The sequence below is a fragment of the Triturus cristatus genome, chromosome 6 (genome assembly GCF_964204655.1).
Source record: "Triturus cristatus chromosome 6, aTriCri1.1, whole genome shotgun sequence".
NCBI lineage: Eukaryota > Metazoa > Chordata > Amphibia > Caudata > Salamandridae > Triturus > Triturus cristatus.
In genome coordinates this window covers 1,378,826,519-1,378,896,404 of record NC_140589.1, presented here as the reverse complement: position 1 = coordinate 1,378,896,404, position 69,886 = coordinate 1,378,826,519, and the positions used below count along the sequence as shown (strand labels likewise).

Sequence of the window (69,886 nt, the reverse complement as noted above, 5' to 3'; positions counted from 1 at the left end):
ACAAGATCCTGTCACGACAGGCTCCGCCGGGCCTTTTTCATCTGTTGGAGGCCTACGTGTCTAAGTGCTCGTTGCGATCTGCCGACCTAGCTATGATCTGCACTCCTTGAGTGTGGAGAGCTAGGGCTGGGGGGCGTTCCTTCCGCTGGCTGGCGGCGAAACTTTGGAACACACTTCCGACCCCTATTAGAACTATCCCCAATCATCTGGCACTTCGTAAAGCTTTGAAGACATGGCTTTTCCCCTCTTCTACCATCTAAATGCTTTGTCTCTCTCTTAGTCTCTCGCTTCTGGTCCTTGGTCTGCGCTGGGTTGCCTCGTTGCTGTGGCAGCCGTGCGTATTACAAATTTGCAATAAATAATAAATAAATAAATAAATGTGTAAAAACCTAATAAAGAGGATCTTCTGAGCAATTGGATCTTAAGTCAAATGCAGAAGGCCCGCTCGTCCCAGAGGCTTGCACCTTGGGCGCACCCCACACCCATTGCAGAGCCAGCCCTTGTAACCGGGTAATGGCATTGCATGGCGTGCACTCTCCAACCTTCAAAAGGCCAGTGTTGCAAGAGCCATCACCTCTCGTTTTGATAAATACAATGCACTCGCACAATTCTCAATTTATTAAGCTGGCCACATTAATTGGAGTTTTATTAGGTTTGTCCAAAGAGCGTGGTGGGTGTCTTACAAGAAGGGAGATGTTGACCCCGAGAAAGGGCTGAGTTGGAGTACCTACCTTTTAACAGAGAACATGTAATATTCATGTTTTACAGGTATTTGGAACAAAGACCTCACCTAAAAAGACAGCCACAAAAAAGAACTTTAATCATAGATCCAGGCCTCTGACAGGAGTGAATAGCGCAGATCCAGATAAATGAAAGTGTGATTGTGGCTGATCCAACTTTGGATGGGCGTGACTACAGATCTGAGCAAAGATGCTGAAGGACAAGTTGTTATTAATGACCCAGCATACATACAGGAATGATTATCTGGAATCCACACGCCTGAGAATATTGACAGTTTCATAGGCAGTCCCAGATTACATGGATTGTTCTGGTGATGGTGCACTTTTGAACCCAATATTCCTGGATTAAAATTATTGACCTAATGCCAGCGAAATTTGGGTGTCTGATCACAGATAAGAATCAATGGCAGCCGGCACAGGTAAGTGCTGTGGGGCATGACAGGGCATGGCAGGGCAGGGCGGAAGCCGACAGACAACAGAATAGGTACTATTAATTTATTTAGTTATAGCTATTCCGTCTTCTGTCGAATTCCCCCCTCCCGCCCCGCAAACTGCCCCACCCTGCCTCCCTGCCCCACCGCATTTACCTGTGAAGGCCACCGCTGATAAGAATATCATAAGGGCTGCTACTGATCTGAACCGATTTTCATTGGGAACAACTTAGTCCCAGCAAACTCATTCTCCATATCACGCATACAGGAAGAAGAAGAGGGGAACCAGGACTCAGTCCTGACACACTCCTACACCATTGATCTTGGCTTTAGACTAACTATCCAATGCCGCCTGGGTACCCGGAAAAGGTCCCCTTATCAACAAGGTTCAATGTAAAAGTTGTATACAAAAAGGGAGGGACGTGGGGGCTTTTTTCCACTCGAGCAAGAGTGGGAGGTCCAGCATATAAGGGGGACCCCAACTGATCTACAACGAAAGTAGAGATATGCTGTTCCTCTGGAGTCAGGAAATACAGAGTCAGGAAAGAAAGGAACCAACAGTATGCCCTACGTGGGTCAGTGTTGGCAATTCATATGTTGGATTTTAATGCGCTCACACACCCTTGCAGGTGTCATGCTTCATCATCTGGGCTGCTCCTCGTTGGGTCGGCGGTGCAATACCAACGGGCACCCTAAAAAGGGGCACTTTAGCGGAGATCTTCTATCCAACAGCCATGCGGTGAAGTGCGGGTGTGGGGCCAGGACAGTGTAGATGTGGTGGAGTGATTTAAAATAGGATTGGGAGTACCTTGGGAAAAACTTTATTCTGGGGGTCTCCTATCCTACATAAAAGCAATGAACAAGGCACTAGCCAGAGTATAGTATCTTGCTCAGTGGTGTCCTTGTTACAAAGTGTAGGTCAACATGTTTCTCGCTTGTAGTTATCTGCACTAGCGATTCTTCAGGACCGAAAATATTGGTGAGCTCGCCATGAAAAGGGTGGCGGAGAGGCAACTAAGGTGGCCCTAACAGGGCCCCCTGCCGGATCTGGGTCTGGAGGTACATGCGGGGGGTGGCACATGTTGTGCCCCCCCTGTAATTGCACCATCGTTCCTGCACAGTGTGGGATGCATGCCATACTGCGGACGGAGCGGTGGCGGTGCCCGGGAGGTCGGCCAAAGTCGTAATATGGCCCTAAGTATATCAAGTTACATTATAGCAATGCAGCTTCCTTATAATGTCCACACTAAGCATAAAAAGAACATTTTACTTACAGCATGAATGGAAAAAAGTATGAAAACAATATCGCATTCTTGTCCCGATCCATCTGTCTATCTTTTCTTTGTGACACACAGATGTCTTGTATTGTTGTAAGTAAACTTCCCAATAAAATCCTAAAACACAAAAATATTTCGATTTCGAAAATCGAAGTTTCTTCGGCATTGAAAAGAGCTGTTAATAATTTACAGTAGTTAACCACAGGTGCATTTTTTTTACTATCTTATCAAACCGGCCTGCAGAACAGCTCCTCCAGCTTTTACTATTCCCACAGCCCTGGGCAAAGAATACATTCCCCCATCCATTTCAAGGCCTCTTTTTAGTGATAAGTTCCCTGTGTTTGGCTTATTCACAGCTGCCAGGTTCCAAAGGAAGTTGCTTTCATTCTGAGAACAAGAAAATATGTATTTAAAAATGTCTTGCCTTATGTTAGGATTATTGTTTGTTTCGGCCTATTAAAAAAGGAAACCTCTGGAAATGTTAGGCGAGCGCTCCCGCCCATTTCCAACCTGCAAAAAATTATTGGGTGCCTCATCCGTTAACCAATTTGGAAACATTGTATTACCAATCCTCAGTGCCACCACACCACACGGGAAATCCTCTTTTGAAGAAGCAATTCCTCTGTTGGTGACAAAAATATCTACATTTAGCTGTTTTCCTGTTTTGCCCCTTTACAGAATTTAACCAGCGTATTTGAGTTTGTAATAATTTTTGGCGTCCCCACCCCCATGATGTCCTCCTCGGATTCTCTCACTACCACTATGCAAAAGTGCCCCTCATCTCTCCAATCATAAAATAGTGCTAAACACAGCACCCTCCCTGAGGTCAGCGCCTAAGTGCAGCGCCCAGTGCGACCGCACCAGTCGCACTGCCCTAAAGCTGGTGACCCACCTACTTGTGACCCAAATCTGTGGCGCAGATTTACAAAACGTCAGTCAGTGCAGTGCTGCGTGATACTCTGCAGTGCTGTACTTTGAGAACAGTTGCACATTTTGTAGCAATATATTAGCAAAGAGTTACGCGCCAATAATGAAATTTGCTGCTTTGCACAAAAATGCGGGTTGATTGCAACCGGAAGCATTGGGGAGCACGTGTGGTTTTGCATGTATTTGTATTAACATACATCTTCAGGGTCGAATGTCCAAGTAATTACACCCCCCACCACCAGAAGAGTAAACCTCATAAAATATGTATTTACTCAGAAATTATACAATACGCCTCAGATTATCGAACGATGTAGCTAGCACGTGCCCATTGTTAAAGGTTGGTTTCATTTGGCACTAGGATTTCATGCATAGCCAGGCAGTGTAACTTTAGCAGATTATCGTTTGTGTGAAGTCCTAGGGGTGTGTGCCCTGTTCCCACCCCATTGCACCCCATTTGCATTTATTATCAGGGGGTTGGCGACAGGCAATGCAGTCATTTACCAATGCACTCGCGTGAACTTTTTGGCAAAAAAAGGTCATTTGGTATGAGGAGGGTGATTAACGGCTTCGTTAGTGCTGCCTTCCATTGCACATCGCCGCCTTGCATTATTTGCGCGCCCTGAAAGCATAACACATCTGAGCCTCTGGCCTTTCATTATTGCAGTGATAAAAGGCATGCCTCATTGTACAACTACTGGAGTGGACATTCTAATCTAATAAAATATATTTTGCTAGAGACGTCGGGATTATTGCTGAGTAATTTACAGCCCCCGGGTCAGGTGGCGACGAGATCCGATACCCCTTCACAGGCAGGAACTCCAGTCACACAGACGAGCAGCGGCGAAGGCACCCCTATCAGCCTAGGCAACAGCATTTAGTGCAAGAGTATCTGGACTCTGTGAGTGGGGGGGGGGGGGGGGGGGGGGGGGTGACCATCGTGGACAGAATCCCAGACTCTGGTTGTGGGAGGGAGCGGGCGTATACAGCCAGAGATATTAACACATCACGGGGCTTATTTACAAGCCTCTTGCGCCACTTTTGCGTCACTTTTCCCATGTTAAAAGTGACGCAAAAGTGGCGCAAGGGGCCTGTAAATCTGCCCCCACGTTTTTTTTTGGGGGGGGGGGGGAAATACATAAGGGATGGGGGCCCGAAACAACATATTTGTCACCAAGTACCTCACAAGTTCAGTGTCAGGAAGATGAGAAACGAAACGAACTGCATACACCGCATCTGTCCTTAACGCCAGAGGATACACAGGACTGCGGCTTAGTTAAATGCTGCCCTGATCTCTTTTTTCTTCTGTTTCGAGTTTTGATTTTTTGTTGTTCTTGTTTTGCAACAGTACTGCGTTCTTATTGGTATGCTGTTGTTCTTAATAAAAGGAGAAAACAAAAGAACAAAAGAGGGAAGAAAAATGAGGATGTGCGGCTTCCCTGTTATCATGTTAGTGTTGCATGTTTATGGCCTAACTGCCATGTATATAGCCGAAAACAGAGATGCGCACTTGAATATTGTATCAATGAAAGGCACATTTTTATTGTACGATGTTGCCATGCATATCCCGAAATAAAAATGAGTCTAAAAAAAAAAAATATATATATATTGAATATATTTTTGGCCTGTGGTTCCGTGAATTCTGAACCCGTTCAATAAAGGTTGTCGTATCGTGATGATTTTGGTGTCAGCGAACCGCAAATGACAAGTGCGGTATGCATGAGTGTTTTCGTCATGCTACACCGATGATTTGACTGTGTATTGGACGATCTAGCCTGAACCCCTGGGTTTCATTTTTGTGCATAACCGCCATTTTGTGGTTGCCCTCACATAGGCCAATGACTACTGGATGACTGACCAAGCAAGCCTCCAGAGACGCATGCACCTTAGCTTGAGTTCGTGTTGACTTCTGTTTGACCTGAGTCAACTGACCCTGTCGCCCGAGGTTAAACTTGTTGAGCCAGGTCCTTGTTAAGCAGCTGGTCAGATAGAGATCAAAGAGCAGGACATTATTGACTCTATGGCACACGCACACACCCCTCTATCTGCATCTCATCTGTTTCTGCTCCTTCCCTTTTATGGCCTTATGGCCTAATTATTGATTTGGGTTAAGGTCTTTTATGACGGGCCCGTCCAGCCTGTTCGAGCAAGAATGCTGGATTTTTGCCTTGTCATTGGCGATGGGTTGGATAGCTGGAAGTGGGTTTGTCGTTATGTGATGCCTCTGTAAATGTCATCCTCTGATTGGTCAAATTTGTAAGTAATTGATGCTAGCCAGGAACGTGGTTTTTGGCATAAAAGGCGATGCTTCACTCTTTTTGTTTGAGCAGTCTCCTGAGAACATACACCGTGTTGTACTTCTAGGATCTCTGTTACTGGCTGCAGCTAATAAATATGATCTTTGATGTCACCAGAAGAATCCCGTGTCTCTGTACTCTAAGACAGGTGAACCCGAAGACTTCGGGCGTGTCCCCTGCGCCGCTGGGTTTAAATCCCGGCTCTTCAGTTCGCGCCCAACTCTGGGGCGACTTCAGTGGTACCGGTCCAAGCCTGAAGATCGTGAGGAGCTTCGTGTGAAAATTCTGGAGGGAGGCCTACCACTTCATCGACCCCTGTATGTCGTTGTGGTCCGAAAGTCTTTGCTGCGAAGTTCCCCGCATTCCGATGGCTACAAAGAACTGCTGCCCTGACTGTCGCCCTGTCTTGGAGCCCTTTGATGATTTGTAAAGCGAGACGATAGACGGGTCTTCTGGCGACGTCATCGATATCTCAGTTAAGTATGAGTGGAGCGTCTCCCAGTCCTTAGTTTGTTTTGGTATCCTTCGGGATCGCTTTGATTTGGTACCTGCAGGCCCCAAAGCCAAGGGACTCGTGTATTCACGAGGCTATTGTTTTGATATTCCCTTGAAGTTTGAAGCTAGACTAGTGAGCGAAGATGCCTGGTCTTAGCAGACTTGGAAAGATATTTTGTTATGATTGTAAAAGGGATTCCCGATTGGAGGACTCGTGTCCGGTGCCTCCAATTGGAACTCCGACCTATGAGCTCTATTTAAAACACGGCGTGGGCCCCATCACGTATAATGATGTATGGATTAGGTATACTAGGAAGGATGGTGTCCTAAAGTGGCCCCAATATGGTAGTTACGACATGGAAATTTTAGATAATTTAGAGTCAGACTCTTCAAAAAGAAAGCCCGGCCGGCAATGTTTGACTCCTTCCGCCTTTGGCGAAAGGAAGCCAAACAAAAGGAAATCAAGTTAGCGAAACGAAATAAGCGTGCACAAGGTATGTCGATGGTGCAGGCTGCTATACAGTTTAGGGATAATGAGGAAGAGCAAGAAAGCGAACAGATGTTTAGGCAACGTCAGTTAGCGGTAGACAAATGTTATCCAGTTTTGCTGCCTCAACAGCAAGAAGAAAAGAAAGATCTTGCGAAAGATCCTTTAATGTCGCATCTATTAAGTTCGCCACTCCCTTATGCTCAGAGTGCCACCGCACCTCCGCCACTTGTAGTTGCGCAACCCCCGGTTGTTTTACCTCCAGTGGTTCCTCATCAGCCAGCTCTTCCTCCACTGGCTACTACTGCTTCGGCGCAGCCTTCTCAAGGGCCGCCGTCTTTGCTACCTCCTTCGTCTGCTACTCCTATACCTGTGTCGTCTGTCCCTTCTGTTACTGTTCCGACTTCGGTTCCTTCTCATTCTGCTTTGTCTCCTGTTCTTTTGTCACCTTCTCCTTCTGCTCGACGGAGAATGACTGATGCGGTCGCTAGTCTTTTTCCTCCTCTGATGGGTTCATTGGGTATGTCTCCTGTTGTAGAGCGTAAGCAATTGCGTAGTCAATTGCCTGGTCCTGATGAACGGACAGTGCTGGATCACTTGGCGCGTAAATGGGTTACCTATCCTTCGCACTATGATCTTGAGGGTGTTATGGATGTTTTCCATCAATGGGAAGCACCGAAACAAAGATATGTATTTGATATGATGTGTTCTTTCCTTCGTGAACAGTGGGAAGATAGTGAGGTAGGGCAGACTCCGCCTGAGTTGTTCCGTGTGCAGTCCGAGTTTACGAGAGGAACTATAGTGGGTCTTGATGTTGAAAGAGCAGTCACGACATTGTTGTCGTTTAGGAGTGAGTCTCCTTCTAGGTCATTATTTGAGCCTGATTCTTCAGTTAGGAGAAAGGCATGTCAATATCCGATGCGTGAGGTTCCTCCCGTTTGGAGACCTGGTGATGCGCAAGCTAATCCACCTGTTCTGCCACATTTCCAGCGCGTTTGGGTACATGTTCCATGGAAGCGTGCTGAAGTCCTAGCTCTAAAGCAGACTCTGCCTGATCCACGTAAAAATCCTGCGGGGTTTTATAAGGAGCTATCTCAAACTGCGGGTTCCTGTATTATGAATTTGGCTGATATAGATATGTTATTTGGGAATGTTGTTCCACAGCCTATATGGAGTATGATTCGTCATACGGATCATGCGCAGGAATTAGGTGATACATGGAATAATCTTAGAACTGCAGATGAAAGACAAATAGGCGGTGCTAAACCCGAGAATGTGATTGCTGATCTCCCTGGTAGAATTATTGATTATATGAAGACTTTGATGCCTGCTATGCGTGTCAATTGGGACAAATTGTCTGCATGCAAGCTGAAGAGAGACGAAACTGTGTCTGACTTTTTCACTCGATTTGAAGAGACATTTGCAGACCACAGTGGTCAAGACATGAGTACAGAAGGTGGTCAAAGGTTGTTCGTTGACAAGTTTGTGCATAATTTGCTTCCCGAGCTGTGCAATAGGTTGAAGGATTCTGAGAGTGCTTGGGCTGTTTCGTCGTCAGCACAGATCTTGGTTACTGCCCAGTACTATGAGAATAGAAATAAAGATGAGATAGAGAAAGCGGATAAAAAGACTAAAGAACTGAAGACTAAGGTTCTTTTGCAGCAAGCATACCCGCCCCGAAATACCCAGCGTGATTATCAGCAACCCCAACAATATCAGAGAAACTCGCAAAGGTTCGAGTCTTCTCAACAGCGTTTTCCTGTAGGCCCCAATCAGTGTGCGTATTGCAAAGAAGAAGGTCACTTCAAGAATAGTTGCCCGATATTATTACAGCGCATGAATGGTGTTTCTGGTATGAGAGGTCGAGGCGTTCAACAAGCTCCGCGAGGTCGAGGATGTGGTATGTCTCAGATTGCATGTTCCTTGCCTCTGCAGAATTCGATGTATTGTTTTGATCAACAGAATGGTGCGTCTGGTAGGACGGCTCAGTATTATGCAGACGATTATTACGTTGAAGGTGAGAATATGGAAGGTAATGATTGCTAGGACAGCCACAGACAAAGAGAGGGAGTCGTTTCAGTTCCAGTAGATCAGAGCGGACCTTATGTTGAAGTGATTGCATCAGGGGTGTCTGAACCTTTTCTGTTGGATACTGGTGCTGCGAAGAGTTCTATCATGCACACCAAACTCCCTGGCGCACCTGTGTCTGGCTTAACGAATGTTTCAGTAGGTTTTTCTGGTGCCCCGGTTAGTAATCCGATTTCTAGTCCTTTGTCTCTTTCTGTTGGACCTTGTGACTTCGAAGCACCCCTCATTCTGACGACAGGTTGTGGTGAGAACTTGTTGGGCTTGGACTTGTTGAAGAGATTGCATGCAACGCTTTATTGTTCTCCTTCAGGAGTGCAGCTTACATTGGGAAAGAGAGTGATCTCTCCGATGTATTTGTCTAAAGACCGACTTCCAGCTGAATTGTCTTCTCTTCCTGATTCTCTTTGGGCTACTGGTCCTAATGACGTGGGTCTTTTGGAGATTTCGCCATATGTTGTGACATTGAAGGCAAATGCTAGATTGCCACGCATTCCACAGTATCGTATCTCAAGTGATGGTGAAAGAGCACTCTTGGCGATCATCTCTGATCTGATTAAGAAAGGTGTGATTGAGGAAACGAGAGGTAATGTGTGCAATAGTCCGGTTTTGCCTGTTCTGAAAAGAACCGATTCTTCTCAGCCTCCTGTATATAGGTTTGTGATCGATCTTCGTGAGGTGAATAAGATCGTTGTTCCACAATTCCCTGTTGTGCCTGATATCACCGCTTTACTGACTTTGGTTCCGGCTACAGCCACGTGGTTTTCGGTGATTGATTTGAAGAATGCTTTCTTCAGCATCCCGATTGCCGCGGAGAGTAGAGATATTTTTGGCCTCTCCTTAGGAGGCCGAAGTTTCCGGTTTAAACGCGCTCCTCAAGGCTATTGTGAGAGTCCATCGATCTATAGTCAAGCTTTGAAGGCGCAACTTGATTTTTTGGTTTTACCTGATGGTGCCGTCCTTATTCAGTACGTTGACGATCTTTTAGTCGCCGCTGACCATGAAGAGACTTGTAGAGAGGCTACTCTGTCGTTGTTACGTCACTTGTCTGATTTCCATCATAAGGTTTCTCTTTCGAAGTTGCAGTATTGCCGACAAGAAGTTACCTACTTAGGTCACCTCTTATCGAAGGAGGGAAGAAGATTGACCCCAGAAAGAATTCAAGCGATTGCTAAAATGAGTGTGCTTACGACACAGAGAGAAGTGCGTGCATTTCTAGGTATTACATCGTACTGTAGACAGTGGATTGCTAATTTTTCGTTGCTTACAAAACCTTTGATAGCTCTTACTGTTAAGGATACTCCGAATCCTATTCCTTGGACTGACGAATGTTAGAAATTGCGTGATGCCCTGTGTTCAGCTCCTGTGTTGGGTACCCCCGATTACAGTAAACCTTTCACATTGTATGTCTACCAGAGAGAGGGATTTGCATTGTCAGTTTTGACCCAACAGTTTGGTGGTAAGCAACGTCCATGTGCTTATTTTTCGTCGACTTTAGATCCGGTAGCTAGAGCGTTGCCGAGTTGCTTGAGAGCTACAGCGGCAGCGGCTGTTTCAATCCGACAGTCTGCTGGTTTGGTGATGGACAATGTACTGACTGTGATGGTTCCACACGCAGTGGATACCTTGTTGAACCGTACCAAGACACAGCACTTAACTAGTGCTCGGTTGTCAGGTTACGAATTGACCTTGTTAGCAAGTCATGTACATATAAAAAGATGCAACACGTTGAATCCAGCCACGTTGTTGCCGATCTCAACTGAGACAGATGATACCGAGCAGCATGATTGTTTTCTTAGAACTGAGGAAGAGACGAAAGGGAGGATAGACCTTAGGGACACTCCTCTTGCAGAATGTGATGGTACTTTATGGGTTGATGGTTCGTGCTTCAAGCTTCCGAATGGTGATACGACTGCGGCATATGCGGTTACGACTTTGCATACGATTGTTGAAGCTGCTCGTATCCCACATAATTCAGCACAAGCGGTAGAGTTGATTGCATTGACAAGAGCGTGCGTGTTGTCAAAAGGTAAAAGAGTGACTGTGGCCCTATGTAAGGGACATGCAGGTGGTCCCCTCGGTTGAAAGCGACCATAACCTGCTTTCTTTAAGTATGGTTCAGTGGTGGCGTCACTCAAGTAAGGTTCCTATAAACCAAGTAGCAGCACCACCTGAGGTATCGGAAGTCTCCCCTTGTGGCAGGCGAATTAAATGGGCCAAACTGGTTTTATCAGAGGGGAAGGTAGAAGAAATAAAATCTCTCCTAAACCATACAGTACTAAACCTTGGAACATCGTCGGAAGGTGTGGGTAGAGTGAGTGGGCTCTTTGTCTCCCTGAGTGATGCCTTGACTAATGTCTTTACCCTTCATCATAATAAATTGGGTAATAAACTCTCTAAAAAACCCCCTGAGGGTTGGTATTCCCAACCATGTAGGGTTCTTAAGGCTAAGTTAGTTGAGGCGATTAAAGCTAAGTCCCGGCTTGAGATACAGGAAGCAAGGAGGGCCTACAATAACTCTCTTAAACTAGCCAGGAGGGAGTGGGAAGATAAATATTGGGATGACCTGCTCCAGGCCAGCAAAAGTAGAGACCCAAGGGCATTTTGGAAACTTATAAGTGCACGGAAAAACCCCGATGCACTTATGAGACCCTGTAACATCTCGCCACAAAGCTGGGTAAAGCACTTTGGGTCTTTATACCTCCCTCCAGAAGGGGATTGTAATGCGGGGATGGCTCTTACGCATATAATTGAACCTCATGCCTACGACCTCTTTACTCCGCTAGAACTTGAGGGGGTTATAGGGTGGGTAGCCCCACGCAAGGCTGCGGGTCCCGATGGCCTCCCGGGAGACCTTATGAGGGCATTCCCAGCTGAATGGGCACGGGTCATAGCAGCGCTCCTTAATGACATCATGATGGGAGGGGCAGTACCTGAATCCTGGAAAGGGGCGGTGGTGGTCCCAGTTTATAAAAAAGGGTGCAGGGAAGCTCCAGGTAACTACCGACCCATAAGTCTGATCGACTCCACCCAAAAGATAGCAGGTAAAGCTATCCTCGGAAGGATCCTCCATTGGGTGGAGGAGAATAAAATTCTTTCAGACTTTCAGGCAGGTTTTCGGGTCGGAATGGGGACAATTGAGCAGGTGTTTAGGCTGATATTACTGGGGTGGAAGGTGGTGGAACTGGGCAAGGGCAGCCTTTATTTGGCCTTTATAGACCTGAAGACTGCCTTTGACCTAGTCCCCCGAGAGGATCTTTGGAGGGTACTTCTCGAGCTGGGCTTACCCCCTTACATCTTGTCACTTCTTATCAACCTTCACGCCCATACCTTTGCCCAGGTCCGCTGGGGTAAAAACGGTGAACTTACTGAGAAGATTCCAGTCTCTAGGGGCGTAAGGCAGGGCTGCGTTTTGGCTCCAACCCTATTTTCACTTTATGTGAATGGGGTGGTAAAACATCTCCAGCAAGAACCAGCCGACGCCCCCTGTCTCGGTGGAGTCCGGATCCCCACCCTGCTATTTGCGGACGACACGCTCCTGATTTCGAAGACCCCTCAAGGTCTTCAGAAATTACTAACACGATTTCAGGAGTTCTGTGATGCAAGAGGATTAACAATAAACGTGGATAAAACAAAATATCTAGTCCTAAATCCTCCTAAGAAATTGGGCCGCCCCCCGACTCTAAATTCGACCCCCCTAGAGAAAGTAGCCGAATTTGACTACCTGGGTATCCGGATTACGGATAGGATGTCCTGGGCTAGTCATATTGATAAAATGGTCCTCAGCCATAGGAGAGTGGGAGGTGCCCTTATGAGGGAGTTCAGGGACTCTCCAAGAAGATCCCTCACCCCAGTAGTTGACATTTACAAGGCTAAAGTAGTGTCATCAGCCTTGTATGGGGCAGAACTGTGGGGCCATTGCTGTTTGAAAGATCTAGAGACAGCGGAGAGTAAGTTATTGAAATCTCTTATCTCCGTTCCCCTGAGTACTCCATCCGTACCTGTCCGGTTGGACATGGGCTGCAAAAATATTAAAGACCAGGCCCAGCTTCGCCCGCTTTTGTTATGGACAAGAATCTGGAGGGGTGAAGAATTGAAATCTTATGCTGATGCCTTGGGAGAAATTATGAGTCTGGGGGGCTGGGCCAAAATAAAGTGGCTTAGAGATACCAAAAAGCTTTTGGAGAATGTCGGTCTAGGAGGCTGCTGGTCATCACGTTCAGCCCCTACAAAAGAAGTTGTCAAGGCGCATTATTGGAACTGGTGTGCGGAGCGGCTAAATACAACCTCCAACCACTGCAAGTCGACTGTCGCCTTTTTGCAAATTAAAGACACTGTGGCTTTTGAACCCTACCTGGACTTGATAACTCTCCCTTATGACCGAGCCCTTTATTTCAAATTCAGAGTTGGATGCCTCCCCCTAGGTGCATTGGTATCGAGTTGGTCACCTGTGCCCCGCATTTCTCCCAATTGTGCATGTTGCCCTAGCAAGGTTGAGACTATTGTACACGTTTTATTTGCTTGCCCGGATTATGCAAGGCCCAGGGGTGTCTGGTTGAAACCCCTCTGTCGCAATATGGGCACACGTAGTCACCTTGAGGCCCTGCGCATTTTAACGACGGACACTTCCCCCCTTTTTGTGTGTGGAATTGCGAAATTTTTAAAGTGCTCCTGGCTCATTCGCTGCAAGAGATTGTCAGTAGCTGTTTAATTCTTTTTTAGATAATTTATTATGGGAAATTTATGCCCTTTTTTATATTCTTATGTTTTTCATACTGGCTTCTTGTAACTGTGATTTTTATGTGTCTATTGTATTTTTTATGTGCTTACAAGATATCTTGCATATCGAATAAAAGCTTATGACTGACTGACTGTAAAAGAGTGACTGTGTACACTGACAGCCAGTATGCGTTCAGTGTTGCTTTCAGTTTTGGACGATTGTGGAAAGAACGTGGGTTTCCGACTTCGCATGGGACCAAGATCCAACATGGTCAATTGGTGAATGAACTCCTTGAATCTCTTACTTTTCCGTTGCAAGTTGCGATCGTGAAATGCAGTGCGTATAAGAAAGTCACGGATGATGTTGGCCGTGGTAACGCGTTGGCAGATGAAGTCGCAAAAGAGACTGCGAGAGATGTGATGAGTCGAATGTATGTTGCAGGTCAGGCGAGATGGGTTCCAGATAGAAGTATGTGTGAAGATACGATTGAGAGTGTGAAATTCATCCAAGCTGAAGCTACAGAGAAAGAGTTGAATGAATGGAGAGAAAGCAAGGGTAAATTCGACTCGAATGGTTGTTGGGTTGAGTTGTCAGAGCATCAGTGATGGTTGTTGCCTGATGCGTATGTACTTCCAGTGGTTACGATGGCACATGGAATGGCTCATATCAGTGTGAAAGGGATTTGTAAGTTGTTGGCCCCAGTATGGCAAAATGCTGGAATTCCTAAGTGTGCAGAGAATTTGGTCAAGAACTGTATGGTTTGTTTGATGTACAATCCTGGTAAGGGAACTCCAACTCCAGCTGGTCATTTTGCTCCTTCCAAGTATCCGTTTGAGGCTTTGCAGCTAGATTTCATCCACATGGAGAGGTGCAACAACCTGAAGTATGTCTTAGTGGTTGTTTGCTCTTTTTCTAGATGGGTGGAAGCCTACCCTTTGAAGGACAATACTGCCTTGTCCACAGCTAAAGCCCTTATTAAGGAATTTTTCCCTAGGTATGGGTTGCCGAGAATGGTCTGGAGTGACAATGGGAGTGAATTTGTGGGTCAAGTGATGAAGAGAGTGTGTGATGGGTTAGGTATCCGGCAGAAGTTCCACGCTGCCAATCATCCCCAGTCAGCTGGTCTAGTTGAGTGCTACAATGGCACGTTAAAATTAAAGTTGGCCAAAATTCAAGCGAGCTCTGGTCTACAATGGCCTGATGCTTTGCCGTTAGCCCTTCTGTCCACGAGAATGACTGTGCATTCGCGAATGGGTCTGAGTCCTTATGAGGCTGTGTTTGGTCGCCTGGCAAATATTTGGGGAGTGCCGCGGGCGACAACATTTAGTGAAATAGAACACCCTGTATTGCTTGACTACCTGTACGAATTCACGGCTAAATTGCATGTTCTGCATCAACAGGTTCATTATACTTTGCCGCAGGTTTCTGAAGATCCAGGACACGCCATTGAACCTGGTGTGTGGGTGCTCGTGAAGAATTTTCAGCGAACCAAGAACGAGCAGCCCAGCTGGACAGGACCTTACCTGGTGTTGTTATCTACCCGTTCCGCGGTACGAGTACACGGTAAAAAGAACTGGATTCATGGCGTACATTGTAAGAGGGTCCCTTTGCCTCTGCCGTACGACCGGTGGGTCCAAAAAGGACTTCCTGACTCTGAGACTGAGACTGTGCCTCGTTTTCAGCCTTTCAGCGATGCCCGTTTGATCGGAACAAACATTGAGCCAGAGAGCGACGATCTTCTTCAAGAAACTGTATCTCCATCGAACCATTTGAACACTTTTGAACCTGAGTTACTTTTCCGAGAAAAGACATTGCCTGGCAAAGAGCGTTATAATTTGCGACCGAGAGTTGCGGGACAAATAACAAATTAAGTTCCTTCTTTGCTTTTTTTAAGGTTAGCTCCCCTCCGAGAAACTATTTTTGATTTTTGTTTTTCGAACCACCATCCGGGTTCAGCTGTAGGGTCGCGGTGCCAAGTCCTTGGAGTGCAAGCCGAAGACGTTAGGTCGACGGTTCTGGTTGGTCTAAGGGCGTTTCCTGGACCGACAGGCGCATTCCTTTGCACAGAACACCAATCCGCCGCGAGCAGCACGATTAGAGGATGGAGTTTTTCGGGATGGAGAGACCTACTAAAAGAATGAGCTTCAAGAGCAAAATGTGTATAATAATGAGTAGAAAAGGTTTTTTAATATTATGTCTGTTTATACTGTTTAGTTTAATGATGTTTTTAATTGGATATGTGACATTCTCTATTCAAGTGACATTCATGCCCACTACACAACCCATGCCTCCTCCTACTGTTTCTTCGCATTCTTTTCACCCTCTGCCCGAACATGAGTCCATCAGGAGGATGGAATTCGCTAATAATTCCTTTGTTCAGCTTCTGCACCAACACCAGCTAGTAGTGAACACAACTAATTGTTGGGTGTGTGGCCTTATGCCCCATACTACCGATAAAGGTATTCCTTACCTGGTCCTGCCATTTAGCTACAATGGTTCTGTGTGGGCATACAGAACAATGTTCATTTATGCCCGTGAAGTTAACCCCCTACGTTCTGTGAGGGATAATCCGAAGAATAGTGCTCTGGTCAAGGGAATAGTCGACATGATTAGAGGAATAAGTTCTTATGAGGCTATCCCACGAGATGAGACGCTAGCGTATATCGGATGGAACGTCACAGGATATGGGGTTAGTCTGAGTGGGAACCAGCGAGCGAAGAGATCCTCTCCGATTTGGATAGTACCCCATCAGGGTCATTACTGTCTGCAAGGTAATGGCAAGAATCCTAGAGCTGAGCTAGGGAAGAGTGTTTGCACTGAGACATATGTTTTTGCGTCCCAGGCTTCCCCATCGTTTCTAGCAGCTAAAGGTACCTACATCATTTGCTATGACAGAGCGTATACATGGTTGCCCCCTGATTTCTCGGGCACATGTTTTGTCTCATTCTTGTTGCCTCCTACATTTACAGCTGCGGCAGATTACCACAAGATGAGAGTTGTTAGAGGTGTCTTCAGTAAGGAAGATACCGCAGGACAAGAATTGGGAGATTTCTCGAAGGGCTTTCTGCCGTTTTGGGGACCTATGGTTAACAGCAGGAACATACGGCAATTGACGAGAGTGGTTGAGTCCACCATAGTCGAAACTGCCGGCGCCCTTAGTAACTTGACTGCTGAGCTCCAGTCGGATCGCCTCATGACTCTTCAGAACAGAGTTGCGTTAGATGTCATACTTGCAGATAGAGGAGGAGTCTGTAAATTGATCCAGTCGAGCTGTTGTGTTTTCATTCCAGACAACGCTCCTACGGTTTTCCAAGCCATCTCCACGCTACATAAGATCTCCGAGTCCGTACATGTGGACGAAGGAGATTGGTCATTAATGGAATGGTTCTGGGGGTTGTTATCCACCTGGGGATGGAAGATTCTGATGGTCATTGGGATGGTATTAGCTATCCTTTTCCTGTTCTATCTTTGTATACAGTATGCCCCTGCTGTGTGTGGCCTTTTTGCTACCTCGTGTTCGGGGAGACCTGTCCAGAGAGAGTTACTAAGTACCTTGATGATGCTACAGCAACATCTCAATGATCTGATGAACATAGATCTGGATTCAGATTGACGTGAGTTTAGGTTATTGCCTATGTAACGGCAAAAGGAGGGTCTGTGGTTCCATGAATTCTGAACCCGTTCAATAAAGGTTGTCGTATCGTGATGATTTTGGTGTCAGCGAACCGCAAATGACAAGTGCGGTATGCATGAGTGTTTTCGTCATGCTACACCGATGATTTGACTGTGTATTGGATGATCTAGCCTGAACCCCTGGGTTTCATTTTTGTGCATAACCGCCATTTTGTGGTTGACCTCACATAGGCCAATGACTACTGGATGACTGACCAAGCAAGCCTCCAGAGACGCATGCACCTTAGCTTGAGTTCGTGTTGACTTCTGTTTGACCTGAGTCAACTGACCCTGTCGCCCGAGGTTAAACTTGTTGAGCCAGGTCCTTGCTAAGCAGCTGGTCAGATAGAGATCAAAGAGCAGGACATTATTGACTCTATGGCACATGCACACACCCCTCTATCTGCATCTCATCTGTTTCTGCTCCTTCCCTTTTATGGCCTTATGGCCTAATTATTGATTTGGGTTAAGGTCTTTTATGACGGGCCCGTCCAGCCTCTTCGAGCAAGAATGCTGGATTTTTGCCTTGTCATTGGCGATGGGTTGGATAACTGGAAGTGGGTTTGTCGTTATGTGATGCCTCTGTAAATGTCATCCTCTGATTGGTCAAATTTGTAAGTAATTGATGCTCGCCAGGAACGTGGTTTTTGGCATAAAAGGCGATGCTTCACTCTTTTTTTTTGAGCAGTCTCCTGAGAACATACACCGTGTTGTACTTCTAGGATCTCTGTTACTGGCTGCAGCTAATAAATATGATCTTTGATGTCACCAGAAGAATCCCGTGTCTCTGTACTCTAAGACAGGTGAACCCGAAGACTTCGGGCGTATCCCCTGCGCCGCTGGGTTTAAATCACGGTTCTTCAGGCCTACATTTTGTAGGAGATATTTGATGATGTCCATTGAGTCAAAACTTTTTAATTTCCACTTACCATTTTTCAGCAGGTCCAATGAAAAGATGCCAGGTATTCCCTACCCAGTATGGACTGGCCTATTGGACAACCAGGCAGTGCCGAAAGGTGTGTTTGAGAGGTCAGAGTGTGAGCTAGTTTTCTTGCTATTTGTAGGCCTGTTTTATGTTCTGATGGAACTGTTTTTATGTTAATTTCCCTTATATGACCATCAACATTCCTCGAAGCAAGCACAAATAAATGCAGATTCCCTTACCTTGCAAAACACTTATACAGCGTATCTTTACAAATTCAAACCTGCCCTGATTTGCACAATGTGGCCCACTTTTTTTTAGCTGAGTCACTAATGGGGTCCACATATATGTTGGTGCCTGGGCCTCTTTTGTGTTCCAGTCCGACCCAGGCCCTACCTAAATCCTGATGTTTTACTTCAACGAAGAGCTCCAGTTTGGCCTATAGTCCAAACAATATAACCTTCCCTGATAAGTCTTCCCAACAGCCTCACGCGTGCTATGACGAAGGATAAGATAACTGATGACGCTCGAACAAGGCCCTGAAGGAGATAAAGGAATCCACCTTTGTTTGCTTTGAGGGTCTCAAACTCCTGCTCCTGTATGAAGTTTCAAAATGATACAAACGGTTCTGTCGGGTAAACAATATTACTTCTAGAAAAAACCTTCATTTGTTTGCTTATACGAACACACATAGAGACCATAAATAGTTTTCAAAACGGCTTTATGAATTGCATCATTCATAGATAACTATTTACAATGGCTGTCGAAAATTAAATGTGAAGCATATTTGTGACAAAGTGACATATAGTGCTCAGTGCTGTGGTGAAAAGTGCGTAATATATACAGTGTGACTTATGGAGGTATTTATAATTTACAGAGGCCAGTTAAGCGAATATTTGAAACAGTCTGCAGATGGATTGAATGAGTCTTTTATGCAGAGTATTTCCAACTGATCCTTGAACAAATGTCGACGTTTCAACCCAAGGTAGCGTTATTCGCTAGTCAATACGGGTCTTCATCAGGACAGGGAGTGACAGCCAAAAGGAGGCCCAATGTAACTTGTGGGGCGGTGTGCAAAGATAGGCAAACAGGAGCAGTTGTATCCTGTACGGCCTGGCTAGGAATTTGGTAGGTGGATAAATTCTTTCTCAAAAACGGTTCAAATCAAATCGAAACCGTGCCATATCAAGGGGTTTGATAGATGAGTACACCCGCATAAGGGATTAGTCCAGGGCGGCAAGTGTGCGAGGATAGACAAAGTTTTATCCTCAGGAGGAACGAATCACTTCAAAATCGGCCCGGCAAGGAGCAATTACTTCATACTCGTTAGCGCGCAGGCAAGCGTCCTGTCTCTCGCGGAGTCTGTCGGCCTCCGCGAGAAAGAATTTATCCACCTACCAAATTCCTAGCCAGGCCGTACAGGATACAACTGCTCCTGTTTGCCTATCTTTGCACACCGCCCCACAAGTTACATTGGGCCTCCTTTTGGCTGTCACTCCCTGTCCTGATGAAGACCCGTATTGACTAGCGAATAACGCTACCTTGGGTTGAAACGTCGACATTTGTTCAAGGATCAGTTGGAAATACTCTGCATAAAAGACTCATTCAATCCATCTGCAGACTGTTTCAAATATTCGCTTAACTGGCCTCTGTAAATTATAAATACCTCCATAAGTCACACTGTATATATTACGCACTTTTCACCACAGCACTGAGCACTATATGTCACTTTGTCACAAATATGCTTCACATTTAATTTTCGACAGCCATTGTAAATAGTTATCTATGAATGATGCAATTCATAAAGCCGTTTTGAAAACTATTTATGGTCTCTATGTGTGTTCGTATAAGCAAACAAATGAAGGTTTTTTCTAGAAGTAATATTGTTTACCCGACAGAACCGTTTGTATCATTTTGATAATCTGCCCAGGTTCTGAGGGATACTGGGTTACCCCATTGTGATATTATCCTGTATGAAGTTTGGCCAAGTCGGAGTGAAGTCACCCCGATAGAAGGTTAGACTTCTAGTGTAATATATTGAACATGGAGTGACCTCGCAGTGTTAGAATCCTCTTAGTGATCTTGCTACGATGGCTGGAATACTATATCAGCCAATCGCTCCAATAAGGTTGAGTCTAAAATGATGGAGTAAGGAAAAGAATACTAGGGGGAGATGTGGTCAGACTTGTTGACTCTGGAAATGGGGAACCAGGCTCGTATTCTTGCATTCGCTCAACAGCCTGTGATTTTGGGCAATTCACTTAACCCCTCTGTGCATTAAAAATGTGTAATGTAATTTAGTGCTCAAGCAATGTGCGCTAATTCCCTTGGACCAAGTTATATGAGAGTGCAATAACTAACGGAATAAATAAAAACAAACAAATAAAGTATCTTCTTTACTTGACTTAATAGATGAAAACTCATTCTGAAGTACAGTGTTGCTAGTTCCACATCACTGCCACTCTCCCTGCTCTTCCACTCTCATCGCTTTGCTTCTTGGTTTTCAGTTTTTATTTACATTGGGCCTACTGGCCTATGCTAGAACTGAACAAAAAGAACTAACTTCAATGGTGATACTACATTATAGAGACGTTGGGCCATCTACAGAAACATTCTAAGATGACAAATTCCAATTCTTAGGGAAGGGTTGATGACATTTTTACATACAAAGGTCCAGATTTACTAACACTATACCAAAGGTTTGTATCACAAAAGCGTTTTAAAACCAGCAGAAAAGGTTGTGTTGGATTCTACTTTCCAATGAAAATCCTGATTCGAATTGTAAAGTTGCCTAAAATGATGCAAAGTAGCTCTATGCACTCATTGTGCTACTTTGCATCAAGGGGCATTCCAATACAGGTATACGTAGGTGTTCCCATGCAACCATCCATGGGTTTTGATGCAAATCCCTATCTACTAACAGTGGTTGACAGGGATTTCAGCCAAAAACATATGCCACCTCGAGTCAAGTGTACAGAGGAGTACAATTTAAAACTCTCCACAATTTTTTTAATTTGAATGTGTAGCACTGTACAGCACACACACAAAGCTGGGAAATTATTAAAGCATAGTTTTGTACTGGAAACGTTCCCTTCTAGAACAAAATCTATGCTTGACAGAAGGCACACGTCCTTGCACTAAAGTGCAAGGATGTGTGCGTTGACACAAAACAGCCGGAAGTGCACCAGCGCAGAGGGAGAGAAAAAATAGCTATACCTTAGTAGATATGGCGCTGCTTTTCTCTCTCCCTTTGATGCTACACCGTATAGCACCTTTGGTTGCTGGTCTGCATTGTGCCACAAGTTAGTAAATCTGCCCCAAAAGTCTTGAATTTCACATTATGTGAATTTTTGGAAATTTTACAGATGCAATCTTTCCCATATTATTTGCCTTTAAAGACTGGCTTGGGCAGAAAATCTCGAACTAAGGCATTCCCCTCCTGAGCCTTTCTTGATGGTATTTTGCATGACGCTTGAATGTGATGTATATCCTTGCGTTCAATTTTCATTACATTTTGTGAACTGTCCATAATTTTCATAAACGAGTTTAAACAAAATAGGATTTCACACCCCCCTAGTTCTGAGTACACATAGCCAAGCCGTACCATATCTAAAAACCATGACAGGTTTTATTCAGCAAAATACCATTGGCTTCCTCTTTGTGGTTGTAAAGACCATTTCACTCACCAAATTCCTTCCAGCCTCTACAGGATATACACCAGCATCTGAGTTCAGAATTATGATTGCTTTGAATACCACAATGCCATGCACACAGGTTCTGTAGATTGGTGCTAATCTGGCATTTTTCAGAATTGTGTCTGGTCCTTGCTCTTGCTGCCAAACACCGGGCCTATTGCATTTTGTAGTATGTTTAGTAGTACTACAGCAATACTACTAATGTATTACAAAATACTATTCACATACCTAAGTGCGAAGGGCTATGCCTCCGTCTTTCATATCTTTTATGTACGATGACAAAAGAGAGTGGCTGGAAAATGGGGAATATTTATGACTAAAGGGGAGGGGTAAAGGGAATAGGAAGAAGTTCACGAAGTGATGGGATGGGCTTAGGGAGGAAACTGTACGTTTACACAGAATAGTTACGCCATTGCTAACGACAAGCAGCACTTACATAGTTTCTGCAGCCCAAAAAAATCCCAAAACATTAGTAAATGTACTCCAGCTCAAAATTGGAGTAAGTCCAGCCCCACACATGACCAACCACTGGTTCTGTAAAACCATTCCATAGAAAATAATGGAGGTAGGGACTTAAAGAAAAACCTCATAGGAACAAATCTTAAAATAAATTAAATCATATTATTTAAACTATTGAAAACTTATAAATGCATTTAATCAAATATTACATAATCCATAAATGAAACATATTTATTATTTTATTTAAAAATATTATTAGTCTCTTTAATTTTATAATTTAATGTAACATTAATTTACTTTTGGTTAATTCTTTACATAACTTTTAATATGCTTTAATACATAATAAAATATATATATATATATATATATATATATATATATATATATATATATATATATATATATATATATATATATATATATATATATATATATATATATATATATATATTCCTTAGGTTGGATTGTTTTCCTTAATTTAAGATTCTAAAAAAATTAAGGTATTTTAATTTAATATATTCTAAATACCTACCTGTTTAGTTTAAATTACATTTTTAAATCCTGTTTCATAGAAAAATTCCCATTAATATTTAAAATAGAAATATTTTTCTATTTTTGTTTGTAAGTTTAATGTTCATGGCCTCCTGGTCTGGAGTTAATTAAAAATTCCTCTCTTTGGAATAGCCCGGGCTGGTACAAGAGAAGACAGTAAGTCATCCTTTGCATACCTTGCACAAGCAGTGAACATGCCATAGCTGTGCCTCATGATTGGAGGGGCAACCAGGATTCAAAAGTAGCAGACCCTCTGATTGGATAAGCCTATTAATCAGAGGTAATACAAGTCTGGCCTTAGCGGTCAGTTTATGTTCAAGGTTGGCCTACGGTTGTATCAAGGCAACCCACACGTGATCCATCCAAGGAAGCCAGCCACGGCCCGTGGTGTAAAGGCATGATAAGAAGTTTGCTCACCGCATCTGCAAAACCCTTGATAAGGGCTGCACTTCAGAAAGTTTTCTCTGTGACTGATGGGTTATGCTGCAAAGGAATTTACCAGCTTGATGAGGAGCAAGGGCATCAGTCAGAGAACCACAAGGAAATTGCAGACAGCTGCTCAAGATAAGGAAGTTTGCAGCACATCAACAGAGGGAAGCTTAATTCCAGTCCTTGAAGGTGAGATCACTTGGCCCAGACTCCTCCCCTGCGCTGTGGGAATATGTTTGGTACTTCCAGTTACAAATTGCAGTTGGTGAAGAGTGTTCTGGTGTACAGGCCTCCATCGTTCTTTTTGTGACATCTGGGGGCATCAGGTTGTACTGGCACTACAGCTGGTCAGTGGATAGTGGACTCCATGGAGTTCTGTGAGCGGCGGAGCGTGGTAAGTCACACTGCTTGCACTGATTTTTAGTGCGGGGAGTTTGTACTGCTCTGTAAAATCACCACAAACTGCACTATGCGTTGAGTAGATATTTTGCTTGAATGATAGCTCCCTCAACACGAGCGGCAGATTTGTCAATGTGAGCAGTCGTGATCTGCCGTAACTACCCCCGTTGAGAAATCACGCTGGGAGGAAGTCTAGTGTGCGATTTTTCTCACTTGAAAGAAAAAACTCAGCTCCGACTCACTTTGTGGAGTTTTGCGGAACTTCGCACTCTGCGCGGAGTGGGCAAAACTCTGCGAACTCTGTAGGTAGAGCAGAATTCTTCACCCACCCCTATCTGTAATATGCAGTGCTAATTGTGTGCCTACATGCTAATTGTGCTTTTGTAGTGCTTAGTGTCTAGGCTCTATAATACGATTTGGGGTCAGAACTCTGGCTCTTAGGGTTGTGGAGACATCTGGTTTTGACTGTTTATCCTAGTTTTATGTGTAGTATATTTCCCTTGTGTGTGTATTAAAGTACTTTTCTTTTTACAAAGTAAAGGACTGACTGGACATTGATTTGCACTGTATTCTGAATGTCTAAACCCATCTCACCTCCTTCAGTAAGCCTAGGATTGGTTTATCTCGCTACCGAAAGAGTCAAGTGCTGGAGAGGTGTACTTGATTATCCAGTTTTGGGTCCACTAGTATTGAGGCTCCAGGACACCAGTGGGGAACACTCCAGTTGATGCGATTGGAGCACAGCAACCCCTGAGTTACCTGGTGCCCAGGAAGCTGGGTCTAACAAATGTGTAAATACTAATAAATTCCACAACTCCGCTCTGCCTAAGAAATCAAACAGCATAAGCAAAGAGCTTCATTAATCAATCATTCCTAAACTTCATTACATTTCACCTCCTCCACCTGCTCAGGGGTGTTTGTTTGGAGGCTGCAACGTCTAGTATTAATTAAACTAAAAGCTGCAGAAGTTGCAAGTCCCCAGAGAGCCTCTCCCGGCCTGCAGCATGCAGCCACGAATAGGCGCAAATGAGCAGCTTTAAAAAAAGCCTGAGATGGCCTGGGAGATGCCTGTAAGTTCTGCATTGCTGTCGTGCGCTAAAGAACGCATAACCACTTGGTACAGGATGTGTCTGCTTCACATCCCCATGCTCTGTCAGTTTGAGGCTCACTGGCCCTTCACTTGGTACCTTTGCTTGTCCCTTTCAGGTATGGGTGTACAGTGGACTGAGGGAGCTAGCGTATCCCTGTGATCAGAGTGAACCCGATTGATGCCAATCTGAAGCCTCTTTGAAGTATAGTAAGTGTGACAAGACACTGAGTTGGCCCTAGATCAGCTTCAGCGGTGCCTTACAGAACTGATGCCACTGAGGGTGCGCCAGCTCTTGCTGCCCCCTTTTTCGTTGCCTCCTGACATCCAAAGTTACCCAGTAGCCGGTGAGAAGCCGCAAGAGAGGTGATTGGGAGTGTGCAGTCACCGGGGCTGTGAAGGAGAGTGGGACTCATCGCACCATGAATGGTGGCGCTGAATAACAGGCAGGTGCTCCAGAAAGACTCACTCTTCATAGACTTTACAGCTTTGGCATGTTAATCACTTCTGTGTCATAGAGCAGCTGCTAAGAGTGACTTATGTCAGTTACCTGCCCATGCCTCCTAAGACCCTGACTAATAAGACCCTTTCAGAGTGGTATGCGCTATGCCAATTCAAACATCCATGCTGTAGGACCGGCTAACACATCTATTTAACTTCTGTGGCAAGCTGAGAGAAATGTATTTCTGCAATTTCTTTTTGCCTTCAATCTGCTATTGCATAGTTTTTGTCAGTTGCCTTGTTTTTGTTAACGCCATTGTCGTTGTTTTGCTAGGAAAGTCCTGTTTCGGTCTTGTAGTGACACTGAGTAGTGCTTGACAGCTGATCAGTTAATTTTCTGGTGGCAGTGGTGGGTTTTTACCTCTGTCCTACGTACGCCAGTACCAGCCCACAGCAGCAGCACCAGCAACACGGGCTTCACGGTGTACAGCTTGGGGGGCACCATGAAGAAGGTCTGTTGCTACTGCTGAGTTGTATCTTTGGATGGTGGTGCTCAGGAGAACAGATCTGGTGCTAGCTGAGGCATTGAGGGGCAGATTTCGCCCTGTGTTTGCCGCTGCTTGTGTATGTTTACAGTTTACAGAAGTGTCCCCCCCAGCAGAATCCGGTAGCAGCGGGCTACCACCTGCCTGCCCATGGTGTGAGGCAGTGGCCTGCAGCGCTCTGCTCTTCTGCAACCATGCTCATTTGAAGGCTTGGCAGTGATCTGGAAAGAAAACGTGCAGCCACTCACAATTGTGTAGTTAATTCTGTGTAATCCATGGAAGTTTAGTGGAGTTCTGTGGATTTCCACAGAGTGAAACTCCCCCAATTCCACCCACTCCTAGTCTACATGCAAGAGAGAGCTCACAGCACAAAACAAATCTGCTGACTACTTTGGGGGCAATTTGAGTTGGCTAGTTACTAATTGTTTACACTAGATCCAGTCAGTTGGGATTTTGGAAAAGTATGATAAAAATACCAGTGATTCCAGTGACACACTGGGACTTGATATTGGCTTCTAATTGCATCGAGTGATTTTAACATTTTTTTCAATCTAACAAAGTTTTTCCTTTGCTTTTCCTAGAGACATACATGTAATGTAAATTTTCCCCAAAAGACCCTTACCGAGATTCACTCTTGCCATTTGTAACTGGTCATTTTGTATTTCTACCACAAATCGTGAGGCATACACACCGTGCTAAATTTGAGCCAATGGTTTCTGGTGCTCAGCACCGGAACTTAATTGTCAACATCTGTGCTTGTGACAGTCTGCCACAAGGTGCCACTATCTGGCTAATTTAGAGATTACCACAACAACAGTTAGCTATTAATTCTATAGACGTTTAAAATTACTATTACCCACCGCCCAAGCCATTCTTGTAGCTTGGAGGCCTGAAATAGTCTGACTTGTCACACTTGTAGGATTGTTATGGTTAGTAGCTGTGCTGTTCCTATCAATGGCAGCATGGCAAGGGCAATGTGTGGTGCAAGCTGCAGTGGCATCCTAATGAGAGCCCTGGCACAGAGGGGCATATTTATGGGGTAGGGGATAAATAATAGAAAAAAAAGCACTTACCTTCCACTGCTGGCTGCTGTTTCAGGGTTCTTTTGCTCTGGCACCTACACACTGCACAGGCTCCTAGATGCCAAATAAGATGCTGCTCTCACACTGGTAATACAGCATGAGAGCTTTGCCATGATTGGCCTGAGTGGGATTGTTTAACGCTTGCTCAGGTCCTTGGGGCCTATGCTTCTACTCCACCTGGCTCTACAACACAGCTTGGGTGGAGAGAGATCAAAGTATGTATGAGAGTTTGGCCGGCCTTAAACAACCGGCTAAACCGGCATGTGCTCTTACAGTGTGCACTACTCCTCCCCATCTCTTGTGATGGCCCGCCCAGACTTGGCTGCCTTTAGAGGAAAGAAAAATAAAATGATAATAAAATGGTTTTATTATCATTTTATCATTCCTGTCTCCCTCAGTTGCCTGGCTCTCAGCAGAGGGGGCAATGCTCCTCCGCCATTGAGGAGGAGCCGCCACTGCACATGACGCGTACAGCTTCTGCCACAGTACCATCAATGAACAGTTTCAGAATGGCACATATGGGAATGACCTACCTATTGGTAAGGAAAACAAAAATATACATTAAACTAACTAACAAGTTGTACTGTATAACATAATAGCCATCTTTGTGTTTGTGTATGGATCTCGTGTCGTGCACATCCTGGGAATAACTTACTCCAACATGTACAAAATGATGTCCTATTGTGTCATTCCCTCACTAATCCTGCAATGGAAGTAGGAAAAATTCTGTAGTGACAAGTATTGTGTCATCTCAGACTGTGTGAGTGGATAGAACAGCATTTTCTGTAATGTTGAACAAATCAACATACAAATCATGTGTTTCACAATTAAATTCAATATGAGTAGAAGGGATACATACTAGCTATGTTTGAGATGTGTGTATGTGTAATGGTTTATCAAGTTTGGATTATCAGTTAAAGTTCCCAAAATATAACTGGCGTTGATCAAATCACGTGTTCCTAAGTAAATGTGTCATTCATGGCAGCAAATCTGTAGGCTGACCAAAGTATCTGGATCAAAAATGGAAGAAGAAGTTGTAAATTACTTTTACGTCATGTACTGTAAGTGCAGCATGAATAATGAGTAAATGTCAACTCTAGGTACATATGTGATACCAAAAGATTAAAATACACCTATTTTTCAGACATTCAAACTTTCTAGGTCCAAACATGCACATAGATAATAACCCACATTCGCATACTTCATCAAGATTAACAATTTAGTGGCTCAAGCTACCTACATTGTCTACATAACAGACCATCAATTTAAAAGTGGGACAGTCAACGAATATGCTGTGAAATATGTCAAACACTAGGTAACAACGTAAGAGAGAATGCAACCAAGGTAAGGTATCACAGTGTACTCAGAATCCTAAACTGATCCCACATGTGCTACATCAATGATGTCAGAATCAAGGCATATAAGTACATAATCACCTACAAGGCAAAGTCATATGCATACATCTAAAACTGAAAGTGTTGTTTACAGGTCTGTAGTATAAAGTTACCTATATTTAGATCATGTTGTCCCATATCAAAACGCCCTACATTGCTGTACCGATGTGCCCACCTAAGTTCAGCATGGCAACTTTGCAAACAAAAAGCATTAGATTATGTTTGGAAAAAAACAAAGTAAATATCCATGTCACATGTTAGAAATTGCTTACATGTACTAAGCAAATTTACCATGGTAAACAAATCAAAGGCTGTGCTAATGTCATGTAGGCAAGCAAGGACATCATAGGGAAAAATGGACAAATGTATGTGTGAGTGTCAACCATGTTGGCACTGTCACAACCTACACAGGTCTGAATGTATGCAACAGATAATGATTATACATTTGTTACTTTGAAGACATATTACGTGTGAATAAAATAGAGCTTTTAAGAACATTAAAAAGTACTTATCACAGTAATCTACTGTTTAAACATGAAAGTCAGATTATAGATGTGTCCCATGTTTCACAACATGGACAATATGTTCAATGACACATAGAAGTTGAACATACATGTGTAAAGCAATGGTTAACAGTACCTAACACCTATCTGTTAAAAGTGAAAGAAATGTTTATGAGTTTGCCCGTAAACATAACACACATGGTCAGTTATGTCTAAGTAACAAAGTACAAAATCATTGACTGTTGGTATTTTCCATTTCTCAGATGACCAAGGATATGAGTATCAGCCATGGCTCATGACTCCATTCAACAATCTGCAGACGGAGGCTGAAAAAAGACTTAACTCTTCTTTCACAAAGACAAGGAATGTAATCGAGAGAATGTTTGGGGTCCTAAAGTCCTGGTTCCGCTACCTGGACATGTCAGGCAGAAGGGTCTTGTCCTTGCCTCCTATGGTGTGCAAAATCATCCTTTCCCGTGCAATTTTCACTAGTATCTGCTGTGGGACTATGAGCCATAAAATCAACAGGAACTTGAAGAGGATGCAGACAATAATACAGATATAGAGCACGCAATGGCAGGTCAGCAGAGACAGGACCAAATAGTTGCCAATTTTTTGCATAATGAATAGCAAATGATGGAAATACTGACAACAAATATGTCAGGTTGTCATCCAATAAATATGATTTTTGTAACTCATATAGTGTGTTGTGTTTGTGTGAATGTCAACGTACATATCTAGTCACTCACATCCTCTCAGCTAGATGTAGGTCGCAACATGTATGAATCATGAGTTCTGAGCTGTTGATAAAAATTGGACCATATTTCCAACTAAGAACAAATCAACGCAACAAACCAATGTGATACGGTGCAGTGCATGAAAGGGACAGGGCAGGATTGCCACATATCTAGATAGATATCGGTCATTCCTGTCCTCCTTCTCTTAAGCTATCTTGCTGTGAGCAGCTAAATAAAAGTGTGTTTCATGTGGCACTTAGTGTATGATGGATCACTAATCTCCCAAAAACGGAGTCCCTGATGCAATCTCCTAATTGTAGTGTGTTTCACAAATGGAATAGCATGCAGAATGGCAGCACTTTGCTGGAGGAAATGTCGCAGCAGATACCATCACAGATAATGGGAGACCGTTGTCATGGCTAAAGGTTTAAACTCATGTTAGATATTAAAATGTTATTTGTAAATAATGCATTCATGCATGTGTGGGGATCCACAAAACAGCAGACATGTAACACTTTTCCAGGACTGATTGATGTTAAGATTAAATTAGCCCTCCACACTTGATAGAATACACATTTACCATGCTTTGCAGAGCAATGCAAGTAGACTCAAAGGCGCGTAACAAAACAGAATAAATAGCTGAAGTAGCAATGTGTTGCATTTTTCAGAATAGTAAGACAAAGGAAATGTTTCCAACCATCACATCATGTCAGGGAGACAGGAATGAGTAATGTGCGAAGTGTGTAGGTCAAAAAAGCAACCAAAAATGGCTGTGAACATATACATTTTCATTAACTATGGTGCAATGGTGTTTTTGGGTAGGGAATTTACCTCTTATGGTGAGATTTGTGTACTCCTGGCCTTAGCACCCAACTGTATTGTTGTTTGGTCATTGATGCTGGTAGGTTCTCATAAGGTAACATAGAATATGTGTGTGTGCACCCTGACAGAGGCCTGTGTAATGGATTTCAGACTGGTTGAACCAGGAGAGCCACCCAAAGACCTACCCTCATAGTTGATGTAAGCTACTGCCTTTGCCATAAGTGAAACAGATCAAACATATGGTTGTAGCATACTGTGCAGTGATCATTAGTAGTGAACATGACAATTCAAACCTGGGTCACTGCAGTGAGGCCTACTCACACAGTCAACTCTTCTAAAGTCATGTTGCAGTGTGCTTCACTCACAACGTCCCAACCTCAGGTTGACCTGGAAGTTTGTGTGTAATAAAATCATGTGCCGAAGGCATGTGCCTGTGCAAGACATACACAACACATTGGTTGAATTGTGGAACAGTGTTCAAATGGTCAATGTGTGTGTGCTGGCAGCGTGTGTTCCAAGTGACACTCTAGTATAATATAAAGGGATTGTAATACAGAATAGTGTGCGCAGGCTGAGTGTGCATGCTAAATGTCAATATGCTGCTGTTAGCATGATACATGCGGATGACAGTACTGGCCATTGAATGTGCTGTGTCTGTAAACTGAGTGTTGAAGTGCTGCACTGCTACATAACATGTAGGACCTTGGTTTTGATCCTGGCTGCCTGGGGATAACATGAGGATTAGAGAAATGCCACCAGACGGAGTTTGAAAGTCCAACAAAGCTTTAAGCTGATGGGACATACACTGGAGCATGGGAGATCCAGCATTTGTCTATGCTACCTCTAGTGTGTGTTGAATCAGTGATACTCTACAAGGAAGAAGAATAGAGAGATTGGGCTGAATAGGGAGCCTAAAAGAGTGGGTCAGAGGGCCCAGAATCAACCTCTAAATGCACAAATGACTGTGGGTGACATCAGGTGTGGGAGCAATCAGCTCTTGACTCCTGCTTTGCTGTGCTGCCCTGCTGCCTGGTGTTCCCCTGGTTGAGTGATAAGAACTGCACATGCATCCTATGAAACCAGAGAGACTTCAAGGCAGTCTGCCTGGCCTCCTGTCATTAAGTCTCATGGACATTACAGATTTTCAACCACCCTGTTTCAGCACCAGTGGGCATATTTATGAGCCCTGTTGCATTGACACAAGCGTAATTTATAAAGCCACACAAGGCCACCTTGTGTGACCTTGAATCGGCTCATAAATCTGGAGTAAAACAACGCAGGCAAAACCACTGCAATGCGTTACTCTGCCCCTGAGAAGCGGTCCACGAGTGTTGCATAGGTGGGCCCACGCAACAACTGTGGATTTTGGTGCATTTTAAAATTTACCAGAAGTGGTCGACATGAGAATGTGCTAAAAGACCCACGCCTCCCCAGCTGACCCATAACAAGGAGAAATATCTTTATTCCTCCTCACTACTTCCTCTTTCCATGTGCGTTGCATTCTGCAGCACACATAGAAAGAGGAAAATGTCTCAAAGCAATTGTTTTGTATAGAATGGTGCCCCTTCCTACACAAAAACAATCCTCCTTTCAATGTAGGCCTCTGTGTTGGCGCTAGGCTGCCAAAATGGCACCAGCACAGTGACAAAGGTAGGAAGGCACAGTATTCATTTAAATACGGTGCATACCTGCACTTTCCCTGTGATGTAGCGCAGTGCCGCAATTTAACTTGTGGTGCTGCACTGTGTCACTTTGCCATAAATATGGCCCCTGGACTCTGCCATCTGTCAATCTGCCCAGCCAGTCTGCCCTGCCAAGTCGTGCCACCCCAGTCCTAGAACAATGAAATTTGGCCTAAGATGTTTGCTTTAGCAGAAGCCATGCTTCAGGTGTAGATCCTTCACAATGCCTCTGTTGCGTGGGTCAAAACCCGCACAGTGCCCCTGATGTGTACTGCATTCTGCAGCACAAGTAGAAAGAGGAAAATGCTCATGCAGTTAATTTGATCAGGAAGGTACTCCTTTCTTTACAAAAACAAACCACCGTACAATTCAGGCACCCTTTCACCATGTTGCAAGGGTGCCGGTGTTACCGCTAGGCAGTACTTTGTGCTCCAGCACTGGGAAAAGGCAGAAATGGTCCATACAACATGATGACTAGCTGACCAGTGCTGCCTGAGTTCTTGTTAAATGTGCCCCAAAGTGTATCTGTGGTGTGTGTATGCCTTGTGACACACAAGTCAACAGAGAGTGACACCAAGTGGCAGAAGTATCAAAAGGCCACACTAAGCAGCACACCTGCCATACATTCAGTCTTGTGTTATATGGAGCAAGCACTCATGTGGCCAAGTAATAGCAAGCATACTTTTACACAATTGATGTGCACTATTTATCAAGAACACACCCTGATGAATGTATTTACATGTCAATGTGACTGGATACAGGATGTATTGCTGTTTTTGACCATTCAGCTGATGCTAACACTGCACACTAAGTCAGTCAAACTGCCCGCTGGTTAAATTCACATCACATATCACCATCCATACTGCACATGGAATGAGGTTTGTCTGTGTGGCAAGGGTAGTATGTATGTACCAAGTGACACATTTTACGCACAGCCCAACAGAAAGTTACCTTGCTGTGCTGACTCAAAGTGAAAGGGCATGAATGCATCATCTTTAAACTTTGCGGTGCATTCCTGTCCTTTACCATCACAAGACAAATTTTGTTTGCCTAGTGCCTAGTATAGGCTAGTGCTAAAGTTAGTTAGGGTAGGCTAGGTAGGTGTAGGTAGTTTTAATAGTTAATAGTTTTTATACATTAAAAAAGTCTATGTTCTCTAGTTGATTAGCATTTAATTTGCAAGAGTTGGTAACATTGTGTTAGGTGAGTTGGACACATGATGTACCAATTGACCGGAGGACTTTGAAGGGATATGTAGCTTTGTGAGAGGCCTATGGACAACTGTTAGTCTTCCTCACATTTGAGTCATATATGGACCCATTTCCATACTTTAGAAACTGTAAATGGGACTCAGTATTTGATATTACACACTGCACAACACAGGTAGTCTCCTGCTGTATCACCCTGTGTGAAAGTGATAGTGGAGCTTGGATTGAAATTTCTCTACAGATTGATGCTCCTTGGGAGTGCTGGGAGCATTGCACTCCCCCACACACCTTTGCACCATTGTACAAGGGAGTCAGTGTTGTTGTCTGGTTACTAATTGTGCAGGAAGTCACGCCTGCCTGGAGAATGTCCATCATCATTCGCATTGACTGCTTGCTGAATGTGGCACATCATGCAGCTCACTTAGGTCAACTAATTGCAAAGTTTAAGGTTCATATATCTCCACATTGTCTCTTCCCCTGGGGAGGTGCTGCTTTGTTTCTGGTTCTCTGGTTTGCCACTTATGCACAATTGTATGTACAATGTACAATAGATGTAATGTGTGGTTGCACTCACACTCAACACATATATGAGCTCTCAGGGACAGATATGCACATTTTGCCTACTTATCCAGCTGTTGCATTATTCAACATTTATCATTTAACACAGGGCCCAGACAAGATGCCCTTGCATTACTTGGTTACTGTCATCCAAGGTATTGGGTTGGCCTTGTGCATCCTTGTATGGCACAAGTAAAATGCAAATCCATGAGAAATATGGACATGAGTATCTGGCTAGTATTAATACAATCATGCAGATGTATGTACTGTTGAGTCTCTTTAGTGTGAGAAGTGAGGTATTCACATTATGTGATTATGTTGTCATACTGGGGAACTTCACATCTTTCTCCTCTGATGTGTGTTCAGCCTCCTCTGCAATTGGTGGTGTTTGAATGGGAGGCAGCTGAGGCACACATTGATCAGAGTCAGAAGATGGCCCTCCCTTGTTCCCAACAGCAGTTGTAAGTGCCAGTAAGGCAGCATCGTAACCTGTGGCATGGGCCTGCTGGTTTGCCAACAAAGCAACAACGTTGCAATTGAGGGCACTCAGTGATGTCATGAAGGAGTCAAACTTGCACTCCAGGTACTACATGGTATTATGCATGGTTCCCAGCTGTCTGACAACTTCACTGGTGAACCAGCAATGTCAGCTAGGGACTCATCAGTACCATGGAGCAAAGATTTGGTGTCTGTGATCACCTTTGTCAAACCCTTGTTAGGGCTGAGACACCTATGGACTCCTTCTAGTGTGGTCTACATCCCCGACTGCACCTCATCAGCCATTCACTGCTGGACTCCTGCCACTCACCATTGAAAGACAACTTGGGTGTCCTCTGAGTACTCAGCTGAGAAGGAACATGCCATGTCCAGGGAATGTCGGTTCATCTGGAAACCCTGCAACATCATCTTCTCATTCCAAGACTGGAGAAGTTTCAAAAGTGTCTAGGAATTATTGGAAGGTGTCTTCATCCATGGGGGCAGAATGGTATTACCAACAGGTTGCCGATCATAGACAGGATCATCTACAGGAGGTGTTGTTGGTCCCTCTGGAAAGAGATAGCAATATCTTGTGAATAAGCCATGATTGAATTTGACATAAGGTATTATTGTTACATTCAGATAGTTTTTAACAACAATTTCTATTACACAGGGATATGCTCATCATATGTTTCTACAATTAATAAGGCCATGTTACACTATGATTGACCTTGACATGGCAAAACCTGTACATTGTTCACGCACCCTCAGTATTAACGAGGGGCCCTATTTATGTCATTACATACAATGTAATGCAGCTAGGCAGCTTGCTGGCCTGCCCTGACTGAAAGAGTGGGTACAGGAACGGGCGACATTTTACATATTGTGGTGCATTTCTGATTTCTGCCTACACTGATGAAACATTTGCTGCTCAGCACCATTGCTGAGACCATTGGACCATGTCGCAAGGGTGTCTGCATTTGCTCTAGCCATTACTTGCCCCCCCTTGATTTAAATTTGTCAAGGGAATCCTTTAGTTTCCTAGCACTCACACAGTCATCTCCACAACAATAGGCACTGAGAACCATCTCGGAAGAGGATAGCCACCGTCACACTTGGAAGTATGCAACAGTTCAAACTCCCTCTATTTCCTCAGAACCCAAGGTGCTCATCTGCAGAGTGCCAGAAATCACATCACTCAGCCCCACTCTCTGAAACTTGTACATGACTCCTCTGGCACTCGTCATTCAGACTCTACATCATCTCTTACACTGATGTCACCCATATCAGAAATTAACTCTTAAGAGACTCCAACACCAACAACAGCCATAATTCCATTGACCAACATGGCTCAGTCTGTGAGAGTAATGGCTCGGCTCATACTCAACGTTACAAGATAGTGGTTCTGCAAATGAACTGGTTGCCCACCTGACTAGGCCCAAACACCTCAAACTCCGACCATCCCAGAAACGCTCCCACCATCTTTTTCTCCTTTTTTGATGATTTTTTTGGTCAAACGTGGTAAAATTACGTGATGTAATCATGGTGGGAAATTAAATCTTGAGGTGACTTGCTGTACAATGAACCCACTTACAAATACTTTAAAGAAAAATTATTTCAATGTCAAATGTTTACATGAATATTGTTCTTTATTCTTTTATATAAAATGAGCTCCTCTCATGTGAACTTTCTGCTTGTAGGAACACTTTCACTTTAGTTCAAAAGTGTTAATGAGTACAATGCATGTGACATCGTGGCAGTAGAAATATGCAGTCTCTGTGAGAAGCGCATTTGTGTGTAAGAAGATGCAGAGAAGACAATCAAGGAATCATATGCTTTTGCAGGCAGCCTGTAATTCAAAAACATTAATCTAAGAGCGAATGGATTTACATAGCTGTAGCACGCTCCAGTGAAACATTATTTCATCCAAATTTAGAAGACCTATTTGAGTAACCACTGAAATCTACCCATACAAAGCTAAAGCCATTTCAGTGTACCGAGAAAAAAGACTAACGCCCCTTTCGATGGGACTAAGTTACTATTACTTAAATGTGTTTTCCACATAATCATATGAAATATCAATATGGTTTTTGTAAATTTATTGACTTTAACTAATCATATAATTGATATTTTCTTATATCTAATAACGTATCGAGTGAATCTGGTCACTTGTTGGCAATGTTTTTAGTCTTCAGTTTAGCTGTAAATTATTAACCCATAGGAAAATGGCATACATTTGAATTCACATTTTTTTTAGAATTCACATTTTTTTTATGGATTTTTTTTTTATACATATCAGCATTAAGTAAAAAAAAAATATTCCATAAGAGCTGCATATGCCTGCAGGCTCCAAATCGTCAGGGGTGCAAGGCGCTGCGTCCAGCGCTTCTAATGTATGATCAGTATCATCCGCCGATACCCTGGAAGATCACAGCACTTCGAGGCAGCTATATATATATTACCTACTGGCAGTTGCCAGCAGGTAGTTATAGTTAGGAACTTGGGCCTTATTTATAAGAAAGTAACACAGTGCAATGCCGCAAGCCATTTGGCTGCTCCGTGCTGCATTACTTTCCAAGCACAAGGTTGCGTCATATTACGTCAATATGACCTATCCCTGAGCTCTCCCCTGCACTGGTGCACAATTGGCTGCCATGCACCAATACAGGCACTCTTGCACCATGATGCAAGGGTACCTGTGTTGCGTGGATGGTTGTTTTTGTGCAGGAAGGGAAACCTTCCTGTACAAAAACAACCACGAGAGGTGTTTACCTCTATCTATGTGTGATGCAAAATGCAGCACGAATAGAAAGAGGAAAAAACAAGGAGAAATAAATGTATTTCTCCTCGTTGTGCCTCCTTATGCCTCGTAGGATTCTGATGCATTCCCGGTTTATGAAATGTTGTAAATCTGGAGATGTGTCAAAATCCATGGGTGTTGCGTGGGAACATCCACAGCAACACCCATGGCACACCCCTTTCATGCAATTTGCTGTGTGAAAAAGGGGCGCATTGACAAGGCCACGAAAAGCCATGCAGAGTAGCTTTACGTGGCCTTGTAAATATGGGGCACAACACTGCGCCACTGGTGCGTCAAAAAAGTGACGCATCAGCGGCACTAGGGCCTTGTAAATATGCCCCCATGTTACCATCGGAAAAGTGTTTTTTGACTTGCTATATTTTTGGTGCCAGTTGACGAATCTTCACTAAATTTTCCCCAAAAAGTGTGTCTGTAATTCTAGCATGGAAAGTTTCGGGGCAATCCATCAAGCGGGAGCCGAGAAAAAAAGTGGGGTAATAAAAAGTGCATTTACTATGTTAATTCCCATAGAGTCTTTAGACACGCCTGTAGCCCGAACCGCTTGATGGAATTACACCAAATGTGGGAGAAAGGTGGCTTTTGGTCCTCAGATCACGCTTTCAGTTATTTGGTATTAATCCGTTCAGTAGTTGTCAAGATATTAAAGGAAATCCAAATGTGTAAATCTACTACCACAAACCTTTGCAAATAATGACAAGCTCGTCCAGAGATCTGCGGAGCTCTGATTGGCTGCCAATACTTCAACCCGGAAGAGTTGGCAGCCATCTTAGGACTTGGCTTCTGCTCAGTCCCAAATAAAAATGCAGAAAAAAAGAAAAGGAGGCAGGGTACGAATACCCTAAGCCCCTACCCTTGGTCAGGGGTTTCCAGAGGGACCCCGTGAGGGCGAAAAATAATTTCTTTCAAATAGTGAATATATATATTTTTACAGCAAAAAACAAAAGTTACACGGACGTTATAGTTAGTCTCAAGGTCCCTGTGGTCCCAGCCATCTCCCTGCCTCCTGCGGGATCCGGCATTGCTACACATCCAGCTCCCTGTGTGCGAGAACAATTGTATAATCTCTTTCCCTGTCTGCGAGAATGGAAAGGATGAAACCTCCCATTCCAGCGGACGAGAGCACTTTGACAGCTCCTGCACGCTGGAACTGGAGTGCTTAATTTGGCTTGAAGGGAGCTGTGACTGCAGCCACCAAGCAAAAGCAAACAGCTTTGTCCTCGGGGTTGGGCAACCCAGGACATAGCAGGAGCCTGTCCTGGGGGTTGATGGTCCCCAGGGCCATGTATGGCTCCAGGAGGGGGGAGTGTTGCTCCTCTCCTTTACTTTTCAGGGCTAGTCCAGGGAGGTGAGGGTCTCCAGAGTTCTATTTGGCCTCTCTTCCATTTCTTTTTTATAAATATTTGGTCCTGGGGAGGTCGAGGTCCCTGGGGCCTGGAGGGGTCCGGGGTCCTCCCCATTAGGCTTTCTTGGCCCAGGGAGGTAATCGTCCCCGGTGTTCGGGGAGGTTCACCCAGCCCCCCCATCAATGTTTCATTAGCCCCGGGGAGGCTATGGTCCCTGGGGCTTAGAGAGCCCATGGAAGGGGGCCCGCCCACCCCGCTAATTTTGAACCATTAAAGCCTCGGGGAGGTGGTGGTCTCCAAAGCTCAATAAGCATCAGGAAGGGGGCCCAGTGCGACCCCCATTAAAAAAAAATGCCCCCAGGACCTGGCCCACCAGCGCTTGCTTTTTTAAAAACAAATTGCGGCTTTGTCGTGTTTTTATGGTATGGGGGCCAGTGCTGAGTATTTCTACCCTGCCCCTTTTCTTTTTTTAAAGGTTTTTTTCTGGGACTCAGCTGAAGTCGAGTCCCAAGATGGCTGCAAACTCTTCCTGGTTAAAGTGTTGGCAGTCAATCAGATCTCAGCATGAGATCGGGAGGACTCGCTGCCCTTGATACCCCAATTTATATTTCATTTCAGTAACTCAAAAACTACTTTATAGATTTACACCAAATAATAAAAAAACCTCTTTCTGGACAAAGGGCTACCTTTACGCCAAATTTGGTGTAATTCCGTACAGCGGTTCGGGCTGTAGTTGTGATCAAAATCCCACGGGAAGCTGACTTTTTGTTGAGCCATGCCTTTTTCTCAGCCGCTGCTTGATGGTTTGCTCCAAAACTGCATGCACAACAAGAATCACCAACGCACAGTCAAGAAATGCTTTTCCTATGGAAACTTGGTCCTAACTATAACTACCTATTGGCGACCGCCAACAGGTTGTATATATTTATATACATATATAAATACAACTTACCAACGCTGAGATACAACTCCTCTCCTTAGGCTTGACCTACTGTCCAGAAAGTAGTTTTGAATACACGACCACCAGAATTTACATTTTCAATTTCATTCGAAAACTTAAACTTATTACATTCTTCAAACAGAAACATGTCAATAAACCTCCTACTACCAACACGGACGACATGGCCTACACTTATGGCACTCTTGCGTTATCAGACATTGCAACCATATGCACCATGACTGAACTTGAGTCTCCTACTGACAAGGCCGCAACACAACAGCTGCTTCACAACGCTGGTATTGACACCACAACCAAATCACAAGTCCGTTCCGGCCACCATCCACATTCACGCCCACCATGCCCAGAGATGCCATCGACATATACAATGATGTTATCATTGAGGAGGTCTAAAATTTGCATATGCTTAAAACCTGCTTCAAACGTAAAAACAACTTCAAACACAAACATTACATGGATCTTATGAAAAATTTAAAGAAAGATCTTATATCATTATCAACAAATCGGATAAGGGCGGAAACATCGTCTTGTGGCCTAAAAAGATGTATATGGAGGAAGCCAACAGACATCTGAATGATGCTACGTGCTACAGGCCTGCCACCATGAAGGAAGTCGTTGCAAGTGGGAAAGAAGTAAAGAAAAGCCTCAATAATTACAGGACACAAGGCTCTCTCAGTAAAGATGAGTTCAATTTCCTGAACAACGAATTTCCTGCTCTCCCTATACCTTATTTTCTTCCGAAGGTAGACAAAGGAACATCACTGGTGCAAGCGAGACCTATCATCTCAGAATGGAAAAGCCTTTGCGAAAATATTTCCAAATATGTTGACTATTTTCTTCAAGAGCATGTCATTAACCTACCAACATACTTAAGAGACACCAGTGACTTTCTTCTCAAAATCAAAAATGTTCCTTGGTCCCCGAACTGTGTCCTGATCTCTCTAGACATAACTTCGCTATACACCATCATACGCCATCATGATGGACTACACAAATGCCAACAAGTCTTGGCTAAGAGACCTATCTACTGTTACAAACACAATGAACTTATCATGTTCCTCATTGAGTGGTGTCTGCAACATAACTTTTTTATGTTTAACAACAAGGTATACCAGCAGCTTAGAGGTGTTGCCATGGGGGCTTGCTTCTCCCCCAACTACTCATGTCTCCATGTGGGCTGGTGGGAGGAGCGGGTCCTCTGGGTAGCACACTCAGAAGCTTGTTCTAATAAGATCCTTTGCTGGCTACGCTATATTGATGATGTATTTGTGGTTTGGAATGGCTCCATTGACAGCGCAAAGTCATTCATTAATGAGATCAATTGTAATGATTACAATTTGGAGTTTAATGCCACCATGAGCACTGAGTCAGTGGATTTTCTTGACGTAAAACTGTATGTTTCTGATAACGCATTGCATTCCACCCTCCATAGAGAAACCACTGCACGCAACTCCACTCTCCACGCCACCAGCTTCCACCCCAAACATCTTATAGCAAGCATTCCGTATGGGGAAATGCTGTGCTTGTGCAGAATTTGCAGCAACACCACAGACCTAATCAGTTGCCAAAATGAGTCACACATGAGATCTAAGGCCAGAGGATACACTGAAAAGACCATCATTGCAGCCATCAACAAGGCCAATTCCATACCTAGAAAGGCACAACCACACCACTAGCAACACTGATGCTCAGCCAGAGTCGCCCACCGAGAGATGGGTAACCACGCGCCTGATCATCACACACAACACTGAGGCACGGGCAATTAAGTCCATTATTAAAAAACACTGGGGTATCATCAAGACTGACTCCACATTGGGACCTATGGTAGCTCCTAGGCCTGACATCACCTATAGAAGAGCCAGTTCCCTGCATGATGCCATAGTCAGGAATTGCCCAGAAATTACCACCATAACCAACTGGCTATCAGGTGTTAAAGGATTGTTTAAGTGCAGCAGCTGTAGGGTGTGTAAATTTGGGATTAACACCACCTAAATCATGGCGGAATTCAGGAACAAACCCACAGTTATCCAACAAAAGCTGACTTGTAGAACGGAATTTGCAGTTTACATTCTCACGTGCATTTGCGGCCTCAGATACGTAGGGAGCACTAAGTTCCAGGTGCACCTATGTATTTTGCAACACATCAGAGCGATAGTCAACAGTGACCCGACATATCCTTTCGCTAGGCACTTTAAAGAAATACATCAGAACAACTTGGACCACCTCAAATACTGTGTAGTTGACTGTGTTCCACCACTCAGGCGGGGTGGCAATAGGGAGAAATTATTATGACAACTGGAGTCTAGATACATAATAAAACTAAATACCAAGGCCCCAGCAGGACTGAATCTCAGCGAAGATTTATACAACTCCCTATAGGAAGTGGTTGCTCCAGTTGTGTCACTGAGTATTTTGCTGAGAATGTGATTAGAAGTCAGCCAACTTCTATTTGGTTGTCCATTTTTAACCCAGTGATTGCCTCACTTTCACTATTAGGATATTTTTAATTCACAGCACCAGTTTTGCTAATCCCAGGTGTGACTATTGTTTAAACGTCAACACATCACGGAACCTTCCCACTTTCCCCGTTCCCGCACACATCAGCTCAGTTTGACTCACCAGTGACCTTACATGACAGCATATATACACAACACAACATCAGCTACCTAGGAGGCACGACACTTCACACACAGACATGAGCATGTTGATGCAGACTCACACATTCTTTTCTCACTGGTATATAGAGCACTAGCCTATTGTTTATGTCTGTTATTGCATTTTGCTTGACATATTGCGCCTAGTCACTGGCTGATGATTAGGTAAGTTTACTACATGTCGTAAATGTGCTGCCTTTTGCAATGTTATAACGAACATAGAAAAGTCACTATCATGAGTATATAAACCATGTCAGTTTACACAGCACGCTATGTGATCAAGACCAAAGGCTTGTGGTCGAAACGCGTCATCATGATATGTTAATGCAATAAACTGTTCATTGCATCTTCAATTGGAGTCTGTGCCCTTGTTTGACCTCGCGTGGTCGTTCGTTGTGGTCCTGGTTTCATATATATATATATATATATATATATATATATATATATATATATATATATAGTTCGGACCAAAGTTTCCATAGGAAAAGGTTGGTTTATTTAATTTTGGCGCAGCTAGATGAATTTTCATGAAATGTAAACTTCCCCTTTTTGGTTTGACTGTTGTATTAGAAGTTTCGGGGTGATCCGCCAAGCGGAGGCTGAGAAAAAAGGAGAGGTCCCAAAACACGTTTCCCCATGTTATGTCTATGGGTATTTTTCATTTTTTAACACAACTATAGCCTGAGCCGCTGAACTGAATTGCACCAAATTTGGCAGACAGCTAGATGTTGGTCCAGAAAGAGAGCTTTTTGTAGTTTTTGAGATATTTTAGTTTAAAAAAATATAGATATCTGGGGGCGCGAGTCCTCGAAGTGGACTCGCTGATACAACTGAAATTTGATTGACTGCCAGCACTTCAACCCTGAAGTTTTGGCAGCCATCTTGGGACTCGACTTGAAGCTGAGTACCACCAAAAAAATTATAAAAAAGGAAAAGGGGCAGGGTAGAATTTTTTTTAAAACACTTTCAGCGGGATCCACAGATCCCACCAAAAATGTTTTAAAAAATGATGCGCGGCCTCCTGTGTTTCATTCCTAATCAGCCCCTGGGTTGGCCAGGTCTGGGGGGCATTGTAATAAAGGAGGGGGGCACACCCTCCCTCCTGGGGTTCATTGATGCACGGGGGACCACCACATCCCTGGGACTTATAGAACAAAAAATGTGGGGGTGGCTCGTATGGCATCTCCCCCTGCCCTGGTGACCACCCCCTCCCAGGCCTATTTATTTAACAATTGGGGGCCTCTTGGGCCCCCCAAACCCCAGGGACAGTGACCTCCTCTGAGCTTTAAGTTTAGAAAATCTATGGGGGCTGCTCAGAACCCCCCTGCATCCACAAGGACCGCCACCTCACCAGGGCTTTTCTAATGTATGTGGGGGGGCGTGCAGCCTCCCTACATTGAAATTGAAGAAGGGGGGCCATGCGGCCCTCCTCCTGAAGCCTTACAAGGCCCTGGGGACTGCCACCCCCAGGGCCTGCTCCTGCAATGTCCCGGACATGGGACATAGCAGTTTGCTGTGGCTTGGCAGAAGCTACCCGCCAAGCTACAGCAAGCAAGAGCTCACTTGCTGAAAGCTGAGCATTGGCTGTTTAAAGGCTCGCTGTCAAGTGAGCAGGGAAACAGCCAAACTGGTTTGAGATCCAGGGGGCTGCATGTTTAGCAGCTCCCTGGGTCTCAAAGCAATGCCGGCTCCAGCAGGGGGGGTGGAGCCGACACACACCACGGGGGCCTTGAGGCGCCCCCCACGGTCCCCAATGGAGAGGCTGGCTCCAGGGGATGGGGTCTCTGGGTCCCAATTTTTTTTAAATATAAAAATAAAGGCTGGGCCCCGAAGGGTGGGGTTCCTGGGGCCAAAATTCGCCCGGGTGAGGGGCCACATGACTCCCCTCCCTATTCAAAAAAGGACAGGCCCTGGGATATGGTGTCCCTGGGGCACAAATCGGCCCTGGGAAGAGGGGTTACATGGCGCCATCCCATGAGGACCAGATAGTCTCTGGAGGCCCCTCCCCCTTTCTTCATCACTCTGCAAATGCGCCTCCTGGGACACTTCTGGGTGGCTGTTAAGGCTCCCCAACAAGCCCCCCTTTTACGTCCAGTAAGTCCCACACAGTGGGATTGCTGAGAGGTCTTGGGAGCAGCAGCGGTCCGTGCAGATAACAGTGGTGGAGCGGTGGTGCAGCGTGGGGGAAATTTGGAGGGATGATGCAGAGGGAAAATTAATTATTTAATGTTTTCTCAGCATCGTCCCTCAAAATCCCCCCACTCAGCCTCACCGCCCCACTGCTGTTACCCGCACGGACAGCGGCTGCTTGGGAGGCAATGCCCCCTTTCCCCACCACTCTGCAAACATGCTTCCTGGCACACTGCTGGTTGGAGGATTAAGTCCCTTTGGCTCCAGAGGGCCCTTGGGGACCAACAAGCCCTCCTGTCATCTCCAGTGAGTCCCACACAGTGGCATTGCTTGGAGGCCTTCAGAGGCCATGCCCCCTTTCTCCAGCACTCTGCAAATGCACTTCCTGGCGCACTGCTGATTGGCGGATGAAGTTGCCTTAGATGCTGAGGGTACTTGGGGGACAAGAAGCCCTCCTGTTACCTCCAGTAAGTCCTACACAACATGATTGCTGAGAGGACTTAAGAGGCAATGCCTTCTTTCTCCAGCACTCGGGAAATGCACCTGTTGGCCCACTGCTGGTTGAGGGACTAAGTCCCCTTGGATGATGAGGGTCCTTGAGGGCCAACAAGTCCTCCTGTTACCTCCAGTAAGTCCCACTGACTGCAATTGCTGAGAGGACTTCGAGGCCACACTTACTACACCTCTCGGCAAACATGCCTCCAGGTGCAATGCTGGTTGAGGCATTGAGTCCTCTTGGCTCTAGAGTGTCCTTGGGGGCTAACAAGTCCTCCTGTTACCTGCAGTAAGTCCCACACAGCAGAATTGCGGAGAGGTCTCCAGACACCACACCCCCTTTTTCCACCACTATGCAAACACGCCTCCTGGTGCACTGCTGATTGGGAGTTGGACTCCTCTTGTGTGCTGAATGCTCTTGGGGGCCCAGAAGCCCTCCTGTTACCTCCAGTAAGTCTGACACGGCAGGATTTTTGAGAATTAGTTAGAGGCCCCGCCCCCTTACTCCACCACTCTGCAAACTACTAGTTAAAAAAACATAGAAATTTACTTAAATACACAAAGGTTACAGGTGCCATATAGTTAGGAAATGGAATTTGAAAAACCTTATAAATTCACTTTAAAAAAACAAATATTACAGGGTCATTAGAGTTAGGAAATAGAATTTTAAAAACCTTAGAAATTTACTAAAAAACAAAGGTTACAGTGACTTTATAGTTAACCTCAGATTTCACTCGTACAAAACCAGTGAAATTCAGCAGTTATAGTTACCTGAGCTAACTATAACTTACGCCTTCACAATGGACTTCTTATGACCTCACATATTGTATCACTCATGATATGGTCAGTGACATCACCGATGACATCCCAAATGACATCACTGATGACATAACTGATGACATTTATCCACAGAACAACTCACACACCCACTTGCACCCCATATAACCTCTCATATGACCACTCACACACCCACACAACCAATATTCTATCCATTCACAGACCCATACCAGTACTCACACATCCACTCACTCATCCATACAGCCACTCACACACCCACTCAGTCACTCATACAGCCACTCATGCAACCATTCACTCACCCATTCTGCTACTGATACAACCAGTCACTCGACCATTCAGCCTCTCACACTGCCACACACACAGCCATACAGCTTCTCACACACCCACTTATTTACCTACACAATCATTCACACAGCCACTCACTCACCCATGTACCCTCTCAACACAGCCACTAACTCACCCATACAAGCACTCACACACCCGCTAGGGCCGGCTCCAGCAGTGTCCCGGCTATATCCAATAACAGGATGTATGACGTTACAACGCATGCTTTTACACCGCATGCCGTTACAACGCATTTTTTACACCGCAAGATCTGTTACAATGCCAGCCTTTACAACGCATGCTTTTACAATGACGTACACTAGATGGAGTGCTGACATTAGAAATGTATAATTTACTATTCTAACTCCAGTCCACGTTGCAGTAGGGAAGGTGTTTGGATAGTAAAACTACACTATTTCTAATGTTAGCACGCCATCTAGTGCATTTCGTTGTAATGGCATGCGTTGTAATGGCATGCGTTGTAACAGATTTCGCGTTGTAATAGTTTCGTTGTAATGGTAGTGCGGTGTAAAAGTTGCGTTGTAAAGGTTGTTCACCCCAATAACATCATAATATGGTGGACAGGATATCCATCATGTTTGTGATGGATTACCCCTCCACCAAACTCTAAATCAGTAAATTAGTATTGGGTTAACTGGAAAGATATTGCTTCATGTAAAACATAGATGACCTAAGGAAGCAGAGGAATGGTGGCTTTAACAGAAGCATAGATGTCAGAAGGTGCTGAATTCCTTCATTCTTCACTATACGTATGCAAAAATTTGCCAAACAAATACTTCTTCCCAGTAAAGAAAATCTAACATTGATATCCTTGAGCATGTGTTTTGGTTGTTTAGAAGCCAAAACTCCTAAGAACATTCCTGGGCTACTGAATCTGAAACCTTTGTTGATTACCTGCTGTTCAAAAGCTGTGAGAAAAGTTTGCACAATGACAATAACTACTCATCCTTAAGGATGCAGGAATCAAGCCAAAACCTTGATCAGAAAGAGTCACTATATAAGGCATGTATATTGTATTTTCCAAGAATTAAGGCAACATAGGATTTGTGAGTGCTGATTGAAAAAATAATGTGAAGTAAGAACAACGTCCACAAGGAACTTATTCACAAACAAATGTTCTAAATTTTGGAGCAAAAGTTAAACTCCTAACTGATTCAATCTATAAGCCAAACAAAAGTATCTTGTTACTTTGGAGTATCTATTTATTCAGACTAATAACAATTAATCACATAATTCACAAAAATATGAAAAAATATATATATGTTTCAGTTTTGGTTCAGTCCACGCGAGATACTTTTGGAAAAATCCGAAAAAAGATCATCACCTAAATTAGTATGTGTGACTACTTTCTGCCCCCTAAGCACACAGATTCAAAAGACTATAAAGAAACACTGGCTAACATTGAATACTCTGAACATTGGCCTTGAGTTTCCTATGTTTTCCTTTAGAAAAGGGAAAAACATACGAGACCATTTGGTCCATTCCGACACTAGCATTAAGGAAACGAAAAATAGTCTCATGGAATTTTGGTCGTTACCACCTATTACTGGACACCATAAATGCGGCAGTTGTACCGCCTGTAAATTTACTAAAGAAACCAAGTCCTTTTCACATTCCAACATTAATTACATCTTGCGTGATTTTTCAAACTGCGCAACTTGTAATGTTATATACTGCATTTGGTGTCCATGTGAGCTGATTTATATTGGACAGACTACACAACCAGTCAAGAACCGCATCTGCCAACACCGAAGCAGAATACGGTGTTCTACTGAAAATGCCCCATTGGTGGAGCATTACAAGGAGAAGTCTCATTCACCTGATGATATCAGGTGGCAAGTTATTGAAAAGGCGAAACTGCCACCTAGGGGAGGTGATATGTCAATTTTGTTACAGACACTGGAATGTAAATGGATAGATAAGTGCCAATCGACAACTCTGGGCCTCAATAGTCTAGAAGAGTGGCGGAAATTCATCAGTTTACATTAATGTACAAATGAAGAGCTCTATCTATGACATTGAATCTAGTCTGCAGTTACTTCTAGGGGGAATGAATGGTTATGCGACCTATTAGAACTGTACAGTTGTAGCCATTATGGTCCCAGTCTTTAGATTTATCTCTTAGAAGTTTCAAGCTGTGAGACCTATAGTAGATCTTCATCTTGTGGATGATCAATTTTCAAAAATCATTGACCTTCAATTACATTTGAACCTAAAATCTAGTATTTAGATTCAATGACGTCCTTGTGAGTTACATGTGTTGTGTTTTTAAAAAAAAAAAAAAAAAAAAAAAAAAAAAAAAAAAAGAATTATTGTTATAAATTTATCAACAAAGTGGCAAGCGAGGAAGCTTTAACTCATCTCCAATTGATATTAGGATGGAAGATCATGTGAATGGAATGTGTATAATGAATTGTCACTGTTAATTTTTGACTAGTCTATTTTGCTCTCTTATACATAGCTCCGTATTTAATTTAATTTAATTTAATTTAATCTAATTAAATTGATAAAGGTATGACCCCTTATTTTATTTTTATTAATTCAGAGCGCACCGTATAAGTTTGTTGAAACAATGAATATTTCGGACAGCCCCTCTGCAAGATGTCCGCCCTATATTCTCGTTGTATACCTCCCCCTTGCACTATCAAGCACTTTCGGTTCAGGGCAAATAGGAAGCCCCTTGGCTTCAAACATATTATACCCCTTCAAGATGGCCGCCAATTTAATCGGATCCATCGACGGATATGAGTAGGCTAGAAGTGGTATAAATCAGCATTTATACCATTGTGCTGGCAATTGGACACTTAGAGCACCGGCGCTCTTATTATCTGGCACATATGAGAAAGTTATTTAAATTCGCTTCCAATATGTCCGCCACCTCGGTGTCCTTATAGTTATATCCCACTCCAAGATGGCTGACAAAGGATTCAGCTCCACCCCTGCACTCAGGTGGGTTTCATAATGTATTTAAATACTTCCGCATTAGAGTCGGCGTTTACCGACCTCGCGCGGAGACTTGGATGCTTAATTCATCGGGTTACTGGATTTTTTCTATCGTTATACTTAGAACAGTGAGTAGTTATTTACACGCTTTTCTTCGTTTTAAGTAACTGACGAAGTGAAGGCTTGGGTTAACTCTTAGCCTGTTCTCTTTAGGAAAGTGCTATTGGCACGTAAAGTACAGATCAAGGCCACGCTGGATTCATAAACAGCCCTGTGAGTAATTATTTAATTAATTGTTGTATAATAAGAATACAACCGTTTATGCATCCTCAATTATTGATTAGGTTTCACTATACTTGTCTTTAAACAGATTGGGCATACAGCGCTTTTAAATTGGGAAGCCTTGGTCACACAAGAGAACGCGGAGATATTAATTACTCCAAGTAAGTGTTATACATACAGAGTGTAAATAGTGAAAAGATCGCTCCAATACTCTGATCATTGATAGTCCCATGGGGATAGTTGCTCTGATTAAGTTCGTGCCGTCTAAATGACACACCTCCCGGTCCTGAAAAATTTATATATATTTTTTAAGGATTTACTGGTGTAATTCCTTATACACTATTTTATTTTCACTTCTAGATTCATCAGAAATTTATCTATCATCCCTCAAATTACAATTGGAAATAATTAGGTAAGCCAACGATTCAATGGAGTCCGATAATACACTTAAAATAAATTTATTTATTTATTTTTTTTTTTTGGGCACTTATACCTTGTTCATTTGTAGTTCCCAGATTATGTCCTGATGAGACCCCGTACCCCGAGAGGGTTGAAACGTCGTCGACCTCAACAAAGGGAGAGCAAAAAAGACTCGTTACATGCTAACTTGCTCCTCATTGTGTTTTTAAAAGGAAGACCTTTTTATATCTATCTCACTTTATAGGCTATTTCTATTCACACTGGGTTCTAGCTTCACCTTCTTCACTTATTTCTTTGTGCCTAAAAACTGAAACATATATATATTTTTTCATATTTTTGTGAATTATGTGATTAATTGTTATTAGTCTGAATAAATAGATACTCCAAAGTAACAAGATACTTTTGTTTGGCTTATAGATTGAATCAGTTAGGAGTTTAACTTTTGCTCCAAAATTTAGAACATTTGTTTGTGAATAAGTTCCTTGTGGACGTTGTTCTTACTTCATAGTAATACCCAGTTCACAGGGACATATGGGTTGCTCTTGTTTGTTGTGAATATGATTGAAAAAATAAGGTAGACAGAATGGATAATACATTGCATGACAAATGACCCAATTCACAAAGCTATTTGCTCAAGTATGTTCGAATTATTCGTAAGTGCATAACCATATTTGTAATTTAGAAAAGATGGATTTTAACTCATAAATGGATTTACTCACATGGAGATATTCTTAAGAGTACATTTCTGACAAGTGGAAGGTAGTGGATGTTACAGGGTGGGAAAGCTGTCTAAATCTGTGAACATCCACAAATTTCCGTGTTTTTCATGACTCCTTCCCACCTTCTTAAAAGTCAGAGGTTTACTCCCGACAAGTGGTATCCAGAGGGGGAAAATTAAGTAAACACCTCCAGAAGTGGTGAATGGGTAGAAAGAAAGGGATTTTCCACTAGGAAAAATATTTTCCCAGTACAGAATAAAAAAAATGTACACATATGAGAAGATAGTCTTCCATGCACACTTGTTCACCATGTACCATTGCCTCTGCAGAAATGCTCATGAATTTGAGAAAATGGAAATTCACAAATGTTTTTAAGGAATGCACCTGGCATATCCTGTAAACATTTTGTCAATTCAAAAACTATGAGTACATTTTCATTAATGTGAGGCCATAAGACTCTAGGTGTAGATCTGCTCATCTCTTTAACTGTAGGTCCATATCTCTGTCTTACAAAGGGCCTTTTGTAGGTAGCTAAATACTGGTCGGTAACGGCCGAAATTCGGTAAATATCCCGTTACCGACCGGTATTTAGGCAATTGAGATGTAGGAGTCCAAAAAGAAGGATTCGGTAAATATGAATCGGTAAATACCGATTCATCTTTACCGAATCCAAATATACCGATTCATAATTACCGAATTCATATTTACCGATTCGGTAAATATGAAATGGTAAAACGATACATGAGATGTAGGTAAATTCGGTATTTACGAATTCCATGAAATTCGGTATTTAAGAGTCGGTAATTAACACAGATTGAAATCAGGTGGTAAACAGCCACAGTGCATATAAGCAATCCCAAAATGCAACAGCGTGAACACCATGGCCGCTCTGTATGTGATTGCAAGGCGCCTACGTCTACAGGCAGCAGGTCTGAGGATTTGGAGACGGGAGGAACGCATTTACAGACAGCGCATCACACTCTTCCAACAGACTGAGGCTGAGATACATGAAAGGTACAGGCTACACCCCCAAACCATCATGGACCTGATAAGGGACCTGCACCCACTCCTGGACCAGCCAACAACAAGGGCGCATGCCATACCACCACATGTGCAGGTGCTCTGTAGCCTACATCTATTAGCATCTGGCAGTTACCAGGGGGTGATAGCTGCGGTAGGCGAGGTATCCCAGAGTTGCCTGTCCCGTTTCTTCAGGAAGTTCCTGGATGCCATGATGCAGAGAATGCAACACTACATTAGCTTCCCAAACACACAGGCTGAACTGCAGAAAACAAAGACAGCCTTTTACCAGATGGCACACTTCCCACATGTCATAGGCTGTATTGATGGCACACACATTCCAATCTGCCCACCAGCAGCCACTGAGCACATCTACAGGAACAGAAAGTCCACCCACTCCATAAATGTGCAGGTAATCTGCGATGCAGGCAACATAATCACTGATATCGTAGCTAAGTTCCCTGGGAGCACCCACGACTCCTTCATCTTCCAGAACAGTGGGATCTACACACGACTGGTTGCCGGAGAATTTGGAGAAGGATACCTGCTAGGTAAATCACTGTGACACTCCCTAATACTTATCGCAAATGAATGTGTATTGAGGCATGTGACTAATGCTACTCTCTTACTCACCTGGGCGATAGTGCATATGCCGTGCGGTCATTCATCCTCACTCCCTACCTACACCCATCAACCCTGAGTGAAAGACGATATAATGTGGCACAAAAATCAACACGCAACGTGGTGGAGCGCACGTTTGGACTATTGAAAAGCAGGTTCCGCTGCCTCCACAAAAGCGGAGGCGCACGCCAGTACACATCCATCATCTGCTGCAAGATCATTGCCACTTGTGCAATGCTGCACAACCTTGCCACGAAGACAGGTACAGAGGTGGAAATAACAGATTTTGAGGACAATGATGATGAGTCTGCACAGCCAGAGCCCAACGCAGCAGGATTGGCAACAGCAACAGATGGGAGAGAGAGACGGGCAGAGATCACATGCAACTATTTCTAAGTAAGTGAGGGGACACAGCCAGTAGTTGTATGCCATGACGTAGTTTTAATCATGCGGCACTACGCCACAACACAACACCAAAAATGGCCCTATCAATCATGTGAAAACAAGAGTTTGAAGTCAAGGGTTACTTCACCCAACTGTGTCCTGCAATTGTGTGCAGCATCAGTGTCTGCGCCCACGCACTACAGTGCGGGATGCCAGGGATTGAGTCTCCTCACTGGCTGTGGTACCAGTGGCAGCCCCATGCCGTCTGTTGCTCCTCAGTGTGCATGTGACAGGGGGGGTAATGCTGCTCCTACTGGTGGTGTCTTCGCTGTCCCCAGCATCCACAGCACCAGTTGTGGCCGACTGGCTTGTTAGCAGCACCTCAAGTGCACTGGTCACCCTCACCATCCCCCTTGACACATCATTGCTGCAGTGCGCACGCCCCTCCTGCATTGCCACGGAGCGCCTGCAGAGCAGCGAAGTGGCAGTTGCCAGGCGGTTCACTGCCCTTGTGTGGTGATCTTTCTTTTGCCTCTCCCTGTGCCGTGCAGCTCTGTCCTCATCCATCTTTGTGCACAGCAGCATGACAGACTGGGACATGTCCCGCATGCCCGCAGCCATCTCCCTCATGCCCTCAGCCATTGCGCTTATGCCCCTGTCAATATTGCCCATGGTGTCATTGAGGCCCTTCATTTGGCACTGGACTGACAAGATTGCCTTTCCTTGTAGGCGCTGTACCTTGACCATGGTGGCCTCCAGCCCTAAGAACACCCCATGGCTCTCACCCTGTGGAGGTGGACTGCGCACCCGAGCCCTGCGGCGACGTCTGGCACCTGTGTGTGCTACCTCAGAGGCGGAGTGCACACCGGCATGGCAACCATCTAGTGGCACAGTGGATGTTTCCGCAGCCCTCGAGTCTTCTGATGAGGACTCTGAGACATGTAATCTTGCAACAGCACGCCTCCTAGACCTGAACAATGCAGGTGGTGTCGATGCGGGTGAGGCCAGCTGGAGTGGCGATGCAGGATGTGGTGGCGAGGCTGGCTGTGGTGGCGTGGCTGGCTGTGGTGGTGCGGCTGGCTGTGGTGCGGTTGTCTGTCCAGAACTCGTGGTGGTCTTCTCTGAGCTGTCCTTCCGGGGTGCCCTCTCTCCCTTCTCCTGTGCAGTCCTGCACGAAGTTTCGCCTGTGGACAGAAATTCAACATCAGCTCAGTGTACCTGCAGCCCTGCATTGCTATCATCATAATACATTTCTGTACCACTCTCTCATTGTCCTATGCCTGCTTCTCGCTAATGTGTGTAACATGCCTAGTTGTCCTGCGCAATTTTTGTCATGTTTGGGGTTTCACAGACAACATCTCCCATAATGCATTGCTGGTATGCACTAACACCTGTACCGGAGTGGGTTTCTCATTGCCCAATTGGGGATTTAGGATAGGGGTAGGGTGGGCATAATGCTGTGCATGCGTCTTACCTTGTTTTGTGGCGGCTCTGGCAGAGCTGTCTGCATCCCCAATCCCCACGACACTTTCAGGCTCAATTGTTGACTCCACGAGCTCCCTAAGTTCTGTCAGGGCAGGTGCCCTGTTCCTTCCCCCTCCTGTCCGGCTGGCCTCTTTCTTCAGTTCCGCCATCTTCCTCTTTGTGATGATACGGATGTCGTACCATCGCTTCTTGAGGACATCAATGTCCCGGGGGGTCACTCCCATGGAATTCACCTGCGCCTGGATTCCCAGCCAGATCTTCCTTTTCTCTGATTCAGCCACTTGCAGTGACTGTTTTCCGAACAGCTTATGGTGCTGCTTTACCACCTCCTCCACAAGTACCTGCAGTTCCTTTTGGCTGAATTTAATTTTCTTCTTCCTTTCCCCTCCATCTCTCTCTGTGTCCTGGCTGGCCATTGTGTCAGTTTCTTGTGCTGAATCTGGCACTGGCTCTGTTCCTCTCCTCTGCACTCCCAGCCTCTCCAGAGTCTTCTGATTGTGTGCACCTGCCTGGGTGTGGCCACTTCCTGGTTGGGTGGAGTTGGGTTTGCACAGGATTGGCTGATTCCTCAAATGATGTGTATTTGAATTTCCGAATCGGTAAATACCGATTCGGTATTTACCGAATCGGTAAATACCAATTCGGTATTTCCCGATTCGGTAAATACCGATTCGAAACTCCGGTCAGTATTGTGGATTCGGTATTCAATTACCGAATTTTACAGATTCGGTAATTTTTACCGAACTATTTGGTACATAGCAAATACCGATTTCTAAATACCGATTCGGTAAAATTTGGTATTTAGGAATCGGTATTTCTGGCCTACCTACATATGGCCCATAGTCCCTGAGCTTGTACTTACATTTCCGGGAATAAAGCTCCAACGTAGATCCAGCTTCCTGAATTTTTTGAGAAATACAAAGCTCATGTTCAACTAAGTCCTCAAGAAGAATATTCTATATCCATATCAAGAGATTGAAATCTATCACCAAATATGTGAAGTTTGCATAAACTCAACTTCACTTAGGGCTTAAAGGAAGGAGGTCACTAGATATCATGAAATATATCATGTGATAAAATATTGCATCCATTGTGTCGACTAGCACTACATAGAATGCAAGAAAAGTGAAGTTATACCTACATTGAAGATGTAATGAGACACAATAGAGTGGATGCAACATTTTTGCAGGTCAAAATTGTTGACCTCAATATAGTAACATAAATCACTACTGAAACAGTTGACATTCTGACTGCAGGGTCAACCTTACTAATTACGGAAAAATACTAAATGAGTGTGCTTCATTCAATATTGATCCAAAAACAAGTCTATTCTTTTTCGCCCAAGAACAACTTTGATAATTTGTGGTATGTAAAATCCGTTTACACAACATGAAATCAGGGAATCCAAAGCTTTATATCATTGTTTAATACCTTCCAAAAACCTTGCTATGTTCTTTTAGCACCATATACATTCTTTTTGGACTTTCTAAATTGAATTAACTCTCTTTCCGAGAAAATATGCATTATGCATTTAAATTGATACCAGTTGGTTAGGAGATTTATATGTTGGCAATGTTAACATTACCTGAAATTGAAAACATAAGTTATAAGTCATAAGTCATAAATCTTAATCCTTCTTGATATGAAACAAAGAACTGTTAAAGTAGGCCAATAGTATTTTTGAGGCTCCTGAAAATAGTTAGCGGTTAATTCCACTTAGAAGATTGTAAGTGAACTTAATGAAATAACCTGGGAAAAGGCATAGATTTAGACACAATTAAAAGCCAATTTCCTAACTGGTAGTACACCCTTAAAGTTAATCAATTACATGGCCATTGAAGGAGAAATGTATGGGTTATTGAGCACTAACAAGGCGTGGGCTAAATTGTAAAATGCCAGTATAATTCTTGAAATGTAAAAATTTCACATTAATGGAAACTCCTCAGGTTTACTGAAGTATATCATAGTTGATAATAATAATAATAATAGCATTTGTAGAGTGCAAACAGCTACCTCAACCAGAGGTGTCCCGGCGCAACGTGGTCACTGCAGGTGAGGGAGGTCCAACCGAGGTGTTAGCATTAGCTGAAGAGTCAATTCTTCAAGGTCTTTCTGTACTCACATTTGGATTTGATCATGCGCACATGGGAAGGCAGGGAGTTCCACAATCTGGCTGTCCCCACTGTGAAAGACCTGCCTCTCATACGGGACCTAGCATAAGAGGTACACAGAGCTGGTGCTGGGAGTTGGATCTCAGCATGCATTTTTGTTGATACAGGCAAAGCCTACGCTTAAGATATCCCGGGCTGCTATCTTGCAAAGCTCGAAAGGCCAGAGTCAGGGACTTGAACTCTATCCTTTTAGCTACAGGTAGCCAGTGAAGTTGTCTGATGTGCGGAGAGATGTGGTGACGGAACAGGACTCGACGAATTAGTCTTGCAGTCGCATTCTGTACCATCTGTAATCTATTGATCAGATAGGAAGGCAGCCCCAGGTAAAGACAGTTTGCGTAGTCCTGCCGAGATGTCACAGTAGCGTGGACTATGACCCGTCTACTATCCTTGGCAATAGATGCAAGAATGTCCTTAAACTTCTAAACTTCCCAAAGCATGAGGCTGATATATGACAGACTTGGGCTGAGAAAGAGAGGTCCGTATCCCATTTGATGCCCAGGTTTTTCACCGTGTTTGCTGGTAAAGGTGGCGATCCCAATTCTACTGGCCACCAACATCCAGCGGGGGGAGGAGATGCCTGGCCAAAGAACAAGATCTCTGTCTTGTCCGCATTAAGTTTTAACCTTTTATTATTCATCCAGCGTGAAATGTCCTTCAGACACCCCTTAAATCTAGTAAAAGAATCAGCAGAGTGATCCTTAAAAGAGAACACCAACTGGGTGTTATCCGCATAGGAGACTGCCTTCACTTCCCAAGAAGCAATGAGAGAGAAAAGTGGCCCCAGATAGGTATTGAAGAGCAATGGGCTCAGGGCCGAGCCCTGAGGCACCCAGCACCACTGTGGCTTAGGTTCTGACTGATGGGGTTGGAGAAATACCTTTTGAGAGGGGTCTTTAAGGCAAGACTGGATCCAGGAGAGTACTAACCCTGCAAGCCCTGCTGTTTGAGTCTGTCCAGTAGGATTGGGTGTGCAACCGTGTCGAATGCTGCAGACAGGTCTAAAAGGACCAGCATTGCTTTCGCCCCTGCGTCTACATTCATTCTTACAGAATCCGCTACCTCCACCAGTGCAGTCTTGGTGCTAAATCCTGAACAGAAACCGGACTGAGTGTCATGCAGGATGTCATGACCTTCTATGAAACTGGCGAGTTAGAGTTTCATCAGTTTTTCCAGCATCTTCGCAGGTGCTGGCAGTAGTGAGATCTGGAAGTAATTGCTAAGCTCCATCGGGTCAGCGTTTGGCTTTTTTAATAGGGGCAGTAGTACAGCATGTTTCCAAATATCAGGGAAAATGCAGGTGGAAAGCGAGGTATTCCAAATGTGATTTAAAACAGGGTTAATCACGTGAGCCAATGTCCTCAAAAATGTTGGAGGACATGGATACTCAGGAGAACCGGTCTTGCTTTTCAGGATTTCAGCCAGTGATTCTGCAGGGAAATAGGGAGAACATTTGAGAGGGTGCCCTTAGCATTTAAGATTCCCTGTGATTGTGGCTCAACCATCTAAGCCCCTGCTGTAAATATGGCATATACCTTCTGTATTTTATCCTCAAAGAAGTCCAATAACTTCATGCACAGAGAGGGGGAAGGCTGTATATTACCCTCCATCGCAGAAGGCTTGGTAAAGGAACAGACTATCCTGAAGATTTCTTTACCAGAGTTCTCTGTGCTATTAACCGCCGGATTTTAATCTTTCTTCCAGAGGCGCTCCATTCTTTTACACCTGCTGTTGACTATGCATAATTTTCATCCACGAGTGACTGGTTCAATCAGACAATATGGATCAGACACTGAATGAAACCTTGAACTTTCTATAATTCTTCTGGCTCCTCTATCACTATACAATAGCAGAAACATGAGCACTAAAAGATAAAATAACAGACCATTAGCAGAACACCAACCCTAACTTGCTGCTATCCCAAGGGTGTATCAAACTGTTCTATGACCATTCGTTAAGATTTTAGCATAAGTTTACATAAAAGGCATCTGTTCCATGATTTTTTGTTGAGATTACTACATAACCATGTCGAATACATCTTCCCTTTCCAAACTAACTGCTATCATAATGATGTCAAAGTCTTTATTCAAATCAAGCAACTATACCATTCCATACATATTTGTATGGCCATATCACACCCTAACAATATCCATTTGAGATTGGTGGATGGGCTTATGCACTATACATTCCTATTTAGGACAGAGAATGGGATTTAATAATGTAAAGTCTGCATTCTGTAGATCAAAGGACTGTAATTAACCAAGGCAGCTCTATCCTTCTCATGTTTGGGAATTAGATTGAGTAAAGCTGTCCCCACAATTTCAAAATAAAGTGTGCACAGCATTAGACACACATGATATCTAAATCCAGTATTCACCCAAAGAGACTTCCATATAACCCAGAGGTCTTACCCATGTACAAATTCCTTATAGCCAAGGACATCTCTTGTTTACTTATGGGAGCCTTTAACTTATCACAATCCCCCTGACTCATTGCAACAAGAAATGAGCTCTTACAAAACACAATAATTACACTATTACTGAATATTCTTCCTCCCTATATAACTGCCTATAAGGTACTTCAAAAGTTTTGTTTATATCTTCAACCAACATCACAACTGTGGTGGCTGCTTTTACATTGGTCTTAAAAACACTGCTTCCTTGTTGTTAAATACCATTAGACAAATATCTATAAGCACTGATTTTCTCTCTTCTGTTTCTCTCTCAATATCTCTCTCTCCCTCTTTCCATATGTTACAGATTCAGCTATAGCAACTCATGAGTTGTAGTTGAAATTGCAAGCCCACCGCTAGATCACATATTTTAATCCTAATAACTTTGGCCATATTTGTTGAATCCTTTTAAAAAAAGCCTGCAAGATATATTGGTTTTGGGGAGGCTTGTTCATAAAGGTGGGAGGGTAATTTTAGGGCACTGACAAAGTGTGACTCTTAATCAAATTCCCATAGGAAAGTTTGCACTATGCAGCTCGCGTAGCAACGCGTAGCTTGCGTAGTGCGAAGTGCACTTCGCGTAGCCTAGCGTAGCGCTACTACGCAAACTACACCCAGGGTTACACAGAAGTTAACCCAGCAATTTCTGTACCCCCAAGGAGACAGCTCCCTTCTGATGAGTACCACAATGATGAATTATTAATGTGCATACGGGTGTCCAGAGCTAACTCCGCTTTAACAAGTCAGCGAATACCTTAAAATTTGTGAGTTATTAGGCTGCTCCTCACAATATCTACCGTGATGCTTTTAGAAAAGACTTGCAGGTTTGCCAATCAATGTGCAACCCATCAATTACACTATATATGCACTCCTTCTAGCTAAAGGAGCCATTAAACATTGTCTGAGCAAGAGACCTTCACTTGAGCACGACTGGGCATTTGACCACAGGATCCAAATCAGCAAGTCATGACACTAGATTCTGCTCCCTTCTGATGAGTGTGAAAATGATGAAACATTTTTCCATAAAGAGAGGTCTAGCACTGGCTATACTTCAAGTTAGCAGTGAATGATACCAAACTGGTTGCATATTCTGCAGCACACATAGAAAGAGGAAAAAGCCTGTCACGATTGTTTTTGTGCTGAAAGGTGTTCCTTCCTGCACAAAAACAATCCTGCAGGCAACAGAGGCACCCTTGAACTGTGGTGCAAGGGTGTCTGCATTGGAGCAGGGCAGCCAAAATGGCACCAGTGCAGGGAGAAAGGACAGGAATGTGCCGCATTGCATGAATACGGCACAATTTTGCTCTTTCCCTGTGACACAGGACAGCACAACAAGGTGACTTACTGCGCTGCCCAGTTCAGCAAATGTCATAAATATAGCCCTTTGAATCAAACTAAATTCTATTATTAAGTATATGATAAGAAAACAGGACTGGAACCCAACATACATTGGATGTCACACATGGAGTAGATAGCACCCATTCTGATAGTTATCTCACTAAAATGTGGTAGAGTGGCAGAGTTATGTACCTTGAAACAAACAGTCTTGCACTGCAGTATTGGTACTCTTACATCACCAAGTTGTTTAATCCACAGAAAATCATTGGATTCCTCTGCCTTTGTTCTCTTAACACGAACGGTGACAGGAAGCAATGCATACAAAAAGTCTAACCACCAGCAATTGCTGGGGGTAGTATTCCAATCCATCGTTCTTTTTACCCCCAGGCCACCTTAGATTAGACCCAACCATATGCAAATTAGTCTTGCATCCTCTCCACTGTGAACAGTCCAGCCGGGACTTCCAAGCCAGGTCCTCTGTGAACCAGAACAAAAGCCACCCAAGACTGGTTTCACCCTGATTGGGGCTCTTTAGTCAAGTGTAGCTTTGCTCTAGTGGCCCATTGAGCAAGGAAGCTACATCTGGGCATACCCTTGGGCACTTAGGGAGTTGCATCAAAGACGCAAAAGGTGACAGGAGGAATGCTTGCAATAAGTCTATCCACTGCCAATCTCTCAGGGTAGCAATCCAACCCATCACTCATTTGCCCATCATGCCACCCTCCGTTTGGACCCAGCCAACCCGAAGATTTGGAATGCTATCCCGGGCTATTGCCAGTGGTTGGACTTATTTCAAGCATTCCTTCCATCACCTTTTGTGTGTTGGTTTGCAGGGCCGGACTGGGAACCAAAACTGGCCCTGACAAAGTGCTCGGCCGCCCCCCCCCCCCCCCCCCTGGTTTTCGGCCGATTTTGCTACAGGGCCGATTCTGCAGCTATGCTGCAAAAACTGCCCTGTAACAAAAACGGCCCCCAGGGGCCCAAAACCGGCCCCCACCCGTGTGGCGCACAGGGGGATTGTCCGGTGCCCGCTACGGCCAGTACGGTCCTGTTGGTTTGTCCTCTTAATTGCCATAATGTGAGAATTTCAACACAGGCTCAATACCACAGATAGGTGCCAAGGACATAAATAAGTAAAATAAAAAAAATCCAAAACTATGCCCCCAGTTTGGTAATATTCATGCACGTTTAATCATAGTTTCATGGCTAAATGGAGAATAGTTGAGAGACTATAACCATCAGGACCACCGCAGTCCTTGATTATTTAAATAACTTTGAACACTATTTAGTCATGAATTCTATCTATACTCTCATACTATTGGTACTATGAAGCTGTGTGGAAACATCAGATTAGCAACAAATCACGTAGTTGTTGAAAACAGATTCTAGCACTCACAAAGTTCCTTTTTCCCATTTTATGGGCAATGCAATTATTCAAACTATTTATTTCACAAGCCTCTATGGTTGTCATATGCTCAATATCTCTAACCCTGAAATGTTTTGGCAGACCCTGCTGGTTTGGCCTGCTTCATTCTAGGGTTCCACAGTCCTCATTCACATCTCTTATCATATGTGGTGATGAACACTATCTGTGCTTCACCTGCTAAATTTCTATTAGCATGGAAATAAACGCTCAACATATTGTCATAAAGCCCTTCTAATTGTCCATAATCAGTCCGTTAAACAGCAGCCTAGCACTACTGTTCATCATATGACCATGCAAAAAGTTTAGGCCACTCACAGGTAACCCACAGGCCTTACAGTGATTGTCCCTGATTGAATGTGGAGAATAACAAATAAACAAGTTCATTAACCCTGCCGCATAATTGCAGTTGCCCAGATTGCATATTTTTTATACACCAACTGATGTTATTTTTGTGGTGCAACAATAAATGCAGTGGTAATCATCAATTATGTATCTGAAGAGGATAAATATGTCATTCTTTGGTTCCAGGAGTGTGCTTTATCTGCAGGCTGCAGGGGACTGGTACCTCCAGTCCAAAGGAGTTCTGGAGTTGCCTTTGGGTGGTAGAGGGGTTCCTCTTTTCTATGGAACCAGTCTCTGGTCCAGGATGAGTCGCACTTGAGCAGTTGCAGGGTGGTTGGCACAGGTGCAGGTTATCACGCCTTTGCTTTGTGCAAGTCCTGAAGTTGCAAACGCGTGTCTCTTCTTTGTCCTTTGTTGCAAGTTGTTCAGATCTGAGGTTCTGGTGCCAGGGGAGCTCCTTAAATCCTAGATTATGGAGCATTAGGGGTGTGGGTGCTAGAAGCCCATGGGCTACTAGCTCCAGCGGCAAATCCGCACCTAAGGTGACACTTCCTTTGGAGGTGGCACCTTTTCTATCCAGAAGCCTCCATTCTGCCACTTGTTAAAATGGCAGAACCCTTCTTTGGCTCTACAGAGCAGATATACCACCCTAGAGAGGTGGCTACCCTTCTGGGGTGTATGCCTCCTGACTATTTAATTTTCCTGGCTGCCTGAGTTTTAAATATGCCTGGGGCAGGGGTTGGCTTTTTTCTTCTCTGGGCGGAAGCCTGATTGCATATCATAGGTGGTGGACGCTTTGAAGCTAACCTCCTTGATGTGCCACTTCACTAGCCACCCTGTCAGGGAGGGAGGTGACACCTCCCGCCCAGGCAGGCCTTTATTACTGCCTCCTGAGAGAGTTCATACCTCTTGGCAGGGGGCTAGATTCCTGTCTTAGCAGCAGTAGCTGTAGGCTCTCACCCAGGGCACAAGAAAGACTGTGGCAACCAGGTGGACAACCTGTAAGCTTTTCACAATAAATCTGACTTTAGGAAAAGGTAGAGTTTGATGAGGCGAGTTGTTTGATACCAAAAGTGACATTTTTCAGTGGGAACATAATGGAGCTGGCAACCTTGGGATGCCCAGGTGTCATTCATGTTATCCTATAGCCCCTTGAACACTTATAGTAGCCCATTTTGGTAAGAGGCTACTATAGGGACATATAAACTTGCACTTATATGTCCACATCTTTAATATAAAGTACCCTGCCACCTGGCCACAGGGGGCCTACCTTATGGGTGACTGGCATATATTAAAAATAGCGCTGTGTCCTTGCCACTCATGGTGAGGGCAAAGTTGAGTTTGGGCAGTTTGCACTGCTCATGCAGTCTGCAGTGGTGGGTCTGCTGCCATCTGTTTACTTAGGTCACTCAGGGTGACACAATCAGTGCTTCAGGCCTTGGTGACCGCGTCAAATACCATGCCCTGGGTACTACTGGTACCAATTACCAGGGACTTAGAAGGGGGTTAAAGTCCTTGCCATGTGGGGTTGTCAAATCACATACATCATATTGTAGGGCGAGAGCACTGGCACTGGGGACTGGTAGCAGGTTCCAGTGCATCTTCAAAGTCATAACGTCAGCATTGAAGAAAAAAGTGTTGGGGGGTGACCATACAAAAAGGCACTTTCCTACAGTAATGCATAAATCAGAGGTGCATGTTTTCCAAGGGAACACACCTGCACGTCTATATGGCACACCTACAATAGATGTGGTAATGCACAATACAGAGGTGCAAGTTTCTCACGTATGCATCTGCACATCTATATGAACCACCTGGAATATGTGTGGCAGTACACTAAGTAGTGGTGTACACATTATTTAAGTATGCTTTTGTATGTCTAGATGGACCAGCTTCATTAAAGTGTGATCTTGCTGTATCAAACCTTGCACACATTCCGCAAGCCTGCAGTGAAATGAGTTAGATGTTACGCTATATAGCTGTGCAGACACCTGCACATGTGGGATAATAAGCTATTTACAGTTATCTCTATTTCAGAGGCATACGCCAGCACATGTATATGTACTACGTTGTACAGATGTGCTATTATAACATCTAGAGATAATGTGCATTTCAGAAGTATATATCCGTGCACCGATAGTTATATCACATTGAGTGTTATATTACACTTTCTATTTCAAATGTGCACACTAGCACATGTATAGGGACCAGGCGGTACAAGCGTGGTATCAGCTCAGGACTGGCATTACCGGACATCGGACATTTCCCCAGTGGGCAGGCACAGTGGGGGCTGGTGTCACTGCTAGTGGGGAAAGGTTTAGTTGCTGGGGACGGCTGTCCACGTCCCTGCCTGCAGCGCTTATGAATAAACAATGCAAAACAAATGGTTTAAAGCGTGCTTTAAAACCATTTGTTTTATTATTTTGGTGGTTTCTGTCACCCAGGAATGTGGACAGCTTGTCCCCAGCAACAAAACTGCCCCCCACCAACAGTGAAACCGGCCTCCACCCTGCCAGCGTATCATATAAACTGCAGCGCTCTTTCACTACATGCAGTATGGGGGCTGCTTTGGCTGATTTTGGTATCCAGTCTGGCCCCACAACTAGACACCAGAACATTTATAGGGGGCAATATCAATCCAGAAGTACATGTATTTCCCAAGCATACATCAGATCTACATTGCAAAGACGCAAAGACTAAATTCTGTGACGTTACATTATACAAAGGAACACGAGTTTGTCAGGTGAACATCCACAAAACTGCACTTAGAAATGCTGGTGTTCAATAGGTACACCTTTAGAAAGGCTGCATAGGATACTAGTGAAGTGCTGGTCCCTAAAAGGTATATGCACACTTCTGCACACCAATATGCACCACTTGAAAACAGGGGGGCATATTTACAAGCCCCTTGTGCTGCCGGTGCGTCACCTTTTTTGACGCACCGGCAGCGCAGTTTCGTGCTCTATATTTACAAGGCCACGTAAAATCCACCCTTCTTGGCTTTTCGTGGCCTTATAAAGACGGCCCCTTTTCACCCAGCACTTTTCGTGAAAGGGGTGTGCTATGGGTGTTGCTGTGGAGGTTCCAATGCAACACCCATGGATTCTGCCGCATTCCCAGATTTACAATGTTTCGTAAACCTGGGTGTGTGTCAGAATCCTACTCCTTCCCAGGAGGATTCTGCGACACACATAGAAAGAGGGTAGCACCTCATTTTTTTTGGGACACCTTCCTGCACAAAAACAATCATCCCGCAACGCAGGCACTGTGGTGGTGCCAGGGTGCCTGGGTTGGTGCATGGCAGCCAATTGTGCGCCATCACAGGGGAGAGCACAGGGATCTGTCATATTGTTGTAAATATGACGCAACCCTGTGCTTTGAAAGTAACACAGCACGGCACACCTAAATGGCTTGCGGCACTGCAATGCGTTACTTTCTTGTAAATAAGGCCCAGGATGTATAGACTTATAGGTCCAATTCTACACCTCTTTTCATAAAAGGCTAGCTGCCTTTGCCTCTTTACTTACAGATATCCTCTCAGCGTCTTTTATCTTTTGGGATTCAACAGTGCTTTCATTGCACAGGTAACGGGTATGAGCACTTTGTTCATTTGAAAGTGAGCGTACCAGCACTTTACAACAGGAATGCAATATTGTTTATGGGAGAGAACACAAGCACTACTCTGTAGCAAAAGTGCGTGTGTGCAGTTTCATATTTTCAATTCAATGCACTTGAGCGCTTCTTTCTATTTCTGCATATTAATACCTGTACCCCTTTTCACATGTAGGGGCCTGTCCTTAAGAGACTGAACACGCTCCCCTGATTCGAAGACAAATCACCCATTATTGAAGAAGACTTAACACGTCCCCAGAGTTGTTTATTCACCCTCATGATCTTGGGATGTAGAGAATCAGGGAGGAGCGGGGTGAGATAACATGGGGGGTTTAGAGCTCAGGTTTTATCGATCCATCCTGTTATTAAGACCGACACATTGAGTTGGAAAAGGTAACCCACCCTCCCTTTTTTTGTTATTTTTGCTTTATACAGCGCGAACACGACCCAAAGGTATTGGAGTACTTTACATGAGCACCAGTTACGTTACACAAGGACACAATCATTTTTGGTAGGCACGGTGAGATTAAGTGATTTGCCCAGAATCACAGGATGTTGAGCTGACGCCGAGACTCAAACCTCGTTCCCCAGCTCCAAAATCAGCAGCTCTGGTCGTTACACCACCTTTGAGGGGTGTTTGTTCCGCATCATCTCCATAAGCGGGCTCCTCAGACAGCCAGATAAGAAACGTTTGCTGATTCCAACTATTACCGCTCTCTTGTTTTCATCCCTCGCTTATTTTTACAGCCACCTAATTGTTGTTTCCTATCAGTGTGCATAATATGGCACGGTAAGCAAGCCGACCTGACAGTTTCAATAAGTTGTGTGGGGAGGAAGGGTGGCGGGAACAAAGGGCAGACACCCTTCACTTTTCCTGTCTGGGGATGGTCCCTCACTGCAAAGACTCAAGATGGCACCCCCTCCCAATAGGTGACACACCATGTCTATGCAATGCTAGGGTCACTTACTTAACGCCCCAAACCCCTATGGAAAAAAAACACTGATCCCCCATGATGAATAAGTACCTTCAATTTGATTGTACAGTCAAAATTATTGACTCCATCAACTCGACCTTTACTGCCTGCATTGATGAATGTTCACATTAAAATCAGCTACATGTAATCCAAATAACAAATCACACTTATGGTTCTTCACAGGAGCTGTATTGACAGATGCCCCTAAACAGTAGCTATAGAGATGCCAAAGGGGATATGTGACATGATGTGGGACAGGAAACTGGCTTGTGTTTTCATGCTAGCTAGACCTCTGCACAATATTCACTCTCTTGAAGAGCTGAAGACAAAGGTTGAAAGACCTTAATAAGTGAGTGGAAAGACTAAACAGCTTATTTATCTACTTGAATAGCCAAATTCAATCTTTCATAAGTCTTTAGAAAGTAAGTCTTGATGTCTGTGTTCATGTTGTCCAATGCTGACACCTCCTCAGTAAGAAAAGGAATATCCCACCTGAGTAGAAAACATTTATGGTCTGATTACGAGTTTGGCGGATGGGTTACTCCATCACAAACGTGACGGATATCCCATCACCTGTATTACGAGTTCCATTATATCCCATGGTACATAATGGAATGTGTAATACGGCGGATGGGATATCCGTCACGTTTTTGATGGAGTAACCTGTCTGCCAAACTCGTAATCAGGCCCTTAGTCGAAGTCTCAGAGAAATCGGGAGATATAATTTGCAGTTTCGCCGAAACAAGATTACAAGTGCCCCAGCAAGTCCAAGCACATATTCACTTGCTAAAAGTCTGTGGAATTATTAATAGAAATTGGGTAGGAATTTGGGAGGAACATGAAAAAAATTGATGCAGTAACACAGTCTTGGCCATGTTATTCCACATTTCAGATATCACTTCTCTTAAATTCCTGGTAAGGACATGATAATATCACCTGGGATTGTACCACTGAATATTGCCCCCACAAATATCGTGATGTGAGAATACTGAGGACACAATATCAATGGACAAAATATAGAAAGGTAAGTCCATATAGGGAAGTATGTAGATTTACCATTCCTAACTTCACTTCTATGTACCTTGAAAATATATGTACAATGAAGGAACCTATACATGGAATTAGGTATAGAAAATCTAGGCTGATTTACCTGTCGATATTTTTTTCAATATTTTGTGCTCGACATTGTGTCCCATGGACATTCTGCGGTGGATATTCATGGACCACACTCCACCCTGTTTTGGTAATACCATGCACTATATCACTACGCCTTATTACAGGCCTCCTGTAAGGGGGCTGTTAATGTAGCTAATGAATGACATTCTTCACACATTGCTCAGGCCTGGATTTCAACGACTGATGTCACAATAAATACTTGTTATGGTCACTGGCCACTGTGAAAGCAGAGATAGTCTGCCTCATTTAAGACGTGCTCTAGTACTGAGCTGTGGAACGCAGTGGTGTAGCAAGGTCAGGCGGTACCCAGTGCGGAAAATTTCTTGTTACCCCCGGCTTGACAAAATGGCAAAAATATTAGTTTAAAACACATATTTTTCCCATTTAGTCACCCCCTTCAGTGATGACACCCGGGGCGGCCCGCACCCACCGCACCCCCTCTTCCTATGCCACTGGTGAAACTAAACTCTATTTGCCATCCTCAGTCCCCGCAATTAAGAACGCATTTAAACTATCACACCCGAGTTCCAGTACAAAAAGCTGTGCACTTTTTTCTCCCACTATGGAAAAGAACTCGCGCTTCTTATAGCCTAGATTGGCCATGAAAAGGCTCCGTAGATGCCATGATTAATGAAACAATAAGCCAGATAGCTGCAAGAGTCGCAATCTGTGTGCCTTCACCTCTCTTAAGGGAAAGTGATTAACCTTTGACCTCAGATGACCCCTGCAAACCTTTGTGGAAGGAGGAGAATAATGAAAAGCTGACCTACGGCCTGTCCTATCTGCCCTCTGCTTAACCCAGCTACTGAACGAGAAATACCCTGCAAGCGAGAGTGCAGAGAGATCACCATGGTGATACGGCTAGAAAGAATAATGCAATTTAATCTTAATCATATTTTAGGTTTCAGCCCATGTAAATTGCAAAATTCGAACACGAGGCAATTCTGACATTCACATGGTTTATACCATTAGAAATTAGGCAGTAACAGTAGATTTCACTATTGTTAGACCACGTGTTGATAACCTTTATAGAAAGATTTAATAAATAAATTAGTACACAAATAAAAAAGCACACCATTCAATGCCATTCTAGTTGACTTCTTTAAGCTACCAATGAAACACGTTGAGAGTGAGACGCCATTTTATTTCCATGGTAGAGTTTACACCAATTTGAAAAGGAAACATTTGCTGTCTCTGTTTCACTCATGAAAGTGGATTTCTGTGTTGCATAACTATATAAGCTATATCAGTTTTGCTGGTATATTGCATTCTGTTTTTCGCACACACTTTTATCTACTAATTAATTTTCCTTGGAATGGTTGCACTGCCCATTGTCCCCATCTCGAGTGCATTTGCACATAACCCATAAGTTACGAAGTAATAAGGGATCTAGGCCAGTTGTCTATATTTCCCGGCTGATTTGTGCGGGCCTCCCTCTGGGGTGCACCATCATACAAGCCAGAAGGGGAATCTTTAAGCAGTAAGGATCCCTGGAAGTGCAGGAACAATGTAATTTCCTACACTGGTCCCCCCTGCTATTGGTCACAGACTTTCATCTCCAAAAATGCACAGATGTTAAAAAAACGTCGAATACCAAACGAAATTATCTGTACTATTTTGAGCGCTTTAGTCTATTAAAGGAGAGACTGCAAAAAGTAAGGGAATAGTATTTTGCATTTTAGTTTCGTTTTTTTTTAGGTCTTATGAGTGCCTGGAAACAGAAAATTCAAATTTCAAACAGCTGGCACCCTCCGTGATTCAGTACATGTGTTTGTGTGCCTACACATTGATTCTTTTATCGTTTATTTCAATACTCGTTGTTCAAGACGACGATTAACCCATTTTGACAGCAGCACGAATTGCCAAGGAGGCGAGCTAAGGCATGCATCATAGTAGATGCAAAGGCATCGACAAATAATGCATCTCTTAAGAAGCATACATTGTCTAAATAGACAAACACTATCCCTAACACACACGACAAGTATATAGTGAAGAATAAAGAACCAAAAGGCACAGTTGCGCTCTTAACCAGAAGATCACAAAAAGAAACCGTGCACCACACAAAACGAAATCCACAAAAAAACACCTGAAGAGGAAGAACAGAGTAATGTTCAAATCGTGCCAGTATTAGCATAAGTACAGCATGTCCTATCTCCCAACAGCAGAAACACACCTAAGGCATCAATTTTTAATATTGGCAATGGTCAAACATCTAAACAAATTACAGGCAAAATAATATTGATTGCAAAATGCTACTAGCTTGAATATCCTTTACCACTCCATTTTTATGTGCAAAGATGATATTGCATAGAAGTGACCAATTTTAACTAATTGCCTGTACACATTATTTCTGCACACAGTTGTGAGAATACTAATGAAATATGGCCCAAAGAGGTCTCAGTCTATAATGCCTAATGGGGAGCACACTACCACATCACATTCTGTTTTCATGGTGAAAATCGCACGAATCCTAATGTCAGGTAAGGTACATGAGAAACCCCCCCACTATAGCAACATGGAACAGTATCTCGATGTCATTGGCCTCATCTAAAAAAAAATGTTGATATAGGAGACTTCAAAAATGAAATGAAAGCCAACCACACACAGTATTTAATGAAAATGAATTATGATTTCAAAATTGGAATTATTAAAGTGTGTGACAGTCATGTAGCTTGCGGCAAACAATATATAAACAGCCAATGCAGCCAAATGTACATGCATAATGTTAGATATAGACAGCTTATGTTCTGAAATTGTATACAGTTCCCTGATGTCAGCTTGCAACCACATACATCGCCAAGGTGTCTTGTTTACCTGTCCAATTCATGTGTGTCATTAAAAACTTTTAAAATTATGA

General features: G+C 43.9%; 1 protein-coding gene across 1 annotated transcript; it reads left to right on the top strand.

The window, feature by feature from the left end:
* The first annotated feature begins 15,593 nt into the window (after positions 1-15,593).
* On the top strand, positions 15,594-40,071 carry LOC146821433 (endogenous retrovirus group PABLB member 1 Env polyprotein-like). Its single transcript, XM_085609854.1, has 3 exons — positions 15,594-16,802; positions 39,367-39,520; positions 39,986-40,071. Exons 1-3 carry the CDS (start codon positions 15,594-15,596, stop codon positions 40,069-40,071), a joined length of 1,449 nt encoding a protein of 482 aa, XP_085465980.1.
* The last annotated feature ends 29,815 nt before the right edge of the window (positions 40,072-69,886 follow it).

Excerpts from the sequence above, each read along its gene's own strand:
- LOC146821433 (XM_085609854.1), top strand. The coding sequence starts at position 15,594 with ATGAGCTTCAAGAGCAAAATGTGTATAATAATGAGTAGAAAAGGTTTT. Across the intron at positions 16,803-39,366 it reads TACATAAGATCTCCGAGTCC|AAACATGTCAATAAACCTCC; the intron begins GTACATGTGGAC and ends TTCTTCAAACAG. Across the intron at positions 39,521-39,985 it reads ACAGCTGCTTCACAACGCTG|GTAGACAAAGGAACATCACT; the intron begins GTATTGACACCA and ends TTTCTTCCGAAG.